The 62,490-nt window shown below is 43.3% G+C and overlaps 2 protein-coding genes across 10 annotated transcripts; both read right to left on the bottom strand.

Annotated features, from left to right (window-relative positions):
* Positions 1-3,215: 3,215 nt before the first annotated feature.
* On the bottom strand, positions 3,216-41,114 carry LOC139562916 (protein C-mannosyl-transferase DPY19L3-like). 9 transcript variants are annotated; one of them, XM_071381080.1, is made up of 19 exons: positions 40,990-41,114; positions 39,709-39,829; positions 25,317-25,444; positions 20,984-21,074; positions 18,749-18,870; positions 18,499-18,644; positions 18,071-18,194; positions 17,710-17,844; positions 16,424-16,555; positions 16,170-16,271; positions 14,083-14,156; positions 13,622-13,780; positions 12,532-12,660; positions 12,032-12,143; positions 11,690-11,746; positions 11,329-11,411; positions 7,307-7,439; positions 6,015-6,173; positions 3,216-5,263 (listed from the first exon to the last, which is right to left on the bottom strand). In XM_071381080.1, the coding sequence occupies exons 2-19, from the start codon at positions 39,818-39,820 to the stop codon at positions 5,051-5,053; spliced, it is 2,211 nt and encodes a 736-aa protein (XP_071237181.1). In that variant the 5' UTR covers positions 39,821-39,829; positions 40,990-41,114; the 3' UTR covers positions 3,216-5,050. The 9 variants fall into 9 exon arrangements, with proteins under 9 accessions (XP_071237181.1, XP_071237180.1, XP_071237183.1 ...); XM_071381079.1 differs by having other exon boundaries at positions 40,977-41,113; XM_071381082.1 differs by lacking the exon at positions 40,990-41,114 and adding an exon at positions 40,825-40,970.
* Positions 41,115-47,851: 6,737 nt separating this feature from the next.
* Positions 47,852-61,955, bottom strand: znf507 (zinc finger protein 507). The gene is made up of 7 exons (XM_071381088.1): positions 61,855-61,955; positions 58,279-60,422; positions 57,698-57,815; positions 57,180-57,291; positions 55,169-55,273; positions 54,555-54,689; positions 47,852-54,392 (listed from the first exon to the last, which is right to left on the bottom strand). Exons 2-7 carry the CDS (start codon positions 60,418-60,420, stop codon positions 53,969-53,971), a joined length of 3,036 nt encoding a protein of 1,011 aa, XP_071237189.1. The 5' UTR covers positions 60,421-60,422; positions 61,855-61,955; the 3' UTR covers positions 47,852-53,968.
* Positions 61,956-62,490: the final 535 nt, after the last annotated feature.

The raw sequence follows: 62,490 nt of genomic DNA, 5'->3' as shown, positions 1-62,490 counted from the left end.
AAGTATGAGTACAACCCCAAGAACACCATCCCAACCGTGAAGCATGGAGGTGGAAACATCATTCTTTGGGGATGCTTTTCTGCAAAGGGGACAGGACGACTGCACCGTATTGAGGGGAGGATGGATGGGGCCATGTATCGCGAGATCTTGGCCAACAACCTCCTTCCCTCAGTAAGAGCATTGAAGATGGGTCGTGGCTGGGTCTTCCAGCATGACAACGACACGAAGCACACAGCCATGGCAACTAAGGAGTGGCTCCGTAAGAAGCATCTCAAGGTCCTGGAGTGGCCTAGCCAGTCTCCAGACCTGAACCCAATAGAAAATCTTTGGAGGGAGCTGAAAGTCCGTATTGCCCAGCGACAGCCCCGAAACCTGAAGGATCTGGAGAAGATCTGTAGGGAGGAGTGGGCCAAAATCCCTGCTGCAGTGTGTGCAAACCTAGTCAAGAACTACAGGAAACGTATGATCTCTGTAATTGCAAACAAAGGTTTCTGTACCAAATATTAAGTTCTGCTTTTCTGATGTATCAAATACTTATGTCATGCAATAAAATGCAAATTAATTACTTAAAAATCATACAATGTGATTTTCTGGATTTTTGTTTTAGATTCCGTCTCTCATAGTTGAAGTGTACCTATGATAAAAATTACAGACCTCTACATGCTTTGTATGTAGGAAAACCTGCAAAATCGGCAGTGTATCAAATACTTGTTCTCCCCACTGTATATATACACACACACAGTTGAAGTTTACATACACTTAGGTTGGAGTCATTAAAACTCGTTTTTAAACCACTCCACACATTTCTTGTTAACTATAGTTTTGGCAAGTCTGTTAGGACATCTACTTTGTGCATGACACAAGTAATTTCTCCAACAATTGTTTACAGACTGGTTATTTCACTTATAATTACAGAGCATGGAAAACTCCAGAAAATTATGTCATGACTTTAGAAACTTCTGATAGGCTAATTGACATAATTTGAGTCAATTGGAGATGTACCTGTGGATGTATTTCAAGGCCTACCTTCGAACTCAGTGCCTCTTTGCGTGACATCATGGGAAAATCAAATGAATCAGCCAAGACCTCAGAAAAAACATTGTAGACCACCACAAGTCTGGTTCATCCTTGGGAGCAATTTCCAAATGCCTGAAGGTACCACGTTCATCTGTACAAACAATAGTACGCAAGTATAAACACCATGGGACCACGCAGCCGTCATACCGCTCAGGAAGGAGACGCGTTCTGTCTCCTAGAGATGAATGTACTTTTGTGCGACAAGTGCAAATCAATCCCAGAACAACAGCAAAGGACCTTGTGAAGATGCTGAAGGAAACAGGTACAAAATATCTTTATCCACAGTAAAACGAGTGCTATATCGACATAACCTGAAAGGCCGCTCAGCAAGGAAGAAGCCACTGCTTCAAAACCGACAAAGCCAGACTACGGTTTGCAACTGCACATGGGGAAATGTCCTCTGGTCTGATGAAACAAAAATAGAACCGTTTGGCCATAATGACCATCGTTATGTTTGGAGGAAAAAGGGGAATGCTTGCAAGCCGAAGAACACCATCCCAACCGTGAAGAACGGGGGTGGCAGCATCATGTTGTGAGGGTGCTTTGTTTTAGGAGGGACTGGTGCACTTCACAAAATAGATGGCATCATGAGGCAGGAAAATTATGTGGATATATTGAAGCAACATCTCAAGACATCAGTCAGAAAGTTAAAGCTTGGTCGCAAATGGGTCTTCCAAATGGACAATGATCCCAAGCATACTTCCAAAGTTGTGGCAAAATGGCTTAAGGACAACACAGTCAAGGTATTGGAGTAGCCAATACCAAAGCCCTGACCACAATCCTATAGAACATTTGTGGGCAGAACTGAAAAAGCGTGTGCGAGCAAGGAGATCTACTAACCTGACTCAGTTACACCAGCTCTGTCAGGAGGAATGGGCCAAAATTCACCCAACTTATTGTGGGAAGCTTGTGGAAGGCTACCCGAAACGTTTGACACAAGTTTAACAATTTAAAGGCAATGCTACCAAATTCTAATTGAGTGTATGTAAACTTCTGACCCACTGGGAATGTGATGAAAGAAATAAAAGCTGAAATAAATAATTCTCTACTATTATTCGGACATTTCACATTCTAAAAATAAAGTGGTGATCCTACCTGACCTAAGACAGGGAGTTTTTACTAGGATTAAATGTCAGGAATTGTGAAAAACTGAGTTTAAATGTATTTGGCTAAGGTGTATGTAAACTTCTGACATCAACTGTATATATTGTTTAGATGAATTACTTTTTTTTAACCTTGATCAGATAAGTATTACAGCTGTGAGTCTTCTTGGGGTAAGTCTCTAAGAGCTCTGCACACCTCGATTTTTGAAAATTATTATTTTCTACAGTAAATTGTTCAAGCTCTGTCAAGATGTTGGTGATCATGGCTAGACAGCAATTTTAAAGTCTTGTCATAGATTTTCAGGCAGATTTAAGCCAAAACTAACTTGGCCACTCAAGAACATTCACTGTCTTCTTGGTAAGCAACTCCAGTGTATATTCGACCTTGTGTTGTAGGTTATTGTCCTGCTGAAATGTGAATTCCTCTCCCAGTGTCTGGTGTAAAGCAGACTGAAGCAGGTTGTCCTCTAGGATTTTGCCTGTGCTTAGCTCAATCTCATTTATTTTTATCCTGAAAAACTCCCCAGTCTTTGCCGATGTCAAGCATGCCCATACCATGATGAAAATAATGATACAGTTAATCAGTGATGAGTTGTGTTGGATTTGCCTCAAGCATAAGGCTTTGCATTTAGGCCCAAAAGTGTATTCCTTTGCCGTGTTTCGGGTGGGTAGTCAGTAAAGCATCTGTAAATTTTCAACTAAATATCTACTAACCCTAACCCTTATTCTAAACATAACCCTAACCGCAACATAACACGAAGCCGCAGTTGCTTATCAACAGATAGTTTGACCTTGATAGCATATTGACAGTATGACCGTTTGTAGAGCATCTACAGATGGGACCATCCAAATAGGCAGTTTAACATGGTCACACTAATCACATTAGACATTTAGTAATGACAAATGCATTTGAAACGTCACGCACAGTAAAACATTTGTATGACTTAATACAATTATTTGATCAATAGGAGTGCGGGAAAAATGACTTGTGTTGATAACCACACCAAAGTAATAAAAAGACACCACTTCAAAAAGTCTATTTCACACGAAAGCCCGCTGAATTTATACCTTTTCTTTCATTTCGATTTCGGCACAAATGGAAAATATGGCACCGACTTTCCCATGGATTGTTTCAGCATTGTCTCAATGAAAAGTTTGGTGTTGGACTAGCCACGTGCAACACGCACACGCACTTTCAAGCCTGCTAGAGTTTGGTAGACGGACAAGCAATATCCCCCGTCGTAGTAGAGACGAAGCCTGAGCTGGAATGGGAAAGTAACTGAAGCTGGCTAGCTTTAGAAAACCCTGAGTAGATCTACTGTAGCTTGCGTCATTGTATACCCCTCTGGTCTTTGTAGTTGAATCTGTACTTGAAATTCAATTCTTGACTGAGGGACCTTGTATGGTGGACAGAGGAAGGGGTAGTCATTAAAAAATAATGTCAACCCCTATTATTTCATTTACATTTAAGTAATTTAGCAGACGCTCTTATCCAGAGCGACTTACAAGTTTCACATGTAACTTGTGATTTGTTAAGCCAAATGTTACTCCTGAACTAATTTAGGCATGCCTAAACAAAGGGGGTGAATACTTATATGCAACAACTTTATTTTAGTCATTTAATTGTTTAAATTCTTTTCACTTTGATGTTATTGAGTATTTTGTGTAAATCCGTGACAGGAAAATGACAATTAAATCTATTTCAATCCCACTTTGTAACCCACCAACGTGAAAAAATCCAAGGCGGTGAATACTTCTGATACCCACTGTATGTTAGCCAGTCCTACATAGACCAGTTGCCATGAATATGTTAACCATTCACCTAATTCAACATTGACCAGTGGTCATGGTTTACCCACAATGCAGTCCTTCTACATAATACTGTATGATTCTGTGGTGATGAGTTGTGAGCGAATACACACAGTTAAATTATCTGCTCTAGCATTTGCTCATTTAAAAAAATACTGTCGGTTTAAATGACCAATGCATCTAAACTGAATTATTAATAAATATGAAAATGAAGAATGTCAATGCTCAAAAACATTACATTAGTATGCACTTATTAGACAAACATAATGAAATTAACTTCTCCCTGGTACATTTTTTTATTAGCCAACTCCTAAATGAAACATCCAATTTCAATGCAACGGAATGAACAAGCAAATACTCTTCACAGTGATAGGACTGTTATGCATCACAATGAGAACGCCACTTCCCCTTGATACACCACAACAAGACAACTTATGCAGAACTTTGTGTGTCTGTGAGAGAGCATCAAAAGAGGAGTCCTCATGAACAAGTGGAGACGAGACATGGCACGGTTTAAAAAACAAGGAAATGGCACAGGGTGCAGCTGTGCAGTCAGGCTGCAGACGCAGCCACCAAAGAGACCAGACTGGCCTTCGCAATAATTACCCCCACTGCTCTATCTTTCAATCAGCTCCCTCTCAAAGGTCTCTCTCCTCTCCTCTGCTCTGCCTTTAGTCTGGGTGAAAGCGAGAGAGAGCCGTGAATGTTGTTGTGATGTGCCGTCATCTCTCCTGTTTAAACATGAGCTTCCTGACACAAAGCCCTGGTTTGATATGCATGTGCTCATCTGCTCGCCCGCCGCAATCAGACGCTGCTCAAATCAGCGCCGTGTCAGCCGGCCGTGATTACCTGCCTCTGGCTGCCGTGGCGCAGGGAGGGGTGGAAGGAGGGAGGGAGAGTGCAGCCATGGTTCCAGATGAAGTCGAGTAGACCAGAGAGCAGGGAGCACAGAGCAGTCATCAGGTTATCAACATGGCAGGGAGCAGGAGGCTGAGTCGGAGACGGGGCAGGCTGCTGGATATGGGTGGGCAGGGGTTGTTTATGGGGTCCCCAGGGTCTTATTACTGTTTTTTATCCTCCATGGCCACCGGCTCTTTGTCGGCCTTGGCTCTCTTCTTGCCCCTCTTCAGCTTGTAGACGTGGAAGGTCTTGTTTTGGAAAACGCGGGTGAAGAGGGCTGTGTAGGCAGGGCCGTCTGTCTTGATGGACTCACAGAAGCGAGGGTGGGAGGCGTGGACCAAGTCTGGGTCGTTGTCCCCAGGGCCATCCATGATCTAATCCAAAAACACATTAGATGCATTCAACATTAGATGCATTCAAATAGTACCCTCGAGTTAGATTTGTACCACAAGGATCCAGGGAATTCAATAATTGACAACAACAAAAATCTGTTTTTGTTATTCTCTCAATAAAGATTTCTGAGTTGAGCCAATCACTAGGTGATGTGGATGTGTGGTTCACATACAGTGAAAGATTACTAACCCCACATTCACCACTCGGGAAGGATGAGACGGTATGCAAAGCAAGCATGCCTCCAGAAACCCAAATAACCAGTGACTCATTTATTCCTAGCATCAAAAGCGGGAGGAGAAAAAATACATCTTTCAACCAGCGGTGATACGCAGATCAGAGGAGGATGAATCTCCAGACCCGATGCTGCCTGTAATTGAGCCCTTTCAAAGCAATCATACTTTGATGTGTCTATGATTGACAGAAGCTGACAGACAACATGTGATTTAGAGAGAGCACATGCAAACACACGCACGCGCACACACCCAAAACAACCCTCCCCATCCCAGTCTCAATAACACCCAGAGAATCTATCCCTCCCTTCTCTCATTCTGAAGCAGTCCAATCAATGTTCCTCCTATCAGCTCTCGGTATTTTAACCAAACAATCTGCCTCCTGTTCAAACAAACGCACATCAAAAACACTCACGCGTGTACATGCACGTGCAGTCATACATTCGTGAAAGAGCTGGCATCACGTGGCAGAATCCCAACCCCTGCCAGAAACGACACCTACGTGTCCGTTGGCCAGGTCCAGCAGGTCTCGGAGCCTGCAGCCCCGGCCATGCCTCCTCTCGTAGCAGACGCTGTCCTCCATCACCACGAAATCGGCCCCCGCCGAGCGCAGGATCCCGTGGACCTCCTCTGGGGATTGCTGCGCGTAGATCTGATACACCTGAAACGACCAGGAGGGGAGAAACACACCCAGGGGACAATACACACACACACACACACACACACACACACACACACACACACACACACACACACACACACACACACACACCTGTAAACATGGAGGGCAACACAGCACAACACAGGGCTCAGATAGACACACACACACAGGCAGGCATGACTTATTGATAGAGAGTTGGTTATGAAAGACCTTGTGATGAGTGTTAAGTGGGCCGTGCTGGTGCTGGGGGCTGAGCCCTCTGTGGCGCTGAGTGGCAGACAGACGCGCAGCAGGGTGGTGTGGAGGGAGCATTCCGCTCACGTCCCCCAGGCAGAGCCAGAGCCCCCGAACCTGAGGAGCGAGCCCCTCCCCTCTCCCTCCCACAGCTGCAGAGCCAGAGCTCCCGAATCTGAGGAGCGAGCCCCTCCCCTCCCCTCTCCCTCGCACCGCCGCACGGCACAGCACCACACGCCGTAGAGCGCCACCCACAGAGAGGCAGAACGCTCTGTACCCAACCATCCAGCAGCCGTGCACCATCTCCTCTCCTGTCTGCCTGCCTCCCCCGCACCTAGCCCCACGCGCTGCACTGTCTAACGAGCTTTAGCGACGGTTCACACCACCACAATTCATCTATGCATCTGACAAATTCTACTTGCCATCCCTGGGTGAGATGAAAACATGGCGTTGTCTGGCTGATAAAGTCGCACGCTTCTGTTAAACTGAGGGGAAAGCCAGACAGGAAATATAAGTGACTGATAGCATGCGCTCATGCTGAGGCTTATGGGACTCCATTTCCCCGCCGCGGTTGACGTCCCCTCCATGCTAATATCACAGCACAGGTATACGGAAATGGTGTCCTCTCCTTGATAGGATCATCACCCGAGTGGCGTCATGCCTTCTGAGTTCCATTACAATTGTGGAGACGATTTGAACACGGCCCTTTTCCTTTCCACGTGGACAGTTTTAATTCCCTGGTTGGACTGAATTTAAAACGGAATTGACCCCCGACCCTGGTCATCACATATTTACAGGTGTACCGTTTTCTCCATCTTACTCTCCTCTCAGGTCAGGTCTTGTGTAGACATACACTTTAAGTATAGAAGCAGGAAAAGGATGAAAGGGTTTTGTTTTACCTGTCTGGTCCTCTCTCTCAGATCTCGGTCTTCATAGTGTGGGTGATTAGTCAGGACTCTCCCTGTGCACAGTTTGATCCCAGCCAGCAGCTGCATGCTGCCAGCAAACACTGCCTTCTTGGGGGTCTTTGAGCTGCAAGACAAGGAAGAAGATATCGGCGTTTATACTGCTGTATGCTACACAGAGGGCCACGACGTGTGCCAGCATTATCCACCACAGAAGATCCCCCGTCGGCATGCTACAGCCGCTTCTCAAACCTGGGTGGAAGATGTTAACATGCTGTAGAGCCGCTGCGTTTGTGTATTTATCAAAATGGGAAATGTGGTTGGTTTATCGTGACTCAGTAGCAGGCTAGTACCATACTGATGTCTGTACTTGGACACTGCAGGTATTCTTTACTCAATGCCATCAAGTTCTTTTACAATAACCTTTGCAGATGTCAAAGACTTTTCTTCCTCACAGCTACAATGACACTTTATTTTATTTATTTATTAAAGAACAAATACTGTACAAGCCAGCCGAAAGTTTTGCGGAGAAACAACTTCAAGGAGAGATTCTAAGGCTAGTGAAAGGACAGCCTTCTAAGGCTGCTCGGAACATAACATTGACCTCGGACAAATAAAGCATGTTTATCTTTCTTTCGCAAAGGAATCTTTCTCAAGGCGTTTCTAGAGAGGTGGTGAGTGAGGACTCACAGGAAGGACGAAGCCCAGTGTGGAATGTTTTACATTAGTACAGCCTAGAGAGCCTGACTAAGTAGAGCCTTGTTGTTACCACAGCCCAACCTCGGCCTTCTCATAATACTGATCTCTGCTCATCGACACAGTGACTGCACATGCCTGAGAGCCCCTCTGACCAGCTACACAACTTGGGGGCATTTTTTAATCTAACACGAGCCACAACACAGAGAACAGAACAATCGTTATGTTTACAATCTGGGCTGTGTACACTCTCCCTCAACCCGGCAAGTCTGATTGCATGGATACACTCGTGTGGAGAGAGAGCGCACGTTTCCACTCACGGCACCAATTTCCAGTAATAATTATATTGGTGGTAATTGTTGGTAACAACTGAGGAATCAGGTAATTTCAGGCAGAAACAAGCAGCACAGTGTGTGCATAGCTGGTTGAGAACCACCTGTCGAGCTGTTGTTCAGGTATTTCACAAATCAAGTAGGCAGACGAGAACAGCACAAAAGAGCATAAGAAAAAGGTTGTTTGCTCAAACACACACACACACAGGTAGAATTGAATTATTTCAGTTTAATTCCCTGAATTAAATTATTTCAGTTTCATTCCCTGAATTAAATTATTTCAGTTTCATTCCCTGGTGGAGGAGCCATTGTATTATCTATATTAGAGAAGGAAATCAAATCACTCTCTAACTCGGTAAGAGATCATAGCAGAGCCTCTTTCACAGCAGCTATTATTTCCTCCATTCCTCATGTTGATTTGCCCTTCAAATCCATGTTAGAGAAAAAGGGGGATAGGTTGAGACCGCTGACTCCCTCTGGGCTGTGGGGGGAGAGATAGGACGCCCCCGCTAGGAACATCAGCAGCCTGCGGGGCTAATCGCCAGCCACCCGGGGCTGTGTGTGATGAGGTGATGGGGCTGACCTCTGACATGCTCTTCCGGGTCACTTCCTCCTCTCCGGGGGAGTGTGCGTTTAATTACTGCATATTCAAGTGGGATTCCTCAGACCTCAGCTGATTTCTATTTCATTTCAGATGTATATTCTGGTAGCAAAATGCCTGTCGCCCCGGTGACATTACAAAAACATATTAATGCTGTTAATAGTGGGTGGAGGAGGACACGGATGGTGACTAAGCGTGAAATTGGTATGCATGAATGTGCCTGTGCGTTACTTCTGCTACATGCAGAGGTGGGACTATGTCATGCAGTAAATTAACAGCATTGTACACCTGTTGATGCACACTTTAAAGTGGGAGAGAGAGAAAGAGAACAGATAGGTGGAAAGTTTCAGTGTCTACCAATCAGAGACTGGAGGAGGAGGATAGCCTAGTAATGTCTACACATCACGAGTCCAAGAGAGGCAGGTACGGGAGGGAGGTGGATGCTAACAGCTCTGAGATGCTAACGGCTGGGATTTGTAGGGAGCTCAGGTACGGCAGAGATGGAGATAGAAACAGAGATGGGCCTGTCACGTCCATCCTAAGATCCTACAGCTCCGCTCATCCTATCTGACTGGTCGATCTGCTCTGCTCCCAGCTAGAAGAGATGGATCACCACAGATATCGGCTGTTACACCAACCAGCCACTATAATGGCCAATTCAACCGCCACAGAGTTCGGAGACTGAGTGGAGGGTGATGATGATTGATTGACTGACTGATCGGTTGAGAGAGGGAAGGTTGGCAAAATTTCATTATAAGCAATTTCACAGTGGGCGAAGTTACAAGCTTTCTATCGATAATATCCTGAGGAGGGGAATAACTGTGGTTCATACGAGGATAGACAGAGTTTTACTTATTGCTACTGACATCCTCTGGAGACTATGTATAATAAGGGGGAAACTTCTAATTTCGACAAATTATAAGGAAGAGAAAAGTCAAGCTGACAGAACAACAATTAGCAAGGAGATGAAAGTAGAGGATATGAGAGTGTGAAAAGACACGAAGAAATCCACAGTTTACAGCGTGAAAACGTCCTCTTTGTTCCAGTAGTGAGCCGAAATTACAGCCGCTCTTACAGCTACAGAAGTTTCCCTGGGAAAACAAAAGCGTCATTTGTCTTCATTATTCAAAAACAAGGCAACATTCTGAAATTACTCAGCTTTCCAGAATCAAAGGATGGCGCGACAATATTAACCACCGAACAAAAGAGGGGAAATTAATGGCATGGCAGCCAATGCTCTAAATGATAAGGGTGTCTGATGACGGTGCCTCACAACGCTGTCCAAGACAGTAATGACAAGGCACCAGCAGAACTTAAAGGGCACCGTCAAGCGTGGAGCCAGCAAAGTCAAGAGAGAGAAATGATCAAGCATATTCACACACAATGGCGAGCTTCCACTGACATCTGAATGTGCATTTAGCAGGAGGAAGCTGGAGGGACTCACAATTACAGACTCAGCTTTAACTGAAAAAGAAACCGTCAGCAAACCAGTTTCATCAAGGAAGTCCAGGCTGCCAGAAGAGCTGCTAGACAAACCGTGATGCCCACGAATGTATTGATGTTTTAGCAGGAGTACATCAGTATTCTGGAGCTGTACGTTCTGTTGCTTCTTTTTCTCTCCTTAATGTCTCTTGATTAAATCTCCTGAACTCTTCAGATTTATTACAATGTAACTATTTAAAAAGCGCCCATGGATACATGGTATGTTCAAGTACATTCCCTGGCAAGATTACCATAACAAACCAATAAGTACTTCGTGTAAATACTGTGAATGAGACAGAAGTATATTTTCCCCGTTTTTTTGTTCACATTCCCTCTGAATTTGTGATAATCTACAAACAAGATCAGCTTTGCTATGCCCAAGTCTCATGAAACACGATCACTGCTCAACTCTTTCATGTTAAATGTAATTAGCGCATGGCAAGAGGCTTAATGCGCTAGCACCAGTGAAGGTAACTCGACACACTAAACCTCCGAGCAAATTGGATTTTCTCTGGAGGCAGAGAGCCTGTGTTATTTCACAGTGTTTTTAAGGTCTGTCCTCCCAAGTCAGTCTCTCTCAGAGCCAAGGAGCCACGCCAAATTCACCTCCATCTCCGATCACATCAGGACTGATTGGCTTGATAAAACCCTTCCACAGGGGCCCGGGGCCACGGGCTGAACCGCTGCCAACAGCTGGGTCCTCTCCAGACCTCCATTACTTATTCATGCGCCACAGCTCACCAAATCTACATTTCACATAAACACATGCAGTCACAGGCAACGATGGTGGAACTTGGATCTGTGGAACAAAGCTAACCTGATTTGCGTTTGTTTGACATCTACGCACGTGTGCATGTATGTCTGCGTATGTGCGCACATTAAAGCAGAAATACATCGGATTTTACCTAATCCAGGTCATCAGCTCAACGGTGTCAGGGTCGTAGAATTCTCTCAGTTCTGATACTTCCGTCATCAGTTTGGGCCAGAACTATGAAGAAAAAGACTCTAAATAACCAAACTCCACAGAAACACATCAGCTCACAATAATCACTTCCATATAAACCAAACACATCCATTCACACATCCCGATGACTGCCAATGTCTCTGTACAGTTGATAGAGAGAGCCAAAGTCCTTCACACACTAGTCACCAGCCGGTTGCTGCTTCCATTTTTAACTCCATTTCAGTTCACAGTTACTGCAATTTCTGTGGGTGAGAAAATATTGTACTGCAAATTGTGATGAAATAGCAAGGCAAATGTCTCACCTTGTAATATAGAAAACACAGAATGACAAGTGGAAGCGTGTACCTGATCAGCCTCAGCTGCAAAACGAGAGAGAAAATTACCAGGGTGAACATTGCAATCTGTTGTGATATTTAGTTTCTCTGTTCTGACATGTTGGTGTTAGTTGGTTGTTACCATATTGCCACCTACTGGATGAGGTTGTAACTGTTCAGTGCAGTATAAGCAAGCTACCATTCCAACGTGTTCCTGCTGCCTCAGTGTAGGACTGGATCATCTCATGGTGGAACGCAGAACCAGCTAACAGGTACTGTGCTCATACTTCTGTTAAAAGAAACCTTAGGGATCGTAGCTGTTGCCTTTACCTTTGTTTTAGTGTTACAGTGGATCATGTTCAGGCAGAGGGACCACAGCTCCTTGCCACACACGCCATAGGCAGCAAAGACACACATATGGCCAGTCCACAGATATTTCATTCTGGAGAGAGAAGAACAGTGTCTTTAAAAGATCAGATCAACCTTATTTAAACTTCTTTTCTGAACTTTGCTAAATGTACTTTGCATTATAAGGATATTATCAGCAGCGTTCTCCTCATATTATGGGGCAGCAAAATAAACATCACAAATTGGAAATGGTGTGTAATCAAAACATTTGACAGATAAGGAAAGAGCGGTTTGGCGAGAGCAAGAGTGGAGGGGAAAAACCCCGAAAGACCTGGGGAGGGCCACTCACACAGAGGACAGATGGGCAGATGAAACAGGAAGAATAAGATGAAGAGAGAGATAAAGAAAGTCGATGTTGGTTATTCAGCATAATTCCAGACCTGTCGGGAGAGATATCATCTTGAACAAGCAGCGGTGCTCACCTCATGGTGCCGAGCGCCAGGAGGCCGAAGAAGACGGTGTGTAACAGATTGTAGGCGACATCTGCCCGCATACAGATCGGCCGCGCCTCGCATCGGCCTTTCGGCGGCCGCCCGACCGCTGAAGAATCACTGAGAATAACATTGATGCATAATACATAAAGGCGAGGGCTGGAGACATTAGGCAGATTATTCAGTTTGTCTTTCGCTCTCCTCCAAAAGGTTAACTGGTGTATCTGAAATGAGCCTGTAATGATTAGCTTTTGCGAGGGTTGAGTGCCTGGGGGTCCAGACTGGGTTCTGATAACTGGAATGAGAACAGGACAAAAGGATAGGACCAGGATTCTCTCTCTCTCTCATCAAACAGGGACGGAACCACACAGTGAGACATGACATGCTCAGATACTCACAGGCTTTAGGGAGAGGACTCTGAGGATTGTTGTGATGCTGCCTGCCACCCACTACCTCAATACATTCTATTAGGTCTCCACACAGCTGGAGAATTACGGAACTAACTGACAGCGGTGGCATATGAGTGGCTAAATCATTATTATATGTGCAAAGACTGTGGTTGAGTAGTAGGTGGGCTCTAAGTACATACTGTACTACGACCCTAGAGACGGGGGTTCAATCCCTGGGTGGTGTTCAACCCTCCTACGGTGTCTCCTCCTCATCTACCTCCCCGTCAGTTGCTAAACTGTCTAAATAAAGCATATACAAACACAAAAAGGAGATCCTCTTTACTAATTATTAAGAAGAATTAATGAATTACTAATTAAAAATAATAATGATGTGTGATAGATGTGTGGGCTACCAACAAGCAACCTCTTGAACTCTACTCTGTCTCAGTGTTTTGCCAGATAAGACAGGCCTCAGCATGACAGATGGTGAAGGAATTTAAAGGAAACAGAATGAAGAAAATAAATGACATCACAACAGAAATGTGGATAAGGGTTGTAATATGCACATGGGATTAAGGCTGATGGCGCTTGGAAGCCAGAGACCCGTTATGTACGGGGCATGACTCAACCATATGTAGGCTGTGTCCGAACGTCATTCTCAGTCCACAGCCACGGGAGGATATCCAACATACCAGAGGTTGGCCAGTGTTACCAGCGCCAGCATCACCAGGAGCACAATCAGGGTGACGAGGTAAGGGTATGCCAGCAGAGTGCCAGCCAAGCGGTCAAACGTGTCCAAGGGAAGCAGCCCAAAGGCTTCCTCACATAGGTACAGACTGGCATCGAAATCTCTGAGAGAGAGAGACAGAGAGAGAGAGAGAGAGAAAAAGACACAGAGAGAAAAAGACACAGAAAGAGAGAGAGAGATGTTGGCAAGCTCTTGTAACACTGGCTTTGAGTATTGACATAGCAGTTGTTTCCCTCCGTTTGCTGTATACTTAATCTGAAATAGTACAGCACATTTCCTCTGTGTGTATAAATTACATTTAATATGCGATCAATGAAAGGGGTTTTATCATCTCAGGATTCTACACTAAGTAAGTGTCAGTTAGTGAATAATTAAAACACGATGAAGGAACTCAGTGTATACTACCTCGTAGGGCCCAAGCCAAATTTGGACTTTATGAATTTAAAGATGTGTTCATCAGAACGGAGCTGCAACGCTTGCTGTACAAACATGAAGATACACAAGGAAAAGAGATGTCTGAGTCAACATGAAACAGCCACACATTTAAAAACAACATTCCTTAGAGGCAAGTTAACATAAAGTACATTACAGACGCATAGTTATTCCCATGTAAATTTCAGTTATATGCCGTATTTTGAAACAGCTGGAAATACAGTACCGGTCAACATTTTGGACACCTTCTCATTCAAGGGTTTTTCTTTATTTGTGCTATTAAGTACATTGTAGAATAATAGTGAAGACATCTAAACTGTAAAATAACACGTATGGAATCATGTAGCGACCAAAAAAGTGTAAAACAAATCAAAATATATTTGAGATTTGAGATTCTTCAAAGTAGCCACCCTTTGCCTTGATGACAGCTTTGCGCACTCTCGGCATTCTCCCAACCAGCTTCATGAGGTAGTCACCTGGAATGCATTTCAATTAACAGGTGTGCCTCGTTAAAAGTTAATTTGTGGAATGTCCTTCTTTGTGTTGTGACATGGTAGGGGTGGTATACAGAAGATAGCCCAATTTGGTAAAAGACCCAGAGTTACCTCTGCTACAGAGGATAAGTTCATTAAAGTTACCAGCCTAGCCTCCCGGGTGGCGCAGTGGGCTAGGGCACTGCATCGCAGCGCTAGCTGTGCCACCAGAGACTCTGGGTTCGAGCCCAGGCTCTGTCGCAGCCGGCCGCGACCGGGAGGTCCGTGGGGCGACGCACAATTGGCCTAGCGTCGTCTGGGTTAGGGAGGGTTTGGCCGGTAGGGATATCCTTGTCTCATCGCGCACCAGCGACTCCTGTGGCGGGCCGGGCGCAGTGCGCGCTAACCAAGGTAGCCAGGTACACGGTGTTTCCTCCGACACATTGGTGCGGCTGGATTCCGGGTTGGAGGCGTGCTGTGTTAAGAAGCAGTGCGGCTTGGTTGGGTTGTGTTTCGGAGGACGCATGGCTTTCGACCTTCGTCTCTCCCGAGCCCGTGTGGGAGTTGTAGCGATGAGACAAGATAGTAATTACTAACAATTGGATACCACGAAATTGGGGAGAAAAGGGGGTTAAAAAAAAGTTACCAGCCTCAAAAAAAAGTTACCAGCCTCAGAAATTGCAGCCCAAATAAATGCTTCAGTGAGTTCAAGTAACAGATACATCTCAACATCAACTGTTCAGTGGAGACTGCGTGAATCAGGCCTTCATGGTCGAATTGCTTTTTGAATTTATGAATCCAGGCTGTTAAAGGGCTAATTGACCAAGAATGAGAGTCATTGAGTGCTGCATCAGATGACCTGGTCTCCATAATCACCCGACCTCAACTCAATTGAGATGGTTTGGCATGAGTTGGACCGCAGAGTGAAGGAAAATCAGCCAACAAGTGCTCAGCATATGTGGGAACTCCTTCAATACGGTTGGAAAACCATTCCAGGTGAAGCTGGTTGAGAGAATGCCAAGAGTGTACACATTATTTACATTTATTTAACAAGGCAAGTCAGTTAAGAACAAATTCATATTTACAATAACGGCCTACCCAGGCCAAACCCGGACAATGCCGGGCCAACTGTGCGCCGCCCTATGGGACTCCCAATAACGGCAGGATGTGATACAGCCTGGATTCAAACCAGGGACTGTAGTGGCACCTCTTGCACTGAGATACAGTACCTTAGACCGCTGCGCCACTCGGCAGCCCAAAGGGTGGCTACTTTGAAGAATATAAATTCTAAAATATATTTGGATTTGTTTAACACTTTTTTGTTACTACATGATCCCATATGTTTATGTCGTAGTTTTGATGTCGTCACTATTATTCTACAATGTGGAAAACAGTAAAAATAAAGAAAAACCCTGGAATGAGTAGGTGTCTCCAAACTTTTGACTGGTACTGTAAATGATTTCACGATGTCCTCCTGACTCCTGTGAGCCTTTCTCCTGGCTTCTCCACAGCTCATAACACACATAGATGACTTGTTATTCATTCCTGGTGACAGGAGGAGGAAGTAGTACAAGTCTCAGGGCTCACCTTGGCTAAATTATGAATGGTGAATGTTAGCGCAAGGACGAGGACCGTGTGAAGGAGCAGCTTTCCCAGCCGCGCTGCGACTCCTCCGGTCTTCAGCCCTCTCTCCATGGAACACAAAGACAAAGAGCTTTCAAAAATACAAACAGTATATCAGTGACCACTGATATTACACTTATCGACTATCAAGACTGTAAAATAAACCAGTCCAATCCCTGGGTTTTTAAGAGGAACATATGGTATGTGTTTGGTCTCACCTGGAAGTGCTTGACAAAGAGAGCGGCCACAATGAAGCTGAGAGCCAGAGATCCTAGGATCATGGAGTTACAGAACTGCAGCAGCCACACGGACAGCAGGCTGCTTACCTGGACTAGGTACAGGCAGGTCACCTGGAGAGAGGAATCGGTAATAACATATGCCATTTAGCAGACGCTTTTATCCAAAGAGACTAACAGTCCTGTGCGCATACATTTTACGTATGGGTGGTCCCAGGAATAGAACTCACTACCCTGGCATTAAGAGCACCCTGCTCTACCAACAGAGCTACAAAGTCCATACCCTGGCTCAACCCTAACCATAGCTCAAAGATTTGGCATGGGCCCTCAGATCCTCAAAAAGTTCTACAGCTGCACCATGAGAGCATCTCGACTGGCTGCATCACCGCTTGGTATGGCAACTGCTTGGAATCAGACCGTACGGTGCCACAGAGGGTAGCGCGTACAGCCCTGTACATCACTGGGGCCGAGCTCCCAGCCATCCAGGACATCTGTACCAGGCGGTGTCAGAGGAAGGCCCTAAGAGTTGTCGAAGTCTCCAGCCACCCAAGTCATAGACTGTTCTCTCTGCTACCGCACGGCAAGCGGTACCGGAGCACCAAGTCTGGGACCAAAAAGCTCGTGAACAGCTGCTACCCCCAAGCCATGAGACTGCTGAACAGTTCATCAAATGGCCACCCTGACTATTTCCATTGTCACCATTTTTTGGGGGCACTGAATCTCTTGCACTGGCTCTATGCACACTCAATGGACTCTACTCACACGTTACACTCACACTCCAACACACGTACACACACTGCTGTTACTCAGTTTTTTATCTATCCTGATTGCCTAGTCACTTTTACCCCAATCCACATGTACATATTACCTCAATTACCTCGTACCCCTGCACATTGACTCGGTACCAGAACTCCTTGTACATACTATGTTTTTTAAAACTTTTTAACTCTGCATTGTTGGGAAAGGGCTCACAAGTAAGCATTTCACAGAAAAGTCTACACCTGTTTTATTTGGCATGTAAAATTGTATTTGAACCAAAACCATGAACCTAGCTTCATGTGCACATCCCGGCTCAACTCTAACCCTCAATTGTGATTGCTTTAGCTGCCATCCACAGGGAACGTGGTCTCTCATCATGCAAAGGTCCTTAATCTGTGACGGATTGAATCTCGGCCCAGGAACAAAATAACACATATATATACACATATATATATGTCTGAATGCTGTGATGGTGATGTGCATGATGAGAGAGGAATGATGTCACAGACCTGTTCTGTGGAGATGAGGTCCAGACAATCCAGGGTGAAGATGATGAGAGCCTGAACCAGCAGGATGAACTGATTAAACTGCCAGGTGAGGCAGAAACACAACGTGGCCAGGAACATCAGCCACAACACCACCTTCTGCTCACAGGAAAGGAGTGGACGGACAACACAGATCCCATTATAACCAGCCACTAGACCTCAAAACAACTTATAAGATACTTAGTTTGATAGTGATTCATTGTCTATTTCCACAGATTTTCTCTTCATTCTCCTATTCTGGTCTAATTGTATGTATGTGTGTGTGTGTGTGTGTGTATGTGTGGAGAACAGAGGAGATGGTGTCCTCTGCTAGGTGAGTGTCTACCTGCTGGATGGGTTTGAGGTGAGGCCTCAGGTAGCAAGTGATGGCAGCTATCTGGAGAGCGAAGAAGGGCAGGGACCAGTTCTCCCTGAGAGAGATGGTGAACTCCACGCGCGTTGTGTCCACTCTGGAACACAATCACAGACCCACACCATTTAATTGTCCATTCAGATCTTAGGTCGAAGTGGGCATTTTAAGATTGGCCTTGTGACAGCTTGCTTGCTTGGACATCAAGTTTGTCCAGTAGCTATAATTGTATAACCTGTGATCGAGTCTGTTTCTGCTCTCTTGCCAACTCCTTATGGACTTGAGTCATGTTTAGCTTGAGAATGACAACGGAGCAGGCAAAAGCACCAACAGATCTGGGACCAGGCTAATACGTCTAGCCTTTCAATGAACCATTAGTTGGGTGTGAATGGTGAAATGTATACCTGTTGAGGATGTACCAGACTCCAGTGAGAGCCCCTGCTAGCCAGGAACCACTGAGCAGCCAGCTGGTGATGAATAGGGCTATGACATACACCGCTTGGAGGGAAAACACGGTGTAGATATAGAAATAAACTGGCTCCAGATAGGCCTGAAACAAACACACAAACCATGAAATAATGACCAATCATCTCATCAATCATCTCCATTATTATTTGAAATGCCTTGTTAGTAGACGTGGGCTCTCTGTATTACCTGTATGGGTAGAATCCTATAGAGAACACCTAGGAACACCTCCTGATAGATGTTCATGCGTCGCAGGAGGTTGATGGTTCTCTTGGATTCAGTGGCATTATCATTGATGAGCTCTGAAAGACCTGATCACATACAGACAGAAATGAGGTTCTTTCTTAAAGTAACTGTCCCATGTTTCCAGATTTCTATGAATGATGACCTATAATTACTTACAATAGAAGTGAAATAGTTCTCCTTCCAAAAAAAAATGGTACTTAAGTATGTTAAAAGGCAGCTTTTCTGTGTTGGAATGGTATAGGTGTACACTAACAACATAACAAAGTGGTGAGGAGGAGGAGTCTACCGTGTCCGGAAGTGACTTCACCATTCATTTCTGGATTCAGCTTCAATCAAACATAATTTGAAGCTTTGTTTCACTATTGACAGTGACAGCTGATTTCGGGATTGTATATCGATTCGCTCTCCTTAAATATTTGTCATCTGATGTATTCGTTTCAGTCTCTGAATTGTTCAAACTTTTGGCCGCCAGCTCCTGATATCAGGGCATAAAAACTACAATCTGTGCCCTGCAACAGTATATCCTGTCCCGGGCTCGTTTTCCCTGGCTAAACTAGCTGAAGAACGCTACTAGTTTTTGTCCTCATTGCCAAATACTGCACCCTCAACTTCAAAACGTACAGTCACGTAACTAAGAAATTCGCTGTAAAGAAATTTGAAACTGATTTATTGTTTTGTTGAATAGTCATGACTGGTTTGAGCTACCTGTTGTGGTGTAAAACAATGGCGGCGAAGGATATCATTGCTACTTAGCACGGATCCAAGTTAAATTTTGGCGTAGGGTTAGCTGGACGTTTCTGACTGGTCTTGCAACCGTGACAACGGGCAGCCTCTCCCCGCTTGGCTCGATGGGATATGTAGTGATTTTGCCAACACAGCCATATATGTATACAGTCTTGTACCCTTAACCTTTTCTAAAATGACTATCGTATTTGTTGATTAAATTTGACTTTCTTAGTATAATAAGTAATCCAGGAATGTCACAAGATAATTGACACAAGAAAATAGAGAAAAATCGCAACTCTACAGAGTGCCAATGGCTACAATGAATGGCTAAATGACTTGGGACACGAACGGCCAGCGGAGCTCCTCCTCACTACTCTATGGTGTGGGTATAAATCGGTCATTCAAAATATGAATGTAAGTAGACTACTGATTGGCCAGCTCATCCTCCTCAGGAGGATGTCATCATCCTTTACGAGGAAATAGCAAGCATTTCTTGGGACGGTCTAACTTTTTAAAAGTGAGATTTTCACTGGACAGTAACTTTAAACTTTCTGTGACTGGTCCACTTTCAGTATGTAGTCTAATACAGCAACTCATTCAAAAATAAATAGGCTCTAACTTCTCCAGAGTTATAGGGTCTGAGATACTAATGTCACATTTGGGATCTTACATAAACTCTGCTGAGTCATAATGCCGGGATAAGATCACTCTAACTTGGGCAGATGGAGTCATGTAAACAAAGTGTGATCATGTTTCCAGTCTGCTGGGCAAGAGCGTTATTGAATTATGTTTGGTTTCAGCAAACAGTACCTCGAAAATAGCAATAAAGATCTGAGGTTTCACTCCAGCCCTGGCAATGTCATCACAACTTTGAGTATGCCTTTTGATTAGAGCCAGGCAAAAATGACTGAGCTATATCCATGCATAAATACAACAGCACCCCATCCTGAGAGGTCCTGTTAAAAGATTAAAGTATGACTAAGGTCACTTACAATGCCATTTGCCATTTCATTGTCTCCATTTTAACTAGCTTTGTTACCATGGTTACATAACAAGCCATTGGTCAAATACCTCTCCCATTACATAATGATGAAGGGACCCGACCAGACAGACATGTGGATTAAGGGTTATGCCAATGCCCTCTGTCTCACTATTTAAGGACCTTTATTTCAGCAAATGCTGCATAATTAAAACAGGGAGAATTAATTTCATCAGGGCGAAAAGATGATTGTCCAGTTTCAGAGCGAAATGTTCAAAAAGTGAATGGGCTCATTTCCAGGGCATTGAGTTCTGAAAGAGCACTTGTGACCATAAAAGGTTATGATTCTCAGTGGCCTTTGTGTTCTTTCCCCTGAGATGACCAGTAGAATATCCTAAGGGGAATGTGGGAGTAGGGGGGGGCTAGCCTATATCTACTGTGGCGTGCAGGGAGTAACGGTCATCGTACCATACCTTGCTGTATGGAGGGAGCTCTCAACATCTGTTTATAGTACGAGTAGTACAGGCCACATTCTGTCCGAAAGGAGATTTCACGCTCAACTTCCTGAAATATAAGTTGAGATGGAAATACATTAACAAAACATGAAACAATATAGAAAACAAAAGATGAGTTCCTCATATGAAAAACAGGTACAGTACATTTGGAAAGTATTCAGGCCCCTGGACTTTTCCCACATTTTGTTATGTTACAGCCTTATTCTAAAATGGATTAAACACCCCCCCCCCCCCCCCATCAATCTAAACATAATACCCCACAAAAAACATGTTTTTAGAATTTTTTGCAAATGTATATAAAAAAAAAAAATGAAATATCACATTTAAAGTCAAGGGGTCTGAATACTTTCCGAATGCACTGTATATGGCAAAACGTTACAGAAAAATGTTCAATGCATGTACAGCCGTTAATACCATCTGGGCCATAAACATTTTGACTACAATAGACAGGTGCAGTAAAAATGTTTGGTTAAGAATGAGAAAGTGAAATATAATGTCCTCCCCTGAGACATCGTGCTGGATACGCTACATTACTGACGTCCTGTGGGAAATTACAGATAGTATGAGGCCTGCTAATGGACGCACACGGGAAGAATATAAAAGAACCTTATAGAATTCAAAAAAGAAAAACTGAAAACGTAACCACAATACAGCCCCTCCAACATTTGCAACATTGAAACAATCTCCAGTGGCCACATAGTAACGAAAATACTGGGAGTCGGGATGACAGACATGAGACAGCCTAGTTAAATAAAGGTTAAATAAAATACATTTAAAAAGACAGGCAGGGAACTTCTTTTTTTTTTTTTTCTCCAGACAGTCGAAATCATGAATCAGCATCATGATTGTGGATATATACAAAGAACTATCAATAGAGTGATTGTGTTAGCTGTGTTGTTTGCTAGCTCCTCTAAATAACAGTGTCCTGAAGAGAGAGCACATTTTCTTTGCCAGCTGAAATCAAGCATCATTAGCTCCATGTTATATGATGTATCCAAATAAATGTCACTAGAAAACAGCTTAAACAAACGAAAATGCAGCTACTCTGCTGTTACTATGGCTACACTGTTTGACTTGACTGTAAATTTGCCGTAGTTTGCTAGCTAGCAAGAAAAGGATAAGAACGTTGCCAGCCAGTATGGCAACCGAACCGATAGAACAAACAACCAGCAGGCTTGAGTAGCAACCCTAGATTTGTGTCCGGACTATATCTTGTGGAAGGATGAAATAGTATGAATAAATTCATCAAAATAACATTTTAATGAAAATATGTAAAATGATTATTTGAATATGTTGGTAACCCGTTGTATAAAAGTGATAATGCCCTCAGAGCCGGTGTTTGGGGGGATATATTGGCACCGTTTGCCAGCCTTCGACTTCGTCTCGGGCCTAACAACCCCCCTGCCAATATATCTCCCAAGCACCGGCTTTTCTGGCATTATCACTTAAATAAATGGTACCGCAGTCGAGTATCTGACCAAATCGAGCGTCTAACCACATTTCACAATATTTTAGTTCTGGGTTAACAAAGATTATCTTGCCAATGACCATTTCTTCAACAGTTTAATATTTTAAAGAATGTTAACCTGTATTGCAAGTACTTTTCTGAAAAGGCAACATCATCCCATTATACAAAAGGGGTGTACCGGGCTCCCTGTCAGGGTTGATGACATCAGCAGAGCACAGCTTACCTTGAGGTGAGAAAACCACAGCAGGTTCTCATGTATGGAGTAAACACACCAGGCATGAGCCAGCCCAGTCAGCACAGCCAATACCAACCCTGCTGCTATGACAACAGTCTGCCAAGGCCACAGAGGTGGAATGCTCAGACGGTACCAATTCTGGGAATCTCTCCCAGAGTCTTCTCTTTCACTGACCCTTAAACCCCCTCTTGCTTCACCACAACTTTCAGCAGACACATCATCCCGAGAGATGCCCCAGTAACTCGCCAGCTTGCTCAGTCCTCTCTTGCGTATTTCCATGTCTGGATGCAGGGTTTCTCATGCACGTCTTGTCTCTAACATTCAGCAGTCACCCACTGATGAGAACGTACCCAGGTGGAGTCACGATAAGAACCTCTCCATGTGACCAAGGTTTACTCCCAAGCTCACTCCTCTCACGGTCCAGCAAACAGTCTGAGAAAAACAGGCCACTCACTCTGTTTCTTTTTTCCCAGTCACTCTTTTTAACTGCCCAATCTGTCTAATAACCAGTTGATTTAAAAAAAATAAAAGAAAGCAATCAGATTAGTTTTACAAGGTCATTAAAAAGCCCTTAAAAGCAAAACAATCTGCAGCAAACACGTCAGAGGGACCAGCTCGGTCCGTGATCTAGAAGAAAACTGATATTGACGGATAGGGAAGGCGAATCAACCCACAACTTGTGACCTCTCGGCACATCTATAAAAAAAAAAAGAGAAAGGAAATAGCCATAGACAAAAAGCCTGGAACACCATTTGGAAAATGTTAAGATGTTTTTTCAGACCGCTTAAATATTTCCAAAAGCGGAGTGAGAGAGAAGTGGACTGAAATAAGCTCCGGTAGGTGCTATAACTGTCACCGACATGACTTCACACGTGATGAATTTAGTAGGCCTGGACGCAGCTGCCTCTCTGTGAACAGCGATGTCCCATAGGAAATAACTAAGTGACACGCCTGCATTTCAGAAACACTACCGTAACATTCAGTCAACGCTGAGCCAAAACTGACCCAAGCACATACTGGACTGTGCTTAAAAACCATATGGAATCATTAGACTCGGTCTCTTTCAAAACGAGCAGACTACCAAACAAAGCAGACATGGCCGGCATTCTCCCATGCAGCCCTCTGAAGTCACAATAGATTAACTGCAACAATCACCACTGACTCCACTGGCACCAAGAAATGAAAATGAATCACCAGCATGTTTTAGTCCCCACTAAACCCTGATTCAGTCAAGAGGCTTCCTGAGGAAAGCTGATGAAACATAAGGAGAGGAAAAAAGTGGATCATGTCTTTATCGCATTGTTTATCCCGGTCATGGTGATCTCTACCCGACGTCAGAACAAAGCATGAATCATATAAGGTAGTCCCGGTAGTCATAGGATACCACTGTCGTCTAGGCTGTTCAGTGTTGTTGCTTTTTCCAGTGTGGATTTAATAGAAAGCCACAACTAGAATAGCATTAACAGGCATCAGGCATCAGGCGTCACACACACACACACACACACACACACACACACACACACACACACACACACACACACACACACACACACACACACACACACACACACACACACACACACACACACACACACACACACACACACACACACACACACACACTTTTCTGGGAAACTGCTAGGCTCACAATGTGCAGTGATGTCATCCTCCTGAACACTGTGTTAAATAAACACATGGAGTTTGAATAGAGGGGAGTCGCTGCTGCCAGCTCTGTAAAGTGACCCGTATATATTATAAATGAGAACATCTGTCTACCTTCTCTACCTTCACAGATAGACAGAGGCAGAGAACTGGAAAACAACACAAAGACAAGAAACCGAATAGAATCAAATGTGTGAATCCCACGCAGGTTAGCTCAATTAGGTGTGCGCTTAGATTTCCATGACACACTGGCAAATTATTCACAGCTTGGATGCGTGTGTGAGCTGAGTCGGGCTGTGCATTTGTGTGGGAGGTATACACCTGGACTCTCAGAGAAAACACAGCACCGGGAGAAGAGAGCAACGTGATGGAAAACCTGTTGAATACCACTGCTCATGACAAAATCAACGCCCGAGAATTATTGAGGAGGGAGGCCTGACAATAAGCTCAAAATGTGGTCCATCTAATGACGTCCCAGACCACAGGAAAGGCACTTCACGTCAGACTGAACATGACATACTAGCTTTGGACAGAATCATATGTTCTTTTATACTGTTCTGGAAGGTTATTTTACTGGCTCAGGGTGGATTTGGTAACAACCGTTGGCTTGAATTTCATGACTTTGGTTATGTAAGGTGTGAAAAGTCGATCTGATTTGAAAGACGTGGAGAATCCATCTGTCTGTTTCAGCATGAGGTGCTTACGACATTAGGAAATCCAACGAAGGACATAGATCATAACTCATGATTTATCATATAAGTTACACTTCATCAAGATCTCTTCCTTTCTAAACCAAATTCGTTATTGCTAACAACTTGACTATCTGATTTTCAACGTGAACTTGACGAGGGGTGGGGTGCAGGACAGTCAAGTAACAACGGTCATACAGAGAGGCCATCTTCGGGGTAATCTTCGGGGATTCTCACCTTAATGTTGGAAAACCACAGGTCATTTTCGTGCAGCGTAGCCACATAGATGCAGCACAGCATGCCAAGACTAATTCCCACAATCCAACCTATGGCAACCCATAGCACTGTCCTCCATGTCCATATGCCTGAAGAGAGAATAACATAACACAAAACAATATTAAATGTCTCCATTGATAGCCTATACAACTTTGTCTAAACAAGGTTCTCGTCTGTATGCATGTTACGTTGACCAATGTGACACCCTGCCTAACAGGGTGTTAGGGATGACCGAGGAGGCAACAAAAGATACTGAGATAGGGTGCAGAAAAACCAAAGTGCTTTAAAATAGAGACAAATTATAAATTAATTGAAATGAAAAATGTCTCAACTTTTTAAAAAAAGGTGCAGGAAGAGAGTGTGCATATATCAACTGACAAGAAGGTGTTTGACAGAGAGTATATATAGGGAGTGGCCAGTGCCATTCTCTACCTGAAGGCAGGTTTGCAAACATTCATTTTAAATACACATGATACATGATATGAAGTGTGAATGTACTGATCAAATTTTAAATACATAAAGTTATTTTAGCATTAGCAGTACACAAAATCAGTGAATGAAAAGGTACTTCGCTATTTAAACACGTCAAGGGAAAAGAGTTCCCCCGCAGTGAACAGGGGGTTGACATTTCCCAACGCCTCTCCAGAAATATACTTGAGTATCAAAATTCAGCTCGGACCTCCTTTAACAGAACACAACCGGCATCCATGATGCGCAGACATGGAGCCGGTAACCGCAGAGACACGCACAGAGGTAAACATGACATTATATAGAACCTTTACTGTTTGTTGATAATGATAATGGTTAACTGATAAAAGTTAGATGGAGTGAAATTACACCAGTGACAATGTAAACCATGAAGCATGCATTCAACAGAGAAACAATGATAACAAATGGCAAGATTGTATTTCTGCATCTCTGCAATGAAGTTACGTATGGTATATAAGAAACAAAAGCAATGTGTCACGTCCTCATTTCTATATTATGTGTATCAACATGTGTATAGTGTAAAGTGAGTGCTAACGTGCATAAATTATAAAGGATATCTGTTCGGCAGGAGTTTTTACTGCGCTGTCCTCGGTGTGGCCTTCACACACTCCCCCTCCAGCTGTCGGGCCACCGGGGGAAGGAAATCAGCCGTGGCATTGTCCTTGCCAGCGACTTGGCTGATTGTGAACCTGTAGGGCTACACGGAAAGGTACCAGTGGGTGATGAGAGCATTCGAGTCCTTCATCCTGTCCATCCACTCCAATGAGAACTCCAAGGAGATGGAAACTAAACGAATCCAGAGCCAACTTGACTGCCAGGCACTTCTTCTCCACTGTCGAAAACAGAGCCTCCCTCGAGAACAACTGATGTAGGCAATAGGATGGCAGTCTCCCGGCTCACCCTGAATATCAGCTCCTGCACCACACTCAGAGGCATCGGTTTGCACGGTAAAAGTATTGTCAAAATCAGGACTGTACAGCACAAGTTGCTTACTCAGAGCTTCATTGACATCCTTGAAGGCTGTCTCCGCCTCTTTTTTCCACTGGACCTTGTTTAGACAGGTTTTCTTTGTCAGATCTGTAAGAATGGCAGTTCTGGCAGAAAAGGTAGGGACAAATCTGCGGTACCAACCTGACATTCCATGGAACAACCAGAACCAGAAGGTCTTGGTCTGGGGGAGAGGACATATCTCAATGGCCTGGACTTTCTTCACCTGGGGCTTGATGATGCCATTCCCGATCACATACCCAAGGTACTCAGTCTCAGTCTTGGCAAAGGCACATTTGGATGTGCTGAAAGACCACCTTCAGATGAATTTCCCAGGTGGAGCTGTGGATGACAACATCATTGATGTAGGCAGAAGCAAAATCTGACAGACCGGATAGTACCTGATTGATGAGCTGCTGAAAGGTGGCAGGGGCTCAGTGACATCCAAACGGCATGTCAAAAACACAAAAACAGTTAACACTTTCGGGAGTACAGAAAATGGGGCGGCAGGTAGCCTAGTGGTTAGAGCGTTGGGCCAGTAACCGAAAGGTTGCTGGATCGAATCCCCGAGCGGACAAATAAAAAATCTGTCGTTCTGCCCCTGAGAAAGGCAGTTAACCCACTGTTCCCCGAAGACGTGGATGTCGATTAAGGCAGCCCCCCGCACCTCTCTGATTCAGAGGGGTTGGGTTAAATGCAGAAGACACATTTCAGTTGAAGGGATTCAGTTTTACAACTTAAGTGGCGAAAGTAAGATCTGCCGAAAACGCACAGAGAACAATAATTATTCTGTCAAGGAAAATATATATTTTTAAATAGAGGCTTACTAACACAAAAGAAACGTCACAGTGTGTAAATGATAACACCTTAGTGCAGGAAATGAAGAATTTGATTAAAATGCTGGAAGTGAATTCTGGAATTCAACGATTAACTAAACAAATTAGCAAAAGCTGTGTGCATTGAGGAAATAGAAGCCTGTCTGCAATAACACTTATGTTCAGTGATTTAAGCAAATAAATGCCTGCACTATTAATTGAAGTTGTATGGCACCACAATTTGGTCCTATGGTTCATGTGAATAAGTATTTTTAGCTAATATGCATCTACTGGTATAGCGGAACACGTCATTTTCTCAAACTCTTTAGGGACTATTGTGATGAGTCCAAAAACCACATTTGGAATGAATATTACTTTTAGTCCATGAGAATACGTTTGATATTTTTTTTTTTTTAAGCATTAGTGTTATAGTCAAAAAAGGTTCATTCTTAATAGTTTCCTTATTTTTTAAGATATCAATGCCAAACTTAACATGGTTCATCGCGGTAGTCTTTGATGACCTTTACACGTTTCAAGTTAATAGGCCATTGTGAAGTGAATTTACATGTATTTATTGGTGTTATTTGGACTTACGGTTCATGAGTTTTTAAAGGTTTTCCCCAAAATCTATCCCAACGCACCTTAAGGCAAATGTGTGCATCATGAGGAAAGACACCTACATACTAAGTTTAAAGTCTATAGGTCAAACAGGGTGGCAGATATGAGGGTTTAAGTGAGACTGCATATAAACAGCACCAGGTATAAGGCCAACCGGTGCCATTCTGACCAAGTCACTCATGGTCTCTAGTTTGTGTGTGCCAAAAGTAACCAATCTATGTTTGAGATATTTGACCATGTCAAGGGAAAATAAAATCTAAGAATAACAATAGTTATTAGCAATGTTATTACCTAAATACACTGAACAAAAATATAACAACAACATGAACAACATTACAGTTCATATAAGGAAATCAGTCAATTGAAATACATTCTCTAGGTGCTAATCTATGGATTTCACATGACGGGGAATACAGATCTGCATCTGATGGTCACAGATGCATTTAAAAAAATAAAAGGTAGGGGCAGGGATCAGAAAACCAGTCAGTATCTGGTGTGACCACCATTTGTCTCATTCAGCACGGCACATCTCCTTTTTATTTTGTTGAGTTGATCAGGCTGTTGATTGTGGCCTTGTCCCACTCCTCTTCAATGGCTGTGCAAAGTTGCTGGATATCGGCGGGCACTATAACACGCTGTCGTACACGTCGATCCAGAGCATCCCAAACATGCTCTGATCACAACTTTGACATCAGCAAACGGCTCGCCCACACAATGCCATACACGCTGTCTGCCATCTGCCCGGTACAGTTGAAACTGGGATTCATCCATGAAGAGCACACTTCTCCAGCGTGCCAGTGGCCATCGAAGGTAAGAATTTGCCCCCTGAAGTCAGTTATGACGCCAAACTGCAGTCAGATCAAGACCCTGGTGATGACGACTAGCACACAGATGAGCTTCCCTGAGATGGTTTCTGACAGTTTGTGCCAAAATACTTTGGTTGTGGCTGGTCTCAGATGATCCCGCTGGTGAAGAAGCCGGATGTGGAGGTCCTGGGCTGGCGTGGTTACACGTGGTCTGCGGTTGTGAGGCCGGTTGGACGTACTGCCAAATTCTCTAAAACGACGTTGGAGGCTGCTTATGGTAGAGAAATTAACATTAAATTCTCTGGCAACAGCTCTGGGGGACATTCCTGCAGTCAGCATGCCAATTGCACGATCCCTCAAAACATGGAGACATCTGTGGCATTGTGTTGTGTGACAAAACTGCACATTTTAGAGTGTTTTTTTTATTGTCCCCAGCACAAGATGCACCTGTGTAATGCTGTCTAATCAGCTTCTTGATAATCCATCCACCTGACAGGTGTGGCATATCTTGGCAAGGAAGAAATGCTCACTAACAGGGCCGTAAAAAAAATGAGTGCAAAATTTGAGAGAAATAAGCTTTTTGTGCCAATGGAACATTTCTGGGATATTTTATTTTAGCTCATGAAACATGGTACCAACACTTTACATATTGCGTTTCATATTTTTGTTCAGTGTAATATCAATAAGCAAGATCAGGTAGACAGCAGTCTAAAACATAAGCAGCAGAGACATCCAAATAAATGTCTGTAGTTAAGCACAAGGAACTGAATCACATGAGCCTATTAGGCTATAGAGACATATTCACTGAGTATACAAACATTAAAAACACCTGCTCTTTCCATGACAGACTGACCAGGTGAATCCAGCTGAAAGCTATGATCCCTTATTGTTGTCACTTGTTAAATCCACTTAAAAATCAGTGTAGATGAAGGGGAGGAGACAGGTTAAAGAAGGATTTGTAAGCCTTGAGACAATTGAGACATGGATTGTACAGTGGCAAGAAAAAGTATGTGAAACCTTTGGAATTACCTGGATTTCTGCATATATTTGACATAGATGAAGATCAGATCAAATTTTAAAGTCACAACAATAGACAAACACAGTGTGCTTAAACTAATTTCTTGTCTATATTGAATGCATCATTTAAACATTCACAGTGTAGGTTGGAAAAAGTATGTGAACCCCTAGGCTAATGACTTCTCCAAAAGCTAATTGGAGTCAGGGGTCAACTAACCTGGAGTCGAATCAATGAGACGAGATTGGAGATGTTGGTTAGAGCTGCCTTGCTCTATGAAAAACACACAAAATTTGAGTTTGCTATTCACAAGAAGCATTGCCTGACGTGAACCATGCCTCAAACAAAAAAGATCTCAGAAGACCTAAGATTAAGAATTGTTGCCCTGCATAAAGCTGGAAAGGGTTACAAAAGTATCTCTAAAAGTCAGTCCACGGTCAGACAAATTGTCTATAAATGGAGAAATTTCAGCACTGTTGCTACTCTCCTTAGGAGTGGCCGTCCTGCAAAGATGACTGCAAGAGCCCTCCTTCAGAATTGTTTTATTTTACCTTTATTTAACTAGGAAAGTCAGTTAAGAACAAATTCTTATTTTTAATGACGGCCTAGGAACAGTGGGTTAACTGCCTTGTTCAGGGGCAGAACGACAGATTTGTACCTTGTCAGCTTGGGGATTTGAACTTGGAACCTTTCGGTTAAGAGTCCAACGCTCTAACCACTAGGCCACGACTAGGCTACGCTACCGCCCCATCGCATGCTCGATGAGGTTAAGAAGAATTCTAGTGTGTCAGCTAAAGACTTACAGAAATCTCTGGAAGATGCTAACATCTCTGTTGACGAGTCTACAATACGTCAAACACTAAACAAGAATGGGGTTCATTGGAGGACACCATGGAAGAAGCCACTGCTGTCCAAAAAAAAACATTTCTGCACATCTGAAGTCTGCAAAAAAGCACCTGAATGTTCCAGTAGCACTAAATATTCTGTGGACAGATGAAACTAAAGTTGTGTTGTTTGGAAGGAACACACAACACTATGTCTGGAGAAAAAAAAGGCACAGCACACCAACATCATTCCAACTGTAAACTATGGTGAAGGGAGCATCACGGTTCTGCTTTGCTGCCTCAGGGCCTGGACAGCTTGCTATCGTCGATGGAAAATTAATTCCCAAGTTTATCAAGACATTTTGCAGGAGAATGTATGGCTGTCTGCCAATTGAAGCTCAACAGAAGTTAGGTGATGCAACAGGACAAAAGCCAAAAGTAAATCAACAATAGAAAGGCTTGAACAGAAGAAAATACGCCTTCTAGAGCGGCCCAGTCGGTCCTGACCTCAACCCAATTGAGATGCTCAAGAGAGCGGTTCACACCAGACATTCCAAGAATATGTTGGAACTGAAACAGTTTTGTTAAGAGGAATGGTCCAAAATTCCTCCTGACTGCTGTGCAGGTCTGATACGCATCTAGAGAAAATGTTTGGTTGAGGTTATTGCTGCCAAAGGAGGGTCAACTTGTTATTAAATCCAAGGGTTCACATACTTTTTCCAACCTGCACTGTGAATGTTTACACGATGTGTTCAATAAAGACATTAAAAATCATACATTGTTTGTGTGTTATTAGTTTAAGCAGACTGTGTTTGTCTATTGTTGTGACTTAGATGAAGATCAGATAATATTTTATGATCAACTTATGCAGAAATCCAGGTAAATCTAATGGGTTCACAAACTTTTTCTTGCCACTGTATGTGTGCCATTCAGAGGGTGAATGGGCAAGACAATAAATGTATGAGCCTTTGGTAGTAGGTTGAAAATGTCCATGAAGACACCTGCCAGTTGGGCAGCACATGCCCGGAGCACACGTCCTGGTAATCCATCTGGCCCCGCAGCCTTGTGTATGTTAAAATAAGGTGCGGGACCAATTTATCACAATATACTCTACTTCAGGCGAGCAAAATCTAGAGACTTCCTTAGATTTTGTGCACCAGCTGTTGTTTACAAATATGCACAGACCGCCCCCCCTCGTCTTACCGGAGTGTGCTGTTCTATCTTGCCGGTGCAGCATATATCCTGCTAGCTGAATATCCATGTCATCATTCAGCCACGATTCCGTGAAACATAGAATATTACAGTTTTTGATGTCCCGTTGGCAGGATATTCGTGATCGTACCTCGTCTAATTTATTGTCCAATGATTGTAAGTTGGCAAGTAGTATTGACGGTAACGGCAGCTTTCCCGGTCGCCTTCTCTGGGTCCTGACCAGGCATCCGGCTCTTTGTCCTCTTTACCTGCGTCGCTTCCTCTTGCAAATAACGGGGATGTTGGCCCTGTGGGGTGTTTGGAGAATGTCTTGTTGTAGAAAAAATGTGAGTGATCGCTGTGCTGATATACAGAAGCTCTTTTTTGCCGTAAGATACGGTTGCAGAAACATTATGTACAAAATAAGTTACAAACAACGCGAAAAAAAACACATAATAGCACAATTGGTTGGACACCCGTAAAACTGCTGCCATTTCTTCCGGCGCCATTTTATTCTCGTGGACAGTCATGATAGTGGGAAGCATTGGAGTCAATATGGGCCAGCATCCCTGTGGAAGGCTTTTGGACACCTTGTAGTCCATGCCCCAACGAATTGAGGCTGTTCTGAGGGCAAAAGGGGGGGGGGGGCGTATCATATCTGCTTTCACTGGACATCTTCATAGGTTTAGAAAACTATCAGAAATAAACAGTACAACGCGGAAGCATCACTTAGCAATGGCTATGGAGGAGAAATTGGCGCTCTCAGAACGTTCAACCGCATTGGCTGAACTCTCTCTATATACTGTATATTAGAGATGCACCGGAATTACATTTTTGGGCCGATACCGATCTTTTCCTTGCACAAAAAAAAAACGATAACCGATACATACAGTGGGAAGAACAAGTATTTGATACACTGCCGATTTTGCAGGTTTTCCTACTTACAAAGCATGTAGAGGTCTGTAATTTTTATCATAGGTACACTTCAACCGTGAGAGATGGAATCTAAAACAAAAATCCAGAAAATCACATTGTAGGATTTTTAAGTAATTAATTTGCATTTTATTGCATGACATAAGTATTTGATCACCTACCAACCAGTAAGAATTCCGGCTCTCACAGACCTGTTAGTTTTTCTTTAACAAGTCCTCCTGTTCTCCACTCATTACCTGTATTAACTGCACCTGTTTGAACTCGTTACCTGTCTAAAAGACACCTGTCCACACACTCAATCAAACAGACTCCAACCTCTCCACAATGGCCAAGACCAGAGAGCTGTGTAAGGACATCAGGGATAAAATTGTAGACCTGCACAAGGCTGGGATGAGCTACAGGACAATAGGCAAGCAGCTTGGTGAGAAGGCAACAACTGTTGGCACAATTATTAGAAAATGGAAGAAGTTCAAGATGACAGTCAATCACCCTCGGTCTGGGGATCCATGCAAGATCTCACCTCGTGAGGCAACAATGATCATGAGGAAGGTGAGGGATCAGCCCAGAACTACACGGCAGGACCTGGTCAATGACCTGAAGAGAGCTGGGACCACAGTCTCAAAGAAAACCATTAGTAACACACTACGCCGTCATGGATTAAAATCCTGCAGTGCACGCAAGGTCCCCCTGCTCAAGCCAGCGCATGTCCAGGCCCGTCTGAAGTTTGCCAATGACCATCTGGATGATCCAGAGGAGGAATGGGAGAAGGTCATGTGGTCTGATGAGACAAAAATAGCGCTTTTTGGTCTAAACTCCACTCGCCGTGTTTGGAGGAAGAAGAAGGATGAGTACAACCCCAAAAACACCATCTCAACCGTGAAGCATGGAGGTCGAAACATCATTCTTTAGGGATGCTTTTCTGCAAAGGGGATAGGACGACTGCACCGTATTGAGGGGAGGATGGATGGGGCCATGTATCGCGAGATCTTGGCCAACAACCTCCTTCCCTCAGTAAGAGCATTGAAGATGGGTCGTGGCTGGGTCTTCCAGCATGACAACGACCCGAAACACACAGCCAGGGCAACTAAGGAGTGGCTCCGTAAGAAGCATCTCAAGGTCCTGGAGGGGCCTAGCCAGTCTCCAGACCTGAACCCAATAGAAAATCTTTGAAGGGAGCTGAAAGTCCGTATTGCCCAGCGACAGCCCCGAAACCTGAAGGATCTGGAGAAGGTCTGTATGGAGGAGTGGGCCAAAATCCCTGCTGCAGTGTGTGCAAACCTGGTCAAGAACTACAGGAAACGTATGATCTCTGTAATTGCAAACAAAGGTTTCTGTACCAAATATTAAGTTCTGCTTTTCTGATGTATCAAATACTTATGTCATGCAATAAAATGCAAATTAATTACTTAAAAATCATACAATGTGATTTTCTGGATTTTTGTTTTAGATTCCGTCTCTCATAGTTGAAGTGTACCTATGATAAAAATTACAGACCTCTACATGCTTTGTAAGTAGGAAAACCTGCAAAATCGGCAGTGTATCAAATACTTGTTCTCCCCACTGTATGTGGTAGTGTGTACCGGTGCTCGACCAGTCGGCAAAAGCCAACATCATCCACGACAGAGAACGGTTGATTGTCAAGGGCAATGAATTCCATTATCTTGGCGTTAATGGATTTCACCTTTGAGTTGTCTCGCTGAAATGTTCTTACTCTTTCAAATGACTGCTGGACTTGAACTTGTTTAGTTGTTGGAAGAGTGCGCTTAGTATTTTTCTGCTTTTGTTCTGTGTAGCGCTGTATTTTTTACGTCATCTACCTATGTTATACAGGTATGCACGTCAGCTTTGACTTTGGTTTTGCACATTGCCGTTAAACTAGACATCGGCCAATGCCGATGTTGGCATTTTTAGCTAATATCTGCCATTTCTGATATGCTCACCGATATATCGTGCATCCTTACTGTATAGAGTTGAAGTCGGAAGTTTACATACACCTTAGCTAAATACATTTAAACTCAGTTTTTCACAATTCCTGACATTTAATCCGAGTAAAAATTCCCTTTCTTAGGTCAGTTAGGATCACCACTTTATTTTAAGAATCTGAAATGTCAGAATAATAGTAGGGGGAATGATTTATTTCAGCTTTTATTTCTTTCATCACATTCCCAGTGGGTCAGAAGTTCACATTACACTCAATTAGTATTTGGTAGCGTTGCCTTTAAATTGTTAAACTTGGGTCAAACGTTTCAGGTAGCCTTACAAGCTTCCCACAATAAGTTGGGTGAATTTTGGCCCATTCCTCCTGACAGTGCTGGTGTAACTGAGTCAGGTGTGTAGGCTTCCTTGCTCGCACACGCTTTTTCAGTTCTGCCCACAAATTTTTTATAGAATTGAGGTCAGGGCTTTGTGATGGCCACTCCAATACCTTGACTTTGTTGTCCTTAAGCCATTTTGCCACAACTTTGGAAGTATGCTTGGGGTCATTGTCCATTTGGAAGACCCATTTGCGACCAAGATTTAACTTCCTGACTGATGTCTTGAGATGTTGCTTCAATATATCCACATAATTGTCCTGCCTCATGATGCCATCTATTTTGTGAAGTGCACCAGTCCCTCCTGCAGCAAAGCACCACCACAACATGATGCTGCCACCCCGTGCTTCATGGTTGGGATGGTGTTCTTCAGCTTGCAAGCCTCCGCCTTTTTCCTTCAAACATAACGATGGTCAGTTCTATTTTTGTTTCATCAGACCAGAGGACATTTCTCCAAAAAGTAAGATCTTTGTCCCCATGTGCAGTTGCAAACCGTAGTCTGGCTTTTTTATGGCAGTTTTGTAGCAGTGGCTTCTTCCTTGCTGAGCGGCCTTTCAGATTATGTCGTTATAGGACTCGTTTTACTGTGGAAAAATATACATTTGTACCGGTTTCCTCCAGCATCTTCACAAGGTCCTTTGCTGTTGTTCTGGGATTGATTTGCACTTTTCACACCAAAGTACTTTCATCTCTAGAAGACAGAACGCGTCTCCTTCCTGAGCGGTATGACGGCTGCATGGTCCCATGGTGTTTAGACTTGCGTACTATTATTTGTACAGATGAACGTGGTACCTTCAGGCATTTGGAAATTGCTCCCAAGGATGAACCAGACTTGTGGCGGTCTACAATCTTTTTCTGACGTCTTGGCTGATTTCTTTTGATTTTCCTATGATGTCAAGCAAAGAGGCATTGAGTTTGAAGGTAGGCCTTGAAATACATCCACAGGTACACATCCAATTGATTCAAATGATGTCAATTAGCCTATCAGAAGCTTCTAAAGCCATGACATAATTTTCTGGAATTTTCCAAGTTGTTTATAGATACAGTCAACTTAGTGTATGTAAACTTCTGACCCACTAGAATTGTGATACAGTGAATTATAAGTTAAATAATCTGTCTGTAAACAATTGTTGGAAATATTACTTGTGTCATGCACAAAGTAGATGTCCTAACCGACTTGCCAAAACTATAGTTTGTTAACAAGAAATTTGTGGAGTGGTTGAAAAACTAGTTTTAATGACTCCAACCTAAGTGTATGTAAACTTCTGACTTCAACTGTATAGCTCTGGTTCAACATAATAATCTAATATTGAATAAACTACTTTTGCTTTCAGATGCCATTTTTAACAGAAATAAGCTGTAGAAACAATATCAAAGTGATCTCTCCTCCCGTTTCAGTAAAAAGCTGATGGATGGAGCTGGAGAAATGTAACCACTCTCAAAGTTATGGATGCAAGGACTGACCATCCATGATATCAACATGAAAGTTTTAACCATGTTTTGAGGTTATATAGTGTTTGTTCATATTCACTGTATCACATTAAAGAAATGTATATATTGGGTTCTGACGTGGTACGGCAGTTGAACTAAACTCATGAGGCATTCATAAGTTGTATTCTTTAAGAATCAAACGGGTACATATCATTAATAATTTATAAATCCCAAAATGGATATAGCAACTGCTGATTGCCCCATTAAAAAAATAAGTTACAGGGGAAAAACAATACAGTAAGTCTGCTCACCAAACAGATGTGTTGTGTCATGGGGTAAAAGGTAATTCATGCGCAATCAAGGAATGGGCAATGTATTGACAATTGAACATTTTGACATTTCCAAACAGGCAGAACCTAATCCAAACTAACATCAATATATTTTATTGAAAAGAAAGATAAGAGAAGATAAGACTGCCCCTGCAATTTCAAGTAGACCTCTGCTGTGGGGTAATGTTTCTCGTCACCATGGACATACCGGATACCAACTTTAGAGTCTTGGTCCCACATGTGGGTAGGAACCCAACCTATTCTGCACCAGTCTGCATTCTGCCGGTGTCTACCAGTGCCCTGACAGCCTGGACATTGAGTGAAACAGCAATGTCCCGCAAAGGGGGATTCTCACCCTGCTCAATGACCTTTGGCCTTGGCACAACACACGTGGGCTACTTTGGCATTGTTCCTGGGGCACAAGGGCTTAGTATGACCTTCCTGACCATACTGGTAACACATGGGAGCTCTGCCTGGGGGCCTAGAGATAGGGCCTTGAATAAAATGACTATCCCCAGGAGTGATAGGCTTGCCTATGGCTGGAGTAGTCTTTAGGTTCTGGAAGTTCTTTGGCAGCTTGCCACTTGGCATAACTCCAGGGTTGGTCTCGGCATCGGGCGACCACAAAGGTGTTAGCATGGGCTGCAGATTCAGCAGTGGTTGCCGTGTCATGCTTCCTGGTCCACGCATACAGCTCCAGCATGCCGAGGTGCTGTTCAAGGATAATAGTCTTTCCTACTTGCATCAGTCTTGTTAGCGGGCGGCACCCACTTCCCATTAAAGTCCTTCAAAAGGACATAGAGCTCCTTGGACGTCTCCTCTGGCTCTACCTCCAGGGAGCGGAAAAGCTGTCCGTAGGTCTCTGGGTTGATACTGTACTATGCTAGGACAGCCTTCTTTAACTTTAGCATTGACTAGTGACTCAGTAATGTCCATGTGAACATAAGCACTCCTAGCCTTACCAGTAAGCAATGTGATCAATCTGATTGCCCTGTCTGCTTTTGTCCACCGACATAGTATTGTAAATCTCTCGAAAGTGGTTAGATAATGTCATCATTGTCATTTAACTGCTTTAACCTGGACTCTTGGACCCGATACGGACCTGTACGTGGACTTGGGTGAGTTGGGGAAGGATACTGGTCAGTCTAATCGGGTTTAAGGTCATCAGGGCCCAGAGGGCCACCAGGGAGGGGGCCTGCAGCTCCTAGGTCAGTGTCCCTGCCATCGACCTCAGAAGAGCCACCTAGTGCCTGGTCAGGGACAGGGGTCATCCTGCTCTATTCCTCCAGCTGCAGAAGCCTGAATTGGTGCTGCATTGCTTTCCACCTTTGCGCCTGTCGATCGGCCTCCCGATCCAGCCTGATGTCGCACACCTGAACAGGAGGGTCAACTCCTCCAATGAGGTCCCACCTGGATTGTCTGGTATGGGCTCTCTTCATTCACCTCCGTCTTTGGCCACACCTTCCACATGGAGAGGTGGTGCCGGTCCTGGTTTGTCCCTTTTCGGTCCCATGGTTTAGTTCTCTTGTTTTAGTTCTCTTGTTTTGTCCAAAACAAAAAGAGAAAAAATGTATCTAAGCTAAACTACCTCTACTCAGTGCCTTCTACTGGTCGTCCCACCACTGCCACCATGTTAGGGATGACCAAGGAGGAAACAACGTAAGGGTTTTATTTTTCAAATTTGCTAAATACAAATGATGTCTAGCGAAAATAAACCAAAGTGCTTTAAAATAGACAAACCGGATAAATTAAGTCTCAACTTTTAAAAACCCCCAGCAGATCTAAGGTGCAGGAACAGAACGTACATAGCTTAACTGACAAGGGACAGAGAGAATATATGGGGAGTAGCCAGTGCATTCTCTACCTAAAGGGAGGTTCGCAAAACATTCATTTTAAATACACATCGTCATGAGCTAAAGTTTAAAACGTATTGATCAGATTTTAAATAGTTATTTTAGCATTAAAATCAATGAATGAAAGGTGCTTTGCTATTGCTATTTTAACACGTCAAGGGAAAAGAGTTCCCCCGCGGTGAATAGAGGGTTAGCATTTCCCAACGCATCTCTGGAACCATACTTCAGTTTTGGAATTCCGCTTTGACCTTTCCCAGAACACGGCCGGCATCCATGCTGTGCAGACATGGTGCTCGTAACTACAGCGACACGGCGGTAAACAAGACATTATATTAGAACTTTTACTGTTTGTTGATAATCACGGTTAAATTAAAGTTAGATGGAGTTAAATTACACCAGTGACTGTTACAATGTAAGCTATGAATCATGCATTCAGCATAGAGAAATGATGAGAACAAATGGCAAGATAGTATTTCAGCAATAAAGTTATGTATGGGTTATAAGAAACAAAAGCAATGTGTCATGTCCTCATTTCTATATTATGTGTATATGTAACTGGGATCGTTGTGCTGCTAACAGCTTAGCTTCCTCCACTGTCCGACTGCCCCATACTGGTCTCAAACCAGTGAACCTCTGCTTCGCAACACGTGACCACCCTCCTTGACAACATTCAAATGGGTGGAGACACACATTAAGGTACCAGTTGGATGGCTGCATCAGCAAAATGTAAACACTGAGCATGACACTAACCATCTGAAGACCTCTCTAAAGGCTCTGCTGAAGGGTTGAACCTCTGGTTCAGGACTTCTGGACCAGGCTCCTTACTTCCTTTGCTGCCCTTCCTCTGCCTAAGGGCAGTCATGGTGGCTCACTGAAAAAGGAGGGGCAGCTATTAGTCTTTCACACAAGATAGGGACGTACACACACAGCCAAGTACATGAACTCCTCCACGGAGTTGAGACCAGGCTAGATTAAAAAAATATATATATATATCTCTGACTCCTTCGATTCTCTAATTGCTATGCGCTGATACATAAACATGTTTAATTCTTAAACCCTTACCGTGTACCTATGTTTATCCTGTTGTTGAATGCCTTTGTTTGCTGACATCCATATTTTTTAATAAAACGTTAATCAAATACAATCAGACTGTTTCCTCATTGCTGTTGCTCTAAGATAGCAACTCGGCACACCTGCGAATTGACACTCAACTCAGTTGTATTTGATTAACATTTTATTAAAAAGTATGGATTTCAGCAAACAAAGAAAGGCACACAACAAGAGGACAAACATAGGTACATAGTAAGTGAATGTACATTTACACCACACAGAGAGAGAGAGAGCAGAACGTACATTTAAATGCCTAACATGCGAAGAGGGAACCATCCATTCAAACACAATTTTAAAAAAAGACCAGTTAAAACAACATCAGTGTGATGCTGCGAGACTGAATGTGGCTCATTGCCTCCTTCAGTAGGCTATTGTCCAATGATATCCCATCCTATATAGGCTATGGATTTGGAATCATAATGTATAATGCAAAGTATCTCTCATATTTATCATGTGTCATTGTATAGGTACTATTGACTTAATTTGAACAGCAAACAATGTTTACACCGTTACCCCATGGGTCGGACTGCAAATTCAACGTGTCCCCCGATGTCATCTATCGAAAGTGTGTCGCGTCTCCATCGTCCTATGCTACCGTTACAATTTTGCAAAAAGAAAAACAACTAAACACAAAAAAAATTGTGGTAACCCATGAAAATCCGCAAAACAAACTACACAATTGTCTCATGCTTTTCATTCATTCGCTGTGTTCATTCATTCACACAGGCCTGGGTTGCAGCGGCATTTCCTACTCACGCCGCTGCTAGAATGTAATGAAATATCAGATCCCATCACTCGCTAATCTCGGTCTCTTCGAATGGACAGCATCAGCATCGGTTTCATGCTCGCTCGATAATGAATTTCGCTTTTGATAGCAACAAAAAGGATTTGATTACACTTGTTCATACATTTAAGCCTCACCCTCGACCGTGCTTGCAATCCCTTATCGGATGTCCAAAGGTTTCTACTCTCTCCCTCCCACGGACACTTGATACATGCGTAGAGTCTCTAGTTTAGTCGAATACAGGCTTGAAACAACGAGAGAAACTTGAAACAAAGGGGGGGGGAAATATTTGGTTAATATGCAGAGACGAGAAACAGCTACTTTTTTATGTATAAATGAATAAATAAATATGTATAATTCTGGTCCTACAAAAATCGATACACAGAACACACAATAGCACATTATTAACCTGAATGTCAACATCAATTAAAAAAGACAGCAACTCACACAGTTGTAAACAGTTTGTATACATCTTACATCCAGAATGTAGCTAAGTACCACCACCACTAAACAAATCAAAATATATTTTATATTTGAAATTCTTCAAAGTACCCACCCTTTGCCTTGATGACAGCTTTGCACAAGCTTGGTATTCTCTCAACCAGCTTCAACTGGAATGCTTTTTCAACAGTCTTGAAGGAGTTCCCACATATGCTGAGGACTTGTTGGCTGCTTTTCCTTCACTCGGCGTTCCAACTCATCCCAAACAATCTCGATTGGGTTGAGGTCGGGTGATTGTGGAGGCCAGGTCATCTGATGCAGTACTCCACTCTCCTTCTTGGTCAAATAGCCCTTACACAGCCGGGAGGTGTGTTGGGTCATTGTCCTGTTGAAAAACAATTGATAGTCACACTAAGTGCAAATCAGATGGGATAGCGTATCGCTGCAGAATCCTCTGGTAGCCATTTTGGTTAAGTGTGCCTTGAATTCTAAATAAATCACAGACAGTGTCACCAGCTAAGCACCCCCACACCCCCTCCTCCATGCTTCACGGTGGGAACCACACATGTGGAGATCATCTGTTCACCTACTCTGCATCTCACAAAGGCACGGCGGTTGGAACCAAAAATCTCACATTTGGACTCATCAGACCAAAGGACAGATTTCCACCGGTCTAATGTCCATTGCTCATGTTTCTTGGTCCAAGCAAGTCTCTTCTTATTATTGGTGAAACCTCTAGTAGTTGTTTCTTTGCAGCAATTCAACCATGAAGGCTTGATTCCTCATGAGAGCCAGTTTCATCATAGCACATGGTTTTTACAACTACACACTCAAAATTCTTGAAATGTTCTGTATTGACTGACCTTCATGCCTTAAAGTAATGATGGACTGTCGTTTCCCTTTGCTTATTTGAGCTGTTCTTGCCATAAAATTGACTTGGTCTTTTACCAAATAGGGCTATCTTCTGTATACCAACCCTACCTTGCCACAACACAACTGATTGGCTCAAACGCATTAAGAAGGAAAGAAATTCCATAAATTAACTTTTAACAAGGCACACCTGTTTATTGAAATGCATTCCAGGTGACTACTTCATGAAACTGGTTGAGTGAATGCATAGAGTGTGCAAAGCTGTCATCAAGGCAAAGGGTGGCTACTTTGAAGAATCTCAAATGTTGATATGTTTAACACTTTTTTGGTTTCTACATGATTCCGTATGTGTTATTTCATATTGTTGACATCTTCACTAATATTCTACAATGTAGAAAATAGTAAAAATAAAGAAAAACCCTAGAATGAGTAGGTGTGTCCAAACATTTAGACTTGTATGGTATGTGTAAATATTGTACAGATAACAGGTGATGATAATAGTAGCAAATAAATGTATGCTTATGGTTGTGAGGCATATGCTGATACTAATTATTTATGAATAGTGCAATGAATCCCTAATATTATATTATTGAATTATTTATTTTTACAGGGAGAGCATGTGTTTTTATTTTAGGTGCTTTAAATGTCAGAATTATGCAGAGAACATACACACGTACACACACACACTTTGTCACACACATTTTTTATACATTGATTTGTTGGTTGCAAAGGGCAAGTTTTTCGGTTTGATATTGATATATTTTGTTTATTGTATATTGTTGGGTAGTTGTTATTAAATACTGTACCAGTTCCTTATGAAAATAGTTAATTCAATTGCATGTCATCTTTATTATCCTTAAAATGAATACATCCCCATTGGTGGAAATGAATTATGCATAAACCCCAGGACAGCGCATAGCCTATTCTTTGACCTGGTTGTTATTTTAATCTGAAAGTCCCCATTAGAATACATCTCATACTTACATTACCCAATATTCACTACATCGATCTGAAATAATGACCACTCCGTAATTTATTGTGACATATACATTTTTAAAGATCAAGTTATGTCACTCCAAGATGGGGAGTAAACAAGTCCAAATTGAATCATTACATTGTATGGAGACCCCATAGAATTTCTTTGAGATATCAGACATTGTAGAGGACAAGAGAGAAATCTCTGGGCATCCAGATGGAAAAAATAGAAAGTGCAGCTGCTGACATGAAAGGGCTGAAGATTATCAAAGAGATTTAAGAAAATAAATTGGCTTGCCGCTTGTAGGAGCACAGGATTATGGGGGAAGAAAGGCGTAAATGTTTAATGGCTATCCTTTTTTTCATGGAAGGTGCTTGTTTGTCTTGGTTTCTTTCTTGATAAGCACAAAGGAAAAGTAGGTTGCGCACTCTCTCCCCCGCTCCCTCTTCTCTCAATTCCCCAACTCACTCATGCCATCTCTGGGAAGTTCAAGAAGTAAGACTGCGAGTGAAAGGCCTTGGCCTATAAAAGTTAAACCTTCATCTTTCCCAGAAGACCCTATTGGAATGCTTAAGCCATGGGATAGAACATTCTCTGTGATTTCTTCTTTTTACTTACTTGAACACAAAAGAGGGGTTTTAGAGCTTGGCAATTTGGGACCTAAACTGTAAAGGCCTAAAAGTCACTTGAATTGAGTGTGAATCCAGAGTCCTTCTTTTCTTAATTTTTTTCAATTTTCTCTTGATCTTCACTTTCACGGGGCCCATTAAAGGTTTAGGTAAAAGCTTGATCTTGTAAACGAGTGAGTTGGTGAAATTATTTTTCTTAGCTGCTCTGAGAGGTGGTCAGGGTTTCATGTAAAATGAAGGGATTATAAAAGCAGACATTCTGATTCCCAATGAGGAGAATCCATCCTCTGCTTATCACTACACTAGCAGCCCGGGGTTACAGCACTTTAGAGGGGAGAAGCACAACCATATGAAAAGAAAGGTTCCCTTACCATATTGAGTTCAATTCCAGATCAATTTGCTATGCTCATCTACAGTTTAATATTGTCTGGATACCCCCACACTGTCTGTGAGCCTAGGATTGAATTAGCCTAAATGTGAACCTGAAAATAACACTGGTAGCACCTTGCAATACAGTCAGCTTGCTTCTTCCCTCTGTAGTGCAAAACTAGTGTTACCACTATGAGATGGGGACCACCCATGTTGATGGATGTGCTTATCTAACATGTAGCTTCTGTGGTAGAATTTAAAAAGACAGTCTGCAGTAGAAACAATAACAATGCGACACCCTGCCCCTGTTTTGGTAAAAAGCTGAGGAATGGGGCTGGAGAAATGAAGCCACTCTCAAATTCAGTGGTATGGAGGCAAAGACTGACAATCCATTGTATCAAAAGTATAGTTTCAACCATGTTTTGAGGCAATGCAGTGTTTGTTTACAATTACATTGTTACAAGATTATATTTTGGGTTCTGATGGGGTAGGACAGTTGAACTAAGCTCATGAGGTATTTACAAGTTACACTACATGACCAAAAGTATGTGGACACGTTGAACATCTGATCGTTGAATATCTGATTACAAAATCATGGGCATTAATGTGGAGTTGGTTCTCCTTTTGCTGCTACAACAGCCTCCACTATTCTGGGAAGGCTTTCCACTAGATGTTGGAACATTGCTGCGGGGACTTGCTTCCATTCAGCCACAAGAGCATTAGGGAGGTCGGGCACTGATGTTGGGCGATTAGGCCTGGCTCACAGTCGGCATTCCAATTCATGACAAATGTGTTCGATGGGGTTGAGGTCAGGACTCTGTGCAGGCCATTCAAGTTATTCCACACCGATCTCGACAAACCATTTCTGTATTGACCTTACTTTGTGCACGGGGGCATTGACATGCTAAAACAGAAAAGGACCTTCCCCAAACTGTTGCAACAAAATTGGAAGCACATAATCATCTAGAATGTCAGTGTAAGCTGTAGCTTTAATATTTCCCTTCACTGGAACTAAGGGGCCATCCCGAAACATGAAAAACAGACGCAGACCATTATTCCTCCTCCACCAAACTGTACAGTTGGCACTAAGCATTGGGGCAGGTAGCGCTCTTCTGGAATCCGCCATACCCAGATTCGTCCGTTGGACTGCCAGATGGTGAAGCGCGATTCCTCACTCCAGAAAACGCGTTTCCACTGCTCCAGAGTCCAATGGCAGTCCCCTTCTTTGTGGCCTACCACTTCGCGGCTGAGCCGTTGTGGCTCCTAGACGTTTCTACTTCACAATAACAGCACTTACAGTTGATCAGGGCAGCTCTTGCAGGGTAGAAATTTGACACACTGACTTGTGGGAAAGGTAGCATCCTATGACGGTGCCACATTGAAAGTCACTCACCTCTTCAGTAAGGCTATTCTACTGCCAATGTTTGTCTATGGATATTGCATGGCTGTGTGCTCAATTTTATACACCTGTCAGCAATGGGTGTGGATGAAATAGCCAAAAACCACTAATTTGAAGGGGTATCCACATACTTTTGCATGTATAGTGTATATTCTTTAAGAATCAATGGGTACATGTCATTCATTTAAAAGTACAAAAATGCAATTCCCACTTTAAGGCAGTAGGTCCAGTGATGAATGAAACCTTCCATACATGTTTGCCCATGGTAGAAGTGGTCAGAAAGTGACATGTTGGACCTGAATATCAAAACATTCAGGATTAAAGGTGCTCAAAGTTGACCCATTTGCATACCCCACCCTACCATGACACATCCATGTCTTCATTACTGAAAAAGATAAACAGTTGAGTTTGATATCATTGGAAAACTTACAAACAAGGTTGTCAAACTATTTTATAATTTAATGAAAAAACGTTTTTTGAAGGCCCAGTGCAGTCAAAAACATGACTTCTGTTTAAAATATATATATATATATACTATACCAATCAAAAGTTTTGACACACCTACTCTTACAAGGGTTTTTCTTTATTTTTTCTATGTTCAACATTGTAGAATAATAGTGAAGACATCAAAACTATGAAATAACACATATGGAATCATGTAGTAACCAAAAAAGTGTTAAACAAGTCAAAATATATTTTATAGTTGAGATTCTTCAAAGTAGCCACCCTTTGCCTTGATGACAGCTTTGCAGTCTTGGCATTCTCTCAACCAGCTTCACCTGGAATGCTTTTTACAACAGTCTTGAAGGAGTTCCCACATATGCTGAGCACTTGTTGGATGCTTTTCCTTCACTCCGCGGTCCAACTCATCCCAAACCATCTCAATTGGGTTGCCGTTGAGTGATTGTGGAGGCCAGGTCATCTGATGCAGCACTCCATCACTCTTCTTCTTGGTCATAGCCCTTACCCATTGTTTCCATTGAGCATCTCTGAGATGTTTCTACAACTTGGAGTCCACCTGTGGTAAATTCAATTGATTGGACATATTCCTTCAGACCACTCCAATTTAGCAGGTACACTGTTGAAATTAAAATTGAATTGAAATATAAACTTCCAATTACTACCAGAAAGATGGCTGCTGGTACACCCACCGTCAAATGTCAACTTGAAAGGAAATTGATATATGATCTATATTTCCATTATGTCAATAGGTTTCCTAAGGAAGAGTGACAGTATAATTTGAACAATTGATATTCTCACTCAAGTCAACATTATCTGACGTTTGGACCTCCAACCATCTTTGTGATATCATTTGAAAGGTAACATTTTAATTGTGCTCACATTTTAGTATTCATCATGCAGAACATGACACCCACCCTGTATTCAAGAGCATGCTGTGTCTAAAACGAAGGTGGGGGCAAAACAAACACCTCTGACGATGTAAAATAGGGTCTAAGCCATGACAGACTGATCAGGGGTATGCTATGATCCCGTATTGATGTCACTTGTTAAATCCACTTCAAATCAGTGTAGATGAAGGGGAGGAGACAGGTTAAAGAATGAATGTATAACCCTCGAGACAGTTGAGACATGGATTGTGTATAATTTGCCATTCAGAGGGTGAATGGGCAAGACAAAAGATGTAAGTGCCTTTGAACGGGACATGGTAGTAGGTGCCAGGTGCACCGGTTTGAGTGTCAAGAACTGCAACACTGCTGGGTTTTTCACACTTGGTTTCCAAAGGACATCCAACCAACTTGACAACTGTGGGAAGCATTGGAGTCAACATGGGCCAGCATCCCTGTGGAACTCGTTTGACACTTTGTAGAGTCCATGCCCCGACAAATTGAGGGTGTTCTGAGGACAAAAATTGGTGCAGCTTAATATTAGGAAGGTGTTCCTAATATTTTGTACACTGTGCATATGATCATATAAACAAATTTTTTGAAGTTTAGTAATAATTAACAAAAAATGCATAAAGGTAAAAAAATGACAATTTTACTAAAAACTTTTTCAATAAATAAAATAGTTTGACAACCTTGTTTGTAAACTTTCAAATGATATCAAACTCAACCGTTTATATTTTTCAGTAATGAAGACATGACTCTCATGGTAGGGTGGGGTATGCAAAATGTTCAACTTTTAGCACCTTTAACTCCTGAATGTTTTGGTATTCAGGTCCAACATGTCCCTTTCTGACATGGGCAAACATGTATGGAAGGTTTCGTTCAAATCAAAAGGGGTACAGTCAAAAAGTGATTAAAAAAATCATATGGAATGACCCATACACTTGTCCAATAGAAAAACAACCACAGTTCATCCACAAAGTATTTATTACAAAAATACATTGGCAAAGTTATGACATAATACTGTCTATGATGCACAAAATAAATAGATAGCAAGCATCGCTCTGTGGCCTACGGAGCAAATACACACAGAACTTGAAACAAGTTAAGCACTGAACAGCGTTAACAGTGTAAAAGTGAGAGATATCACCTTCTCTCCTTTGGCTTGAAATGCATGCAGCTCAGTGTAAAAAATTAATTAAAATATCACTCCCCGGAAATACATTATAGCCAATTAAAAAGCACACCCATTTTCCAACATTTTAGAAAATGTATTTATTTCAACAACAAAAAAAACATGGACTTAGTGTTTTTTCTTTACAATATATTTAAAAAATAGAATATTAAAAAAATGTCAGTTTGCAATACTACAGTATTTCAACTAATTATGTACAGATCCATTCCACTGGGCACTGACGTCAATTCAACATCTATCCCACGTTGGTTCAATGTAATTTTATTGAAATGTGGAGACAACGTTGCTCCAACCAGTGTGTGGGATACATCACAGAGCAAGGGGTGGCGTTACAGAGGCTATTCAGCTTTGACTGAATAACATCCATGACCTCCTTGGATTATCATTCTGAACAGACGGGCGCACAACAGCACCCCCGGGGCAGACATAGCCTATAACAAATAGCTAGCTAATGACTACGAGAGACTCTCTTAGAGACTCGAATCAAAAAAAGGCACAAACGTTGACAGGATGAGCAAAAATAGCACATTAAAATGTCTTTGAAAATGCACAATCTATTGACGGTTCCCCATCACATGGCACCCTGTAGTTGAATGAGTAGGGACCTGGGGATAAGGGTTGGTTAAGTCAAACAAAGAACATGTCAAAATCATCCACGTCAGATGTCACAGACCCTATAAGAACTTTTCCCTCCCGTCCAGGTTCTCATGTCAGTTCATCGCCTAATTTCTGAAATGAAAGCCAGAGTGGTAGACTCACATGGATGCATCACCATCTGAAATCTAACATTTCCAAATCAAATAGACAAATAACAAGTAGTATAAGAGATTAATAAGCATAGTAGTATATCTAATTGAGTATGCAATTTCGCCAGCAGACTGGACATAAACTACCGAACAAATGTATTAGCACAATTTAGTCATGGATTGTGTGTGTGTGCCATTCAGAGGGTGATTGGGCAACACAAAATATTTAAGTGCCTATGAACGGCGTCTGGTAGTAGGTGCCAGGCGCACCAGTTTGAGTGTTAACAACCGCAACGCCGATGTGTTTTTCACACTCAACACTCATAAAATGAACAGATTTAGTCCTGGATCTAAGGCTTCAAGTTCCTACATGTGACAACGTAAATAGTGAACAAAACAAACAAAAGATAAGCCCTCCTGAAAGATTAAACTGGCTTCACAAATGACATTTTGCCAACTCTGCATGGGTAAAATGAACATTAAAATAACCTGAAGCTTTCCCACAAGAAATACGATGTCAGATCTATCCAAAACTATTTGCACATCTGACCCAAAACCACCAATCAATTCACTTAGGCCCATAGTCACTTCCCTTCCCCCACTGTATCCCCTCGGTCTCATGGTCTGCATCGGTAAGAAGATCATTAGGCCCTCAGAAAGATACAGTAAGAAACTGCACGACAGTACGTCAACTAATAGAATCATATGAAGCTGCTGTCATAAACCCTGATAGATTATACGTAGCAGAAAGTGGCCTATGATCAGCATGAGGTTCTGCTTGCTTGTCTCTTGCTTTAATTCACTGAACCACTCATTAAAATGCAAACTATGTAAATGGTGGGGGGGGGGGGGGGGTTAAGTGCGGTTTAAATGCAGACCGTCACGGTCTTCCTGACATTAGTACTTTGAATTGTAAATTAACGTGAGAATAATCTGCCATTATAATGAGAAATTCAGCGTGCAGAAGATAATGATTTCATTTATTTGATACACTGAGCTACACAAACGCAATCCAGAAATCCCATGAATTATGGATATTTAATTTGATCATAATTTCCTACACCTATCTGTCTACATAAAAACAGTAAGGGCATGGAAATGATTTCCAAGTCACCACTCTGCATACCAAGCATGTTTAGTGTGAAACTAAATGGAACGGTGAGTGAAGTTTGGAAATACTTTAGCAGAGGTAGTCAAACGGAAAACACCTTTTCAATGTCAGTCTACAGTCACATAGGCCCATCACTTGAAAAGCTGTTCATATACAGTGGTGCAAAAAAGTATTTAGTCAGCCACCAATTGTGCAAGTTCTACCACTTAAAAAGATGAGAGAGGCCTGTAATTTTCATCATAGGTACACTTCAACTATGACAGACAAAATGAAAAAAAAAATCCAGAAAATCACATTGTAGGATTTTTAATTAATTTATTTGCAAATTATGGTGGAAAATAAGTATTTGGTCAATAACAAAAGTTTCTCAATACTTTGTTATATACCCTTTGTTGGCAATGACAGAGGTCAAACGTTTTCTGTAAGTCTTCACAAGGTTTTCACACACTGTTGCTGGTATTTTGGCCCATTCCTCCATGCAGATCTCCTCTAGAGCAGTGATGTTTTGGGGCTGTTGCCGGGCAACACGGACTTTCAACTCCCTCCAAAGATTTTCTATGGGGTTGAGATCTGGAGACTGGCTAGGCCACTCCAGGATCTTGAAATGCTTCTTACGAAGCCACTCCTTCGTTGCCCGGGCGGTGTGTTTGGGATCATTGTCATGCTGAAAGACCTAGCCACGTTTCATCTTCAATGCCCTTGCTGATGGAAGGAGGTTTTCACTCAAAATCTCACGATACATGGCCCCATTCATTCTTTCCTTTACACGGATCAGTCGTCCTGGTCCCTTTTCAGAAAAACAACCCCAAAGCATGATGTTTCCACCCCCATGCGTCACAGTAGGTATGGTGTTCTTTGGATGCAACTCAGCATTCTTTGTCCTCCAAACACGATGAGTTGAGTTTTTACCAGAAATTTATATTTTGGTTTCATCTGACCATATGACATTCTCCCAATCTTCTTCTGGATCATCCAAATGCTCTCCAGCAAACTTCAGACGGGCCTGGACATGTACTGGCTTAAGCAGGGGGACACGTCTGGCACTGCAGGACTTGAGTCCCTGGCGGCGTAGTGTGTTACTGATGGTAGGCTTTGTTACTTTGGTCCCAGCTCTCTGCAGGTCCTTCACTAGGTCCCCCCGTGTGGTTCTGGGATTTTTGCTCACCGTTCTTGTGATCATTTTGACCCCACGGGGTGAGATCTTGCGTGGAGCTCCAGATCGAGGGAGATTATCAGTGGTCTTGTACGTCTTCCATTTCCTAATAATTGCTCCCACAGTTGATTTCTTCAAACCAAGCTGCTTACCTATTGCATATTCAGTCTTCCCAGCCTGGTGCAGGTCTACAATTTTGTTTCTGGTGTCCTTTGACAGCTCTTTGGTCTTGGCCATAGTGGAGTTTGGAGTGTGACTGTTTGAGGTTGTGGACAGGTGTCTTTTATACTGATAACAAGTTCAAACAGGTGCCATTAATACAGGTAACGAGTGGAGGACAGAGGAGCCTCTTAAAGAAGAAGTTACAGGTCTGTGAGAGCCAGAAATCTTGCTTGTTTGTAGGTGACCAAATACTTATTTTCCACCATAATTTGCAAATAAATTCATTAAAAATCCTACAATGTGATTTTCTGGATTCTTTTTTCTCATTTTGTCTGTCATAGTTGAAGTGTACCTATGATGAAAATTACAGGCCTCTCTCATCTTTTTAAGTGGGAGAACTTGCACAATTGGTGGCTGACTAAATACTTGTTTGCCCCACTGTATCACCCTCCGCTATTGGTCAATACAGCACACAGAGATAGGAATAGCAGGTTCGTGAATAGGTTTAGTATACTAGCACACCGCTCTGTGCTAGGATGTCAATCACTCCAGCCATCCATTATCTACAAGTGCTAGGCCTATATGGAGAAACTTTGGAAACTGCTTAACATATTCAAGTGATCAACTATGCAATTATTTTGCTAAAACATGAATCTAGAAATGATTATCGTAATCAGAATAGTAATACGTTCACTAAAGTAACTACAAGTAGCCTAAGCTAAACACAGTTGGGTGTTGGCTGCAATCAAAGTTCAATGATTGTCCATTTACCATCTCTCCACCATAACACCTGGGTCTAATATGACCACTAATATGCACCATAATTGACTGATCATACCTTAAAAATTCCTCCCTAACCTAGTTCTGCCTCAAGAAGCCTTGTTGGTAAAACAACAACTTGTTACCAGCCTATCTATCCTACAGCTTTAGGAAACCACTCTCAAGTGACCCATCATTACCCATAACGTACCAGAGGTCCAATAGGTCAAAATAGAATCAAACAGTGAATTAAATAAAAATAAGTATTTTCCTTTGCTTCGACATAACGGAAACCAACACGCATAGGCCTACATTGATACATAGTATTAACCAGCCTGGTCTCATAGACTAGACGTAACATCGTAAACGTAAATCCAGGACACTCAAATTGGTATGATATGTTACATTTCGTATGGTATGTATTCATTTGTGGAAGTCACACAGTCACACTTCGTAATAATATGTTAATGTAGCAGTGTGATGTTGTTCCCCTAGATTACGCACCAAATTGCACACAAGGACCAATTCAAATAGGCCAGGTCAAGAGGGGATGTTAATAATTTGATAATAATAATAATAATTCAGTGTATTTTTTTATTTAATTACAGCTGCATAGCTAATGTTTTTATTTGGTGTACAAACACTTTTTCATACCAATATTGTACATACAAGTGATTGTAAAAGTTTTGTATATTTTGGTTTGGCCCATCGCGGGTTATCTGTATTCCCATACCACTTTATCGTTCTCTTTTGCCTGACCCTCGGCTAGCAAGGTATGTTGTCCTTGGCTCCGAAACTGTTTAATATAAAACCGTCATAAGGTTATACAATGTACTGTTTTGCAACCATACGTTTGTTATAGTGTGGACAGTGTAGGAATTTATGTTAACAAGTTTCACAGAGCTCACTGACTGGGGTATCTGTTGTAACTTCTGAGTACTTGTGACAGTGGTTGAGTGAGTGTCCATGTGCTCGTGCAGGTGCCGGAGAGCTGTGACTGCACCAAGGGTAACGTGTGTGTTGTCTCTTCGTGTGCAGGTATGTCTTTTATTTTGTCAGAATTATGTTCTGTATAGTTTTACTTGTATATGCTGTTGTGCAGCGAGTGTGTGCACGCAGCACCTGTTAATTCCTTTTGGCGCTCTTTTGCCTGACCCTCGGCTAGCAAGGTGCCGGAGAGCTGTGACTGCACCAAGGGTAACGTGTGTGTTGTCTCTTCGTGTGCAGGGCAAATAAAAAGATTTCAACGAGCAGACCATCAGTTGTGGCAGCGTCCTAATTAAAAATACACAACGCAGAATGAACCACGCTACATTAAGAACTACAATTTGTATTCAAGGTTACGAATTTGCAAAATGCACAACATGTTATGAATTTGCTAAACGTACGCAATGTTACGAATTCTAGCTAGGTGGCTAACATTAGCCGTTACAAATTTACAGAATAATACGAAATGCTCTGAGACCAGCTTGTATTAACCCATTTTGAATATAGCTATGATGAACACAACATGCAAGTAGATGGCATCTCTGTATAGCCTAGTGCAGGTGCCACAGATACACTATAAATGTGAAGGATTAAATATATTAAATTATATTACAGTATTTTAATACAAAAGCTGCCATGTGGTCAATATATGTTTGCTGAGTAGAATGGACTGAGCTCCATTTGAAAATATGGAAATGTCTGTTTTCTGAGGTATTAAATGTGTCTGAACTTGTTCAGGTTGAACATTTTACTGCAACGCCTTGAAATTGGAGTTTTCCAATTTTCTGTATGTCTGAGCTCCAACTGATACACTTTTTGTAACCTTCTGTTAAGTACATAAAATTAAGAACCAGAAAACAAGATGCGCGGTATAGTACTTCCCTTTTAAAATCAGACTCAGTGTAAGTGAGTGGATAGGTTCCTGGTTCTTTGTTGGGGTAAGGGGAGGGGTAGGTGGGGGGTAAATGCTGTCTCACTGTGCTGTGCTGCCCTCTGCTGGTTGGGCTGCTCCCTGCTGCTGCTGCTCCTTGTTCAGGATGATGCTGATGATGTCTCCCTCATGTTCCTTCATGTGCTCCATCAGTCTCTCCTTGCTGGTAGACTCAAAGCCACAGATACAGCAGCAGAACAGCAGCACACAATACTCCATGCCGGCCCGGGACTGGACCCCCTCCTTCCCTTGGGGGCTGTGCTGGGGGGTGTCGCTCTGTGGGGCCTGCTCTCTGGAGGACCACTGGATGAGCTCCGTTGTTGGCCCTGAGCCACCGCCAACCACACTGTCCACAGGAACCTCTGCTAGGGGGGCTGGGTCCACAAAGACCCTCTCCTTCTTCCCACCCTGCACCACACCAGACTGCTCTGCCACTGCTGAAACCTTCTGCGGGGCACTGGGGGAACTACAGCCAGGGAGAGAGAGCAGGCTCACCATCAAGACAGAGACATGACCCTACACATCCTGGTTCACTGGGACCCAAACATAGGCTTCAGTCTGACTAGAAGCTTTACAGATGGTAAAGGCAGACCGTTAAAACTCCAAACCCCCATCACCCCCTACTCACCGGACGCTCTGGGAGATGGCCTCGTTGATGGCCTTGTTCACCTGCTCGTAGTTGTAGTTCTGATCGCCAGCGTGCTTCCACATGTGAGACTTGAGGGACGGAGGGTGACTGCACACATAGCCACACAGTGAACACCTGAAAAACGAAAGGAGTATGTGAGAGGGGGGGAAGAGGGAGGGAGAGAGAAAAGAAAGGGATCAAGTCTGTAGCAGAAGCAGCTGATTTAATATGCTGCTTGGGGTCCACTAATCCCCTCAACTCCATTATATCAAAAGGGATCAGCAGCACTAAAGACTCCTCAGGGAAAGACCTAGTGACACACATGCTCTGATACCGCTTATCTGTACTGCTCGACATCATGCTCCAGCCAACTCTATATACCCAGACATCCTCCATATTGACACTAAAAGGAGAGTTCATTAGGAGTTCTTTCTGATGGTCGATGAGATGGGTTCTTCTTACACTTTAGCTTTTCCTCCATCCCCAGACTCTTTCATAGCACATAGGCCTACTTTCTCTACCTCTCCCACTCCCCTGCCCAGGTCTCCCCTCAAACCCCTGAGCTGGTCCTCACCTGTACTGCTCCAGAAGCTGAACCCTGACCCGGTCCTCACCTGTACTGCTCCAGTAGCTGGACAGCCTGGTGCTCCTGGGGATGTCTCCTCATGTGGCTCTTCAGGCTGTTCATGTTGGTCGTAGCAAAGTCACAGCTGCAGCACCTACGGTACCAGAGTTGGCCAGAGTTAGAGGGAATATCTCTGTACAGGCCTAGTTGTTAGACAGTTCATGTTGTGCTTGGCTGTTTATGCTCTGTTTACTATTCTGTTTTGGCTGGTACAGCAGGAAAAGCCCGGAGGGCCATATTGTTGTCTTGACGGCTATTTTGTTTCGAGGCTAAGCTGAAAGTGTAGCTGGCAGCACAATGTTCAGAGATGCGATACACTGTGTGGCTCAAATGGATAAGATGGCCTTAGTTAAAAGGCGTGTGCTTCCCTGTGGAGTGGCTTGAAGTGAGTCAAGGATACTAAAGCACAAGAGTAGAAAGACTGCACTCCCCTGCATGAAAGGGCTCTATTGAGGGTCTATAGTGGGGAAAAATGAAAACAAACTAGATGTGTGTGGCCTTAGAGAATAAGATCCCCCCCCACTCAGACATCAGACGCCGCCTCGAGAGTGTGTGTACACAGAGCAGGGCCGATCCGCTTACATGGGTGCTGCGTTGAGAGAAATACTCCAGCTGTAGACTGCAGCCAAGGTTGATCTTTACTTAACACTCACTGGCCCCTGCTGGAAATCTGTATCATAACATCATGATTCTATATTTTTTTTACATTTAACTAGGCAAGTCAGTTAAGAACAAATTCTTATTTACAATGACAGCCTACGCCGGACGATGCTGGGCCAATTGTGTGCCGCCCTATGGGACTCCCAAACACGGCCGGATGTGACGCAGCCTGGATTCGAACCAGGTAGTGCAGTGACGCCTCTTGCACTGAGATGCAGTGTCTTGGTTAATGGATTTGAGTAAGCAACAGGATTACGTCATCGGTAAAATGGAAAGAAGTGAATTACTGGATAACTAAAATTAACCTAATCTAGTTTAAGCGGTATCATCTGTCGGACAGCAAGAGCACGCAGCTCTCAACTGGTTGTCGCGTGGAGCACCTCACAGAAGAACGACGCCGGTAGGGTAGGTAGATAAGATATTTCTACTTATATCTACCTGTGACTGCTAACTTAGGCAGCAATGGGTATGCTAACAAGGTTTGAAGTCTTGGTTGAATCCAGTCATCATGGGCTGTTTGAATTTGAAAAAAAAAAACTTCCCAATTAAAATGGTGACTGCAAAGTAGGCCTACCTGGCAGAATGATATCATGATGATTAGTATCAATCGGGATGGCATTGGTTTTGCAAACTCTGCCATCACGTGCAGGCTACACTGGAGGCCTACAGTGTACAGTACAGAAATACCACTAGGCAAACAATGGTCTCTTGTTAGATGCACAATTGAATAAAAGGGCAACTACACCCTCCCCAAAATATTTACCAGACCTGCTTTAATCATTGTTGAAAATGGAACATCCAATCGTTGTTGTTTCTTCTATTTAAAAAAAGTGTGATCTTGAGAGTGAAAACCTGAACAAACTCAGAAACCCGGAAAAACAAAAACGATATCAAGCAAAATATTAAACTGATTTTACAGGACCCTACAACTGTAGCCTGCTGACTGTTCAAAATTGCTAACAATAACACCCTTCTTGAGATTGCACAATTATTTTTTCCCTGAAAACAATCAATGTGAACATGATATTGTTTGGAAGTTAAAATTGTATTATTTGTGTATGGAGGGTGGGTTATTACAGGCTAGCTTGCTCATGCCACAAATGAAAGATAAAATCACCTGATATTGTAATTATGCACACATCATCCACTATCCTGTGAGATCTTGACCCAGGCCAGTATTTCCCCCCCCCCAATTCGGGCCAGTAGCTTTTAGATGGCACTGGCCTGGTGTGCCACTGGCAAATTTACTTGAATGTCAAGTCCTAAGGAATCCAGATTGCAATCACGATGAATCCTATTGACATGATTAAAAACACAGACCGTAGACACACAGCACCAACCTGTAAGGCTTGTCAGAGTTATGGATCCTCCGGTGGTTCCGAACTCCAACATACGTGGAGCTGCTGTAATCACACACGTCACATCTGTACACCTTCTGCGAACTGACGGAATCTGGAGAGCGGAAACAAAAGTACACTCATTAAATATTGTGGATAAAGGATGAGGTGCCAATAAAATTAAACGATCAAAATGGGTAGCGGAGAGGATAATAAGTGAGAAACAGTCTTTGATTTAGAGTAAAAAGACAGGTCGTGTTTGGTCAAGTTGAAAAACACACTTGGCGCAACGCTCACCATTAAAATGTTATTCAAGCTTTTTATTAAAGGCTTGACGGTTCTGATGAAGGCTGAAACATCAAGCTTTTAATAGTCGCCTAAATAAAATGCATTTCTAATGGTGAGCGTGCCCTTTTAACTTTTCAATTAATAAAACATTTTTTGGGGTTGCACCTCGACTCACGTTGGTCGAGCGCCCTCCACTTCTTTCCATTGAAAAATACATTTGACAAATTCCTCACCGTCAACTGTCATCTTTTCAGATTCCTCCATGGTTGCCGTGGTTTCAGTGACAGGGGTTAGTGTTGCGTTGGTGTCGCCCAACCCGTGCTGGTCTCTAATGTGGTTCCTCAGCTGACTCTGTGGAAAGGGTCAGTAATAAAACCAACAGTAAAACAAATAAAACGTAACGATATCTTCTGGGGCTAGAAAAAACACACAGGCTACCCTCCCCTCTCTAAAAAAATGATCTCTGATATCTATGGAGTCCGAAAAAACCCCACAGAATGTTATGACGGACTTAATGACGTCTGCAGAAATGGACGAGGTGTCTCATGAAAGTAATGAAATCAACAGGCTAGTTCTCTGCTCCCTGAATCAAACTAAACTTATTCAACTGCACCAACCAGACAAACATCCATCTCAACTCTCACTTCAACAATCAGTTCATCTTAAATGACTGTCATTTGGGTCATGGAGAAATAAAAACTCAAGAGCAATATTCTCTCCTAGAGGAGGAGCCACTTCAATAATACATTCCTGCCCAGGGACATTGAGGCGCACAGTCTGTCCTAATTCCGCTCTCTTCAGTCCTTCTACTCACTTTGTAATAGAAGGCCTCAGTACACTGCTTGCAGTGGTACACCCTGGTCTTGCAGTGGTTGATCATGTGGCCTTCTAGATCTTTGCTGTCCAGGGCGATGTGTTCACAGATGGGACACTGGTAGGGCTGTCTCTGGCGGTGTACTCGCAGGTGCTGCTTGATGTAGCCCTTGTTCCCACTGCTGTAGCGACACAGGCGACAGCGGTAGGGCCTCTCGCTGCCAGGGATGTAGTCCACCAGACCCCCACCAGGGTTACCCGGGTCCCCCCCTCCACAGTCGCTGACCTCCCCAGCGTGCTGGCTCTGGGCGTTGTCCTGTAGCTCCTTCAGGATGTCCTCGTCTGAGGCGTTCTGGTCCGAGCGCTCCTTCAGCCTCTCTATGACCGTCAGCAGGGACAGGCTGATGCCAGCCTTGGTGGGGCCCTCGGCCAGCCCGTCCTCTCTGGACCCCTGCAGCTCCAGGTCTACCAGGGCTGACCCCACGCTTGCCAGCTCCTCTACCGCTGCAGGGGCTCTGTCGGCTGCAACTGCTGCAGCCGTGGCCATCTCCAGGAGCCTCTGGCCCGTGTCAGGGCTCTGGGAGGATTGGCCCACGATGCTCCTGATGTGCTCCGCGGTCCTCATGGGCATGGCCACCAGGGCTTCAGCAGCCAGGGAGTGCAGCCTCAGAGACTCAGAGTGGGTCCTCCTGCGGGCTGGGGGAGCGTTCTCGTCACGTGGAGGGTCCGTGGTGGTCTGCTGCCTCTCGCTGTTGCTCCAGCCAATCACCACCTCCTGCTGCTCGTCCTTGTAAGCAAACATTGGCTGGTTCTCCACATGGCCCACCTCCTCTGCAGCCAACAGGCTCTCGTCTCTACCCACCTCTGGGCTGGGGAGGAGGGGCTGGGTGGCCACGGGTTCCTCTGCGCACGGCAGTCGCTCCACTATGACATTGACATGGCCGGCACTGTTGGGACTGCAGCTGATGATCTTCTGGGCTGATGACAGGAGGCTGTCTGTTGTGCTTGTAATTTGATGACAGTCCTGCACAAGTTCCACCTCCGTCTCTGTGGTCACCTGTACCTCCAACATTGGCTCTGAGTCTTTAGATAGCCTCTCCACTGGGCTCTCCTCTGTGATTGGTTCTGTCCTGGCCTCATTCCTACACTCCGCCACAGGGGCACAGAGGTCGATCTGGAAGGTGGACATCTTGTTGAGGTTCTGGGAGTTCTCTGGAACCGGGGTGAGGACCACTATGGCTTCCTCTGCAGGAGGAACTACAGGAGGTGCTGGTGCTTCTTGTCTGAAAGGTGCCACTGCCTCGTCCTCAAAGATCGGGTAAGAGCAGTCCACCAGACCTGCGTGCTTCCATGCATGAGTCTTTAGCATTCGCTGCTGTCCACACACATAGCTGCATATCAGGCAGCGGTACATCCCAGACTCCTCATAGCTGTACCACTTCTTCTTAGCAGGGATCTCCTCAGCACAGTCCATGGCGGTTTTGAACACAGCCTCCTCCACACTACCCCCCATCCCTAACCCTAAGTCCTCATTTCCCTCGCTGGCCTGCTGGCTGGATACAGGGTTCTTGTTAGAGTTGCTGCCGTCAAAGTGGAGCCTGACGTGGGCCTCTAGCTCCTCCTGGTGGCTGGAGGTGAAGCGACACTCAGAACACATGAGGATGAGGTCACTGTGCTGCTCATCGTGCTGCCGCAGGTGCTCCTTCAGCAGGCTCAAGGTCGGGGACAGGAACCGACACAGGCTGCACTGGTAACAGGTGATGGTCCTACTGCTGCCAGCAGGGGCACTGTTGTCTGGCTTGATCTCCTCCTCTTTCACCTCTTCCTCCAACTCCCGGACTCTCTTGCAGGGGGAGGACCCACCACTGCCCTCCCTGATCTCTGGGACTCTGATGGAGGCACATGACATGAGGGCTCTCTTCTTCCCAGCCAGGGTACATCGACGTGGGCGCTTCTCCACGATCTTGCTGAGCTTCTCAATCACCTCGATGAGGGAGTCTGCGGCCTGCTGCTGCCTCTGGTCATCATCCCTAGGCTCCATCAGGGTACCAGGGGGCATTTCCACCCTTTCAGGGATGAAGACAGTCTCCTGTTGGCCTCTAGAGAGGGGGAGCAGGATGGCAACTCCACTGCTGTCCTCCATGCCTGGAGGAAGCAAAACAAGCTTGTTAAACTACCACAATCAGCATGGCATGCATAGCACAGGAATATGACCACGGCTAGTAAACTCTTAATGTCTCTTACAAATATCGTATTGCTCTCTTTGCAAATGTGCTTCTTTCCATCTTAGACACACACAAACAAATGTTGACTAAATCTGCCTACACTGAGAAAGAAACCTGTTGTGTTACTAGGTTCATGACCTGGCTGGGGCAAGTGTGGTCACAGAGTACACACAGAGTACAGTACTGAACTTTGAAAGTCCCAATCAAAGTCCTAATTTAGTTTTACCCTTCCTAAATCCAATAATTACATTTGATAGAAAACATTTGATAATTTATTTGATAATTCAGTCAAGCAGATCAATGATAATTTAATAAGGATGAATGATTATTTACCAGTGCCACATTAGAGGAAGACATTCCTGTGGTTAAGCACATTAAGTCTGCAATTGGTACCACACTTTCCCCTTTCTGACCACAATCAGGTTCCCTTTTCTTTGGGTTCTGCTTTTAAGGAATAGCCTATGCCTAAATATCCCTGAACTTTCTCCAGTACTGTACTACCTAGTGTTCATTCTGCAAAAGTGACAAAGGTCTTGGGTAGGCAAGTTCCAAAAACTTCGTAAATAACAAGGTTGTCAACAAACAACGCATACAAAGTTGTATAGCGGCAGAATATGATACCAGGTATGGAGTGGGCTATTTAAATACGTTTTTTTCACTCACTACGTTTATTCGGGCAAATGTATGTCCTCACACTGGTAGCCCATGGACAAAACATTAAGAATAAGCTACGTGGTGAGTTGATGCCTATTTGTCAACTAGTTCAACGTACTTTACGACGTTTTTGGAACAGATTCCTGTTGGAACGATCCACAAATTATACCCACCCGTTTGCACAATCCACAAACTAATGTAAGTTAAGTGATTGTTAAAATCAAAGACTTTCAAGAAATATTAAGGTTTTCGCTTGGGTTTGGTAGCTGACCACTTTGGCTTAGTAGCTAGCTAACTAGTTGAACAGGGATATCGATATGTGTGCATGACTAGGGGGACTGCCCTCTGACATAACCGGCTAAAAATAAAATGTCATACACCGAGGCGTGGATGGTTGACGAAAGCAAAATAATGATCTGTAAAACCTTATAGCTAGCTAAATGCCAGGTAACATAGCCACAATAATCGCGTAGGTGTGTCGATAAGATGGAGTCCAACGCTAGAGATATACATTCCTAATCTGGAAAAAGGGACAGGACATGCACTGTACATGACAACAAGCCAACCACTTGAAGCTAAGCTAGTACACGAGTCCCTCACACACACTGTAAAAGACATCTAGCTATTTAATTGGCTTCTCGTTTAATAAATGGCAACGGGTCATGCGACTTTTATGTGTCGGTTAGCTAAGTACTTACTGATCCGGCAATTCTGAGTGATCTTTGGCCTCAAAACATTAAAAAAACTGTGCTTTATCCTTTAGCAGTAAAAAGTGGCCTCTGTCTCTCACACTGCAAAATGGCGAGGATGGAGAACGGATCACGTGACTCAAACCCAAATGGTCAGGTGGCCAACATGGAATCCGTGTTTAGAGACAGAACCATCGGGTGGAACCAGGACCCCCCAAAAAATCCACTGAACAGTTACTGACAGAATTGGTTTATGAGTGTGTAATATGTGTAAATTCACAAGTAATATGACTTAGTATAATGCAATTAAGCACAAAATGTAAACGCATATCAAACGGAGGTAAAGTGCAGGTGCAACTCTGTCACTGAGGAGTTTATGTTAAATGTGCTATGTCGTGCATCATGACCTTCATTTCTCTCCCAAATATATTTTAAATCTAAAACTTGCTCTTCAACTTCTATTCACCATTCATCCCACTAGTTTGTGTAAATCTGTAATTGTATCGCGCGCAAAGGTGTTAACATGATAAAATGCTGCCATCTGCTGCATTTTAAATGACATTGAACAAGCTTGTTCAATTGCGTGCATGCCAATAGGTCAGATTTACCAATTAATTTACCAATCGCATAATGTTTTGTTTGTAA

This window comes from Salvelinus alpinus, chromosome 33 (assembly GCF_045679555.1).
Source record: "Salvelinus alpinus chromosome 33, SLU_Salpinus.1, whole genome shotgun sequence".
Lineage (NCBI taxonomy): Eukaryota > Metazoa > Chordata > Actinopteri > Salmoniformes > Salmonidae > Salvelinus > Salvelinus alpinus.
The sequence above is the reverse complement of the archived record's forward strand: the minus strand, read 5'-3'. Positions and strand labels throughout refer to the sequence as shown.

Bases quoted from the DNA above. Each gene is read 5' to 3' on its own strand.
- znf507 (XM_071381088.1), bottom strand. From the start codon at position 60,420: ATGGAGGACAGCAGTGGAGTTGCCATCCTGCTCCCCCTCTCTAGAGGC. The intron at 55,274-57,179 runs GTTGGTGCTGTG...CTGGTACCGTAG, and splicing joins AACTCTGACAAGCCTTACAG to GTGCTGCAGCTGTGACTTTG. The intron at 54,690-55,168 runs GTGAGGACCGGG...TTCGTTTTTCAG, and splicing joins CAGCTACTGGAGCAGTACAG to GTGTTCACTGTGTGGCTATG.
- LOC139562916 (XM_071381078.1), bottom strand. From the start codon at position 23,007: ATGGAAATACGCAAGAGAGGACTGAGCAAGCTGGCGAGTTACTGGGGC. The intron at 14,157-16,169 runs GTGAGCCCTGAG...ATGTTTGTACAG, and splicing joins CCATTCATAATTTAGCCAAG to CAAGCGTTGCAGCTCCGTTC. The intron at 6,174-7,306 runs GTAAAACAAAAC...TGGTCGTTTCAG, and splicing joins TGAGAGAGAGGACCAGACAG to GTGTATCAGATCTACGCGCA.